The sequence below is a fragment of the Canis aureus genome, chromosome 36 (assembly GCF_053574225.1).
Source record: "Canis aureus isolate CA01 chromosome 36, VMU_Caureus_v.1.0, whole genome shotgun sequence".
Taxonomy (NCBI): domain Eukaryota; kingdom Metazoa; phylum Chordata; class Mammalia; order Carnivora; family Canidae; genus Canis; species Canis aureus.
The window spans coordinates 16064000-16136088 of NC_135646.1; the positions used below are offsets into that span (position 1 = coordinate 16064000).

At 42.9% G+C, this 72089-nt stretch overlaps 1 protein-coding gene across 3 annotated transcripts; it reads right to left on the reverse strand.

Moving 5' to 3' along the window:
- Positions 1-9850: 9850 nt before the first annotated feature.
- Positions 9851-38042, reverse strand: ZDBF2 (zinc finger DBF-type containing 2). Of its 3 annotated transcripts, XM_077885372.1 has the most exons (7): positions 37113-37425; positions 36668-36853; positions 33150-33202; positions 32053-32130; positions 30209-30313; positions 23913-24040; positions 9851-17620 (listed from the first exon to the last, which is right to left on the reverse strand). In XM_077885372.1, the coding sequence occupies exons 5-7, from the start codon at positions 30266-30268 to the stop codon at positions 10282-10284; spliced, it is 7527 nt and encodes a 2508-aa protein (XP_077741498.1). In that variant the 5' UTR covers positions 30269-30313; positions 32053-32130; positions 33150-33202; positions 36668-36853; positions 37113-37425; the 3' UTR covers positions 9851-10281. The 3 variants fall into 3 exon arrangements, with proteins under 3 accessions (XP_077741498.1, XP_077741497.1, XP_077741499.1); XM_077885371.1 differs by lacking the exons at positions 36668-36853; positions 37113-37425 and adding an exon at positions 37806-38042; XM_077885373.1 differs by lacking the exon at positions 36668-36853.
- Positions 38043-72089: the final 34047 nt, after the last annotated feature.

Sequence of the window (72089 nt, forward strand, 5' to 3'; positions counted from 1 at the left end):
TGCAGATTAAACTTGAATTAGGACCAAAAAAACCCCACACTTCCTCATGGGTTTTCTTCAAGGGAGCTGCAGGACAGGTCAAATAGGGTCAATGTTCTGGAGATAGCACCTTAGAGGAGCTCAGTATATACTATGCCGCATCCTGGTCTCATGAGACCACAGTGCAGCTGGGAAAACGGTAATGGGAGCAAGATAAGTAAAATGTCATGAAGCCCACTGTTCCTACAGAGATTCAGCAGTTTTTCCTGCATGAACATTCCTGATATTAATGCAAGTCTTTGGTTAATTTCCAGAGTTCTGAAAAAGCTGATTTTTGACATATTTTCTCAGTATTTCCCCTGTTTTTATGGAAGGGAAGATTTATAGAGGTCTTCATGCTATCATTCCAGAGGCCCCGGCCTCTTCTAGACAACATTAGGCATAAGATGAAGAAGTTCAAGACTAGGTTAGTGGCCACAGGAGTGGAGATAACCAATGTGGGAAAAGCTGTGAGTAAATATTTGATACAACGTTGTATTAGGATGTGGTGGCCAAGAAAGTAAGGAGACAGATGAAGCCGAGCCAGCTGTGTTATTCTCCCCAACCCAACCACAGGGTCATTATGTTCACTCAGAGGCTGGGGTGATTCACAGGCAGAGTGGCCTCTGCTTAAACACTGGGCCCTCTTCCCTTCCCCCGGACGAGCACTCAGTGCCTCCAGTTATCATCATGCACTTGCATCTCAAGCAAATATTTCCTGAACAAGTTCCACCCAGTTCTGTTGTGGTTCAGAAGGAAAGGAAAATCACTTTGGTATGAATGCTAAGCCCAAACTACTATATAATGTAAACCTTTCTGTATGTCTGAGAGAAAGGTCACATATTGAAAACTCGGTCACAAGCTTTTCCATTGGACAGGGGTTGAGGAAGAGTATCCGGCTTCATGGCTATTCCATAGAGTAATTTAACTCACTGAATCTGTACTAAAAGTAGTTTAAGGACTTAGACTGTTAAACAAAAGATCTGTTGTCACAATATACCTGCACATAAGAAATTTTTGCCCATCGTCTCACCAATGGCAAGCAAAATTAGCTGCTTCATAATTGAAAAGGATGTAGAAAAAAGAATATGCCTACCTATTCTAGAGAGCTTAAATTCATGTAACTTAAGCCACAGCATTTGGAAACAGTATAATCAACATTATCTGAGAAGAAGCTAGTCATCCTGATTAACACCTAAAATGAATGGCCATTTTTCTTCAAAATAATCCTCATCCACATTTTTCATTTAACAGGAATTCCATACATTTTTTATCTCTGAAAGAAATTATCTCCAAATAGAGACATGTTTGTCTGAATTAGAGTAAGGGCTCTGAAGGGACTCCTCTGTGGCATCCTATGCTTGGGCTTTGTGCTTTTGTTTAAAAGCCTTCAGAGATGGTTTTCTTGAAATATAGTAGTTGCCCCTTATCTGCAGGGCATACATTCCAAGACCCCTCAAGGATGCCTGAAACCATGGATAGTACTGAACTCTACATATACTATGTTTTTTCCTCTGCATACACACCAATAATAAAGTCTAATTTATAAATTAGGCACAGTAAGAAATTAACAAGAGTAACGAGTAATAAAATAGAACGATTTTTTTAGATTTTATTTATTTATTAATGAGAGAAAGAGAGAGAGAGAGAGACTGGCAGAGGGAGAAGCAAGCTCCCTGCGGGGACCCTGATGCGGGGGACTCGATCCCAGGACCCTGGGATCACAACCTGACCCAAAGGCTCAACCCCTGAGCCACCCAGGTGTCCCTAAAATAGAACAATTTAACATCACGGTAATAAAAGTTATGTGAATGTAGTCTCTTCAAAATATCTTATTGTAACGTCTCGCCCTTGAGTTGATGTGAGATGATAAAACACCTACCTAAGGAGATGAAGTGTGATGAATGGCGGAGGTGTAGCCGAGTTGAGTTAGGCTACTATTGACCTTGTGGTGATTCGCCAGCAGGTGGGTCACCGGCTTCCAGACCCAGGTTGACTTGGGGAACTGAAAATGCAGATGAGGCCAACTGCTGTAATAATCACTTGGAGTATTCTTGCCACTTTTTTTTTAAATTTCTTATTTATTTGAGAGAGCAGAGTGAAAGAGAGAACATGAGCTGGGGGGAGGGGCAGAGGGAGAAGGAGAAGCAGGCTCCCTGCTGAGCAGGGAACCCAATGTGGGGCTCCATCCCAGGTCTCTGGGATCCTGGCCTGAGCCGAAGGCAGACGCTTAACCAACTGAAACACCTAGGTGCCCCTCTTGCCACTTTTCCTTAAAAATTTTCTCCCCCAGAAAGGGGAAGAGAGGAAGGAATGTGGCCAAAATTGATGATCAAAGGAAATAAAAATTATAAAAATTCCAATTTCTTTTTTGTAAAAAAGTGACTTGAAGAAAATATAACACTATGTTAGTAATCTAATGAAAGCAACATGGATGTTGCTTTATTAAGAATACATAATAAAGTATTCTTGTTTTCTCCTTTATTTTATAAATCTCTCAATATAAATAATAACATAGATGGCATACAGATGCACAAAATTCACCCAGAAGGGACGGCTGAAGCGGGGGTGGGAGGGGGGTGACACCAAGCTAGGCCAGTTGCCAAGTTGCAGGGATAACAGTGCCCTCACAGTGTTATGGTCGAGAAAAGATATGTTCACTGTTCTGTGACAAGGTAAGGAAGGCCTCCTGGAGTTGGTGACACCAGAGCGGCCATTAAGAATCAGGGTTGGGGGACGCCTGGGTGGCTCAGTGGTTAAAGTGTCTGCCTTTGGCTCAGGGCGTGATCTCGGGGTCCTGGGATTAAGTCCCGTATCAGGGTCCCCGCAGGGAGCTTGCTTCTCCCTCTGGCTATGCCTCTCTCTCTCTCTCTCTCTCTCTCTCTCTCTCTCTGTCTCTCATGAATAAATAAATAAAATCTTTTTAAAAAAAAAAAGAATCAGGGTTGGCACCCATCAACAGATGAAGGGATGAATAAATGGGATATATCCATACAATGAGACGTTATTTGGCAATAAAAAGAATTGAAGTACCAAGTCATGCTACAACATAGATGAAAAAAGCCAGTCACAAATAGGCCACATACTATATGATCCTGTTTTTTTTTTCTTTTGATCCTGTTTTTATAAAATGGCCAGAATAGGCAAATCCATAGAGACATTAGGTAGATTAGCAACTGCGGGGAGGCTGGGATAAAGGGAGGTTGCAGGAGTGGAGGGCAACTGTTAAGTATGGAGTTTCTTTCTGGTTTCAAATGCAGTTTATTGACTGCTGGTGTGCATGGGGTTTCACTGATGAAAATGTTCTAAATTGGATTGTGGTGATGGCTACACAACTGTGAATATCCTAAAAACCACTGAATTGTACTCTAAATGAGTAAATTCTATGTTATATGAATTCTATTTCAATAAAAGTCACATAAGATATAATAAAAATAAATAAATGTTAAGTCATTTAGGGGAGCCTGGCTGACTCAATCAGTTAAGCATCTGGCTTTGGCTCAGATCATGATCTCAGGGTTCTTGGATCGAGCCTAGAGTCTGGTTCCCTGCTCAGCAGGGAGTCTGCTTCTCTCTCTCCTTCTACTCCTCCCTGCCTAGCTCGTGCTCTCTAATAAATAAATTCAATCTTAAAAAATATGTTAGGGGGATCCCTGGGTGACTCAGTGGTTGAGCGCCTGCCTTTGGCCCAGGGCCTGATCCTGGAGTCCCGGGATCGAGTCTCACATGGGGCTCCCTCCATGGAGCCTGCTTCTCCCTTTGCCTGTATCTCTGCCCTTCTCTGTGTGTCTCTCATGAATAAACAAATAAAAATCTTTAATAAATAAATAAATGAACGTTAGGTCATTTAATAAGGTGATCTAAAGATATTAAAAATGGCCATGCTTTCATCAGCTTTTTTTTCTTTGAAGATTTATTTATTTTAAAGGGAGAGAAGAGTGGTGGAGAGGAGAGAGAACCTCAAGCAGACTCCATGCTGAGCACAGAGCCAGACACGGGGCTCCATCTCACAACCCTGAGATCATGACCTGAGCCAAAATCAAGAATCAGACCCCTTATCGACTGTGCCACCCAGGTGCCCACTATCATCAACGTTTAAAGGGACCACTTGGTTATAGGTAATACGAAAATTTAGCTCTGTTTTCATTCTGCCACTTTTTTTTACCACCTTCCCCCCCACACAGTCCCTCTATCCTGCCCCTTAAAACTATCCTCATGCTCTGCTGTCTCACACAATCATTCAGCATAGCTGAAGAAATATCCTAGCTCCAAATGCTACCTGGCAGTTGCTACTGACTATGCTGGGCAATTTGGGGTAACTTCGTTCTCAATAGACTGTCAAACACTATGATGCAACTTTTCATATTTGACTTGAGATTCTTTCTCTGTAGGAAAAATGGAACTTTGTAGTTCTGCTGGGTTATAGATATGTGAAGTAGTATACCCAGTATGAAAACCTAAAAATTATCACCTATCAAGGTCAAGTGGTTTCTCTGACTATAGAGCCATCAATACTACCTCAAACACTCACTTAAATAAATATATTCTAGATGTAAGGACCCTGTGTGAAACCACAGTAATAGTCAGTTACTAGGATACCACCATTTGGTGCAGTGAAATAATCATGGTGGATAATAATTGAATTTTCAAGTGGTCATTCACCTCATAATTTCAGCTCAATGGGTATAGTATCATTTATTCATTATCTGTGACCAGTAATAACAACTCTCCAAAAAAATTAATTAACCCTCTATTTTTCCAGTTCAAAAGAGCTGACAATATCTCAACTCAAAAACTAAACGTATGATGAATATACCAACTTGTCCTTAGGACATCTTTTCTGTACCCTGATAAACAAATAACTAAGGGAGCCTATGTAACAATTCATCTTGATGCAACAAACCAACAGAGGGGAGACTATTCATAGTAATGCAAACACAGGAAAGCAATCTTTCTAGATAATGCCTTGCAAATGGCCTCAGTGCAGAAAACTGAGAAATTTTTCCATGCCAAATAGCAGTATCCTGTGTTATCTATAGAGGTTTATTAACAATCTTTTGAAAGTGTAAGAATTATGCTGCACATTCATTATCTTATCACTACTGAAATTCTCTTTCACTCATATCAGCTAATGAAAGTGAGCAATTAGAGGCTTGTGTGGTTGATGCTTGGATCCTCAGCACCCATCAGAGGACCAAGCACATAGTAGGGGCTTAATTAATATTTGTTAAGTGTACACATTAGCTACTGTCTAATCTATGAGTTAGATGATAGATAAAACCAAATTTTCCGTCACAATTGTCTCAAATTCAGCCGTGAAAAAATATAACTGCTGATAACTTACTCACTATGACGCCCCCATCTCAGATTGTTAACATTTTTTCCTCTAAGATAAAGACAAAGACTGGATATTTTCAATCACCACTTTTATTCAAACTGACATCACATGGCTGCGGTTATGATACATTGAAAAGTCCACAGAATTTCTGCCCCACTCCCCCCCACCCAAAGCATTAACTATAAAGAAACACCAGACAAACTCAAACTGAGGGACATTCCACAAAGAAACTGGTTTGTACACTTCAAAATGTCAAGTTATTAAATACAAAGAAAGGCTGAGGAACTGCTCCATACAGAAGGAAACTGAACAGTCATGACAGTGTGTGATCCTGGGTCAAATCCCGGACCTTTAGAGGAAATTTTGGAACAATCTGCAAAATCCAAATGAGGTCTGTGGAGTAGAGAGTTCTACCATACCAATCAATGTTGACTTTGATGATGTGTACTGGGGTTATGGAGAAGAGTAACTTTAAAGAAAAATGTTCACCATGACCAGTACCATCACCAACACTTCCTGGCTCTACAGCACATGTAGATTAGGATAACGGCTAACTTGGATGTGATTCTCAGTTCGGTTACATTCAAGCAATCCACTGTGCAGAGATGGAGAACACAGGGTAATGTGTTGATACTGAAAATGAGAATTCACAAAGCACAGTGAAAAGAATGCTAAGATGAGCAGTAAAGGGAGTTAAGAGTCAAAGACAGAGGAAGTATAAAGCATTCAAGTATGGGATAAGGGCACTTAAAAAGGCAGATATCCAGTTGGTTTTGGAAATGGGGTAATAATAATCAAGGGTAACAGGTATGAGAGTAATAAAGGAACAGCTAGCCTCGAGCCTAACAGCTTTTTATCATATTTATCAGGAGACCAGCATTCTGTTACCAGCTTCATTAAAAACTAATTATAAATACTATTCAGCAATAAAAAGGAACAAAATACTGATACATGCTACAACATGAATGACCCTCAAACACACTATAGTAAATGAAAGAAGCCAGATACAAACACCACATATTGTATGATGCCATTTACATGAAATGTCCAGAAAAGGCTAAACTATACAGACAGTAGATTAGTGGTGTCCTGGCACTGGGGATTAACTGCAATCCCCGTTTGATTACAGTAAATAACAACTCATTTGTAATCTCAAAATTGAGGCATAGAGCTATTTAGTGACAATCACAGTACCTAACTCATAAGGGCTCTTTGAAGATCAAATGAGATAATACAGGTTAAAAGCTTAGAACAATGCCCGGCACTTAGTAAGTAAGGGCTCAAGATGTACACGCGCGCACACACACACACACACACACACACACACATACACACATACACACGTCCAGCTTAAAAACTTAGAAAATAAAATGCATGTAAAAAACAACATGCATATAATAAATTATAAATGTAAATAAAGTATAAGTCCATACTTATTTAAAGATTCAGCAACAAATTATAGTTCATCCTAGACCTATTTCTTAATCAAGGTAAATAGTTTAAAATATTTTGGGAGAACTTTTTAAATATACATATAAAGTATAAGAAGAACAACGGAAACTTACTATATTATTTCTCTAATATTTGGGGTCTAAATAAAGTTTAAGGAAATGTTGAGACTCTTCCTCAGCCTCTCATCTTCTCAAGTTGACATTTTGATGTGTTAATTCCCTAATTACATGATTTTTCAGTATGTTCCACATTTTATTTCTATATAGAAAGTCCTTTATTGAATATGGACATCCGGCACATATTTTTACCTTGGTAATTTTTTCTCACAAAGAGTAGGCTGTTGTTACATCTTAGCAATATAATCCTGGACCAAAAAAACCCAGCAATCAATACTATTGAGGCCAAAGGCCCCGACCTCAGTGACATACGTATACTTTTTTCCATGTTTTCTTGTCCTTGATAACATACACTATGATACTGGAGGCTCTGGAGTTCTCTCTTCCCAGCAGGTGTCAGATAATGATGTATCTACTGCCTCCTGAACTCAGTCCTGTTCATTGACTCTTTCAATACAGGTATACAAAGTGAAAAGTTGCTAACCCACTACTCCACCAGACAAATAAATAGTTGTTTAATTTTAATCCTTTGAAATAAGTATTCCATGGACATACCTGTATATCTTTGGTTAAACTATTTCCTCACCAGCATCAACATTTATATTCTCTTATTTATTATCTCTAAGACCATTTATAAAATGAACTCGTTTTCATTATTCTCTGATTCCTTAAGTATTCCCAGAAAAACTTTCCTAACATGAGGAGAAAGTAGAGACAAATTTCAATATTTGATAAATTTTATCTTGGCAACTTTGAAAACAAATTTACTCTTTAAACTGCATTATAAAAAATACATTAGTCTTCACATTAGCTTTACATGGAAATATATACTTGCTTGAATATTTAAATATAGTTTCTCTTTACCAAAAAGTGTCACTCAGAGCCCTAATTACACAAATAATTTAAATGCACAAATGCAAAACACACTTCACACAATATTGTCCACACACTGCATAACTTGGGACAATTATAATAAAAATTTATGCAAGATACTGAACAAGGACAAGATTAATAAAATATTCACTGTGGTTATAACTTGATTTTTCACTATTAAAAGAATTTAATGCATTCTTGAATACACAAAAAACATCCAACTGTTTCATCTAATCTGCAAATTAAGCCAAAATATATTTTGACAAAGGGGCATATCTTGTATCCTACCAAATTCTGAAAGTAATTCATTCCTAATTTAATTTAAATTATAATTTTTACAATTTTAAGTTTTCAAGCTTGTCTAAAATAATGACTACAGGAACTTATAAACATCTCCAAAATGTTAAAAAAAATAATCAGGACTGTATTATAGTTTGATATTTTTAGTAATATAAATTTTAAATATAAACCCTTTTTCTCTCAAAAACATGGTATTTAGAAGTCTCCAATGTGAAAAAAGTAGTAAAATTTTTAACTGCTTTTGATCATTTGACTTACAAGAACTGTCCTCTCTGCATAATGCAATCACAATAGATCATCGTCACTGAGTACATTTCCATATGATCTCCTGCTTTTAAGTTTAAACCTAAAGCATCCAGAATGCCTACTAATAGTACTTAAGGAAATTACCGTGTCTACTTCATAGGAAAAGACACCAATATCCACAAATAGGATATTTTTGTATATTAGCTGCTTGTGAGCTTCCTAATCAGTAGGACAGTTTTCTTTCTAAATTAAAATTGGAGGATTATTTTAAACTAGTGGCCCATAGTATTATTTTAAGAGGGGGAATTAAAATATGTTTGTATACGAGGCAAGGTTGAAGTTGCTCTGCAACTAAAAATATAAATATTTGTCCTTTTTTTTAACAGAATTACTGTTCTAAATTTAGAAGTACCCCCCAAAAAAAAAAAAATTTAGAAGTAAAGAAATTACAACAGAACACCATCATAACGTACCCACAGCTTAAAAACGGCCCCTGAAATAAAACTACATTTAGACACCAACTGTTACACTATATTTCATTAATTCTAAAGTAACACATTTTTATCTCTGAAGTCATGGTACACTGATCTAGTTTCAGTAAAATGTGGTTTATACAATAGAGTTGAAATTCGTGTTTCCTTTAACATTAACGATAGGAAAGGGTCCAGGATCCTGGTCTTAACAGGATACCTGGATGCGTCTGAACCAGCTCAACCAGTGCCCCTGGATAAAGGATCTAAACATATTCTGAGTATCTCAGACCCAAACCGCTTATCTTAACGTCTTTTGTTTGGACTCTTAAAATCAGCTAGCAAGTTTAAGGAAAGCCAAACTAATGCACAGATATGTAGTGTTTCCCTTGCAAAACTGGCCTCCACTTAGGTTATCACGGTTTTGTTAGATCTTTTGAAATATTAAGATTACAAATAATTCGTTCATGACAACAATTAACGGTCTGCCCAAATTACCACCCCAGTGATTTCAGTGCAAGCTATTACGGAAAAAAATGACACGATGGTGGCAGAAATGCTTTTGAGAGGTAAGGCCGTAAGGATAACCCAGGTTTTCATATTAAACCACCAACGCTTCAGGTGGAGGGGAATAAAGGTGGTAGAAAACATAATTACACTGGCAGGATCATGGTCTCCTCAAGATCTAATAATGCTAAAGAAAAACCTACAGAGATCGTTTATGTGTGTGTGTCCAAATAAGGAAAGTCAAAGACTTGCAGATCCAATTTAAATGAAGCAGAAGGAGTTTGTGTTTTTGTATGTAAAATCCCCAGGCGGGCTTTTGTTTTGTTTTGTTTTGTTTTTAACTCGATTAAAGATCACGGAATCTCATTTTCTTGAATGCTTTTTTAAAAAGAAAGGTAGATTACATGTTGTTCGTGATTATTTCAATCAACCTCACTCAAGAGTCGAATTTATTCTAGTTTCTCCTTTTTAGTTATCCAGTTAGAGTACGATATGGACAACGCCACTCCGGAAAAACACAGAGGCACGGGTTCGTTTGTTCCGATTTTTTAGAAAGTAAAAATAAGATAGCATTTAATGCTTGCCACATTCAGTTTCTGCAATATGACAACCTGCTGACATGAGATACAGTCATAAAAAAATAAATAAGAGGGACATGATTTGAGGGAGAAAAAATGTGTACGTAGGGTGCTGAGTTATGGGTATAAATTAGGATGAAGCTCTTCTACAGCCAACGGACAAGGGTGCGTCTGCATCTTTCAAAAACGGGGGGAGGGAGGGGAGAAAGGACCTTAAACACGAATTTTAAATGAATTACAAAAGTTCTGAAAAATAATGTCTGTAGCAAAATAGTCGAAGGGTAGTTTTTTCACCAGAGCCGGGCAAGCGGTGTGCACAAGCCACCGGGGCGGGCGGGGCGGGCGGGGCGGGCGGGGCGGGGCTGGCCCGGCGGCCGCCCACACTAGGTGGCCTCGGGCGCCCGCGGCTTCTCCGAGAGCCGAGTCCTCATCCTGTCGGAGTAGGGCACCTGAGAGTACAAGCTTCTCAAAGCGTAGATCTTAACGGGCCTGGAAAGCCGCCTGCGTTTCTTCCTGGGGCGTTTTTTACCACCATTCCTCTTTTTTCCTGCCGGGGGGCAAGCACCTTGCGCAGGTGGCTTGGCAGTAGAGCCGGAGGCAGCGACCGCCACCGAGGGACCCCGCGGAACCGAGGGACCCGGCGGAACCGAGGGACCCGGGGTGACCGAGGGACCCAGGGCAACCGAGGGACCCGGCGGAACCGAGGGACCCGGGGCAACCGAGGGACCCGGCGGAACCGAGGGACCCGGCGGAACCGAGGGACCCCGCGGAACCGAGGGACCCGGGGCAACCGAGGGACCCGGCGGAACCGAGGGACCCGGCGGACCGGAAGGACCGGGCGGGCCGGACGAGCCCGGAGGCGTTGGGGCCGCGCTCTTTCCCTTCTTTAACTTAGTGACGTCGCCCGTTTTCTTCTTAAGGTGCAGTCTCACGAACGCGCTCCTGGACTGATACTTGCGACGCAGAAAAGCAGAGTATTTTGAAATGTACTTCTGAATGATATCACTTAGCTTGGTCTGAATCCAAATGGGGCGTTTTTCCGAGGCGGTTCTGGGTTTGGGGTGGAGCGTAATGGGTTTGTACACCTTTTGGGGGAAACCGGGATTAGCAGTAGGCGGCGTCGTCAACCTCCTCTGGGTCTGGGTCTTCCGTTTGCTTTCCAGGAACTTGCGAGGCGCCGCCTGTGAGGAGGTCCCGGCCGCGGCGCGGGCCGACGGCGGCAGCTGGGCGCCCCGTCCCTTTGCAGCTGCGCCGACGCCCGAGGTCCCGGGCCTCGGCGCAGGCTCGGGGGAAACGGGGGCGCCCGGGTAGGCCAGCAGCTCGTCTCGGAGCGTCAAAACGGCGGTCGGGTCAGCGTCTTGAGCATCTTCATCGCCTGAGCTGGAGCTCAGGTCGCTGAGATTAAGCCAGTTATTTCTGTCCAACTCCTCCAGGCTGGGCGGAGGATCAATCACAATTTTCTTGTTCAGTGGGTCATAATAATTAAAGGTACGCCGTTTATATTTGTACTCTATGCTGACATCCCGACTTCTGCAGCTGCGGTACTTTTTAGCAAAGTTGGCGCATTCACTGTCCTGAAATTTCATATTTGAAGAAATAACATAGACTAAGGCATTGGGTTGCAAAGGCTTCAGAACTTTAGTACATGTTTCAGGAAATTCAAGTGTTCCGATTTTCACTTTCTTTTTTGATTTTTTGTCCTTCTGTAAAAGCGAACGCTTCCCCATGGAGTCTTCCTCTTCACTTCCTTTGGTCTGTGACAGACATGTGAGATTGGTTTGAGTTCCATGGCTGACTTTTACAGCCTGACATCGAGAAGCCACTCGCCATGATTGTTCATAATAAGGCCTCTTTACTGTAGAATGATGGCTAGATTTATCTAAGGCCACTGAAAAGTCATCAGTATCTGAAATGCCACCTGCGTTATCGTCACAATCTGAAAGAACTTGAATCGCTGTGGTGTCCTGACTTGCGTCAGCCCAGGTAATCTTTTTTCCTTCATTCAAATTTTTTTTTTTTATCTTCCTGGTCTCACAGTCGTCATCAAAGTAACAGTGGAAACGACCTTCCTTAAATTCCTTCACAAGAGCATTAATTTTCATGTCATCTTCTCTCATGATTTGAGACCACGTTTTCCCTACAAATGAAGGAGGGACATGAGGCAAGGCTTCAAGGACCGGTTCGTCAGGATTGTCTTCTACGACCTCCTTTGCTTTGTCCAGGTTCCTTACAGGATCAACCACGAAAATAGAGCTTGAATGGGAATCAGGGTTTGTTTCTTCCACATCCAGAGGCATCTTCTTAAATAGTCCTGCTTTAGAGCCAGCCTCTTGAGGCTGGTCAGCATCAGACTGGAGAGCACGATCACACTGGAAACTCATTCCGGAACTGCATGGTTCACAGCTCATACTTTCTGGATCTGCATGTTTTAACTTCAAAAGTTTTCCTTTACCAGACCTTTGATGGGCTGCCGACCCAGGAGAGGCATTACGAGGCACTGCCGAAACAGGTTCATGGTGCTTATCTTTTCGGCTGGTAGTTTCTGGATTTTTCCTTTGACAAACGTTGATTCCTTTGTCGGCCTTCTGAAGTTGGTCAACCACTGGCTGAGAATCCTCTTCCCACTTAAAATTTGTTTTAGGGCTATCAGATCCACAACTCTTCTCTTCTGAATCAATGTATTTCACCATTTCTTTATCAGACCCTTGTGATGAGTAAGTCACAGACCGATCTGGGGGATCAATTTGAAAATTTATTTCAGAACCATCACAGCTTGACTCCTGCAAAATAATATAGTCTTTCTTCTGGTTTACCACTTTGAAAGTCTCTTTGGACTGGTTTGCCAGTGACTGAGGAGAGGCTTCACATACATATCCTATTTCAGAATCATAGGAGTCACAGCACTCACCTTCTAGATCAAAGCCTTCTGTATTTATACAGTTGATTTCTTTGACAGTCACGTGAGGTGTGTCAATCACCTGCTGAAAAGGGATATCAGACTCAGCAATCACTTCACAGTCACTATCACTGGTCACCAGATCCACAAATAGCATCTTTCGAAGATTTGCTTCTTTAACTGACACTTGAAGTTCATTAACCACTATTTCGAGAGGGACATCAGACTCACACATTAATTCAGAATCACTAGGTTCACCGGTCTTTACTTCCATGCCAAGATGCCCTTCCTTCGGAAGATCTATTTCTTTGCACACCACTTCAGATTGATCAACTTCTAACTGAAAATGAACACCAGAATCACATTTTATTTCAGAAACACTAGGTACACAGCTCTTATCTCCTAGGTCATGATGACCCCTCTTTTGCAAGTTGATTTCTTTGATTGCCAGAGGAGACTGATCAGTCACGAAGTGAACAGGAACATCAGAATCATAACTTACATCGAAGTCACCTAGTTTATAGCTCTTATCTTCCAGGTATATATGGTCTTCCTTCCAAAGACTGACTTCTTTAACAGATTTTTGAAGCTGGTCAGCCACTGACTGAAGGTGATCATCAGAAATAAAAGCTATTTCAGGACCACAGACAACATTGCTCTTATCTTCCAAATTGGCATGTTCCCCTTCCAAAATGTGTGGTTGCTCAACCACTGATTCAAGAGGGACATTTGAAACATAAATTATTTCAGAATCACTGGGTTCATAGCCCTTATCATCCAGACAAACATGTCCTTCCCTCAGAAGATTTATTTCTGCAATAGCATCTTGAATTTCATTAGCCACAGACTGAAGAGGTTCATCAGAATCAAAATTTATTTTAGAATCACTAGGTTCCACAACCTTCCCTTGCAAGTCAACATGCTCCTTCCAAAGGTTCATCCCCTCAATGACTTCTTCCGTTTGGGAAGCCACTGACTTTTGAAAAGGGACATTAGAGTCATACATAACTTCAAAACCCTTGGATTCATCCCTCTTATCTTCTACATCTTCATCCTTCCAAAGGCTTATTTCTTTAACAGTTTCTCTAACCTGGTCAGCCACTGACTGAAGAGGATCCTCAGAATCAAAACTCATTTCAGAACCACCAGATTGACTGTGCTTATCTTCTAGCTCAATGTGGTCCTGATCCAAAATAGTTATTTGAGGTTGTTCAATTATTGACTCAACCAAGAAATCAGAATCCAAACTCATTTCAGAACCACTACACTGGCTGTTCTTATCTTCCACGTTCCCATGACCTTCACTCTCAAGGTTTCCTCTTTTAACAGCCCCTTCAGGGTGATCAGCCACCAGAGAAACACCAAAACCACGCATTAATTTAGAACCTCTAGTTTGAACCATTTTATTTTTCATTACAACTTTCCTTTCCTTCCTCAGGTTTGTTTTCTTAACCACTTCCTGAAATTGTCCAGTCAATAGCTGAAGAGGGTCACCAGTATCATACCTTATTTTACAATGACTAGATTCACTGTTTTTGTCTTCCAGATGAACATTTTTTTCCTTCATGAGGGTTAGCGGAGGTTGGCTAATGACTGAATGAAGAGGGACACCAATATCCAAGTTTATTGCAAAGCCTCTAGATCCAGTACTTTCACCTACTGGGTCAACATGGTCCTCCTTCAAAATAGCAATGTGAGGTGTTTCAGTCATTAACTGAGGAAGGACGTCAGAATCAAACATTATTCCAGAACTACTATATGTATCACTCTTTTTTTCTAGAACATGTTCTTCTTTCTGAACATTGATTTCTTTGACAGCTATTTGAGGTTCAGTCACTAAATAATGAGGGATGTCAGAATCTGTTTCAGAACCAGTAAATTTAGCACTTTTACTTTTGAATTTAGCATGTCTTTCTTTTTGAAGCCATATTTCTTTAACAGCTGTTTCAGGCTTGTGAGTCACTGACCGATGAAGGTGGACACCAGGATCCAAACTTGTTTCATACACATTTAATGCATTATCCTTATCTTGTAAGTTTATGTGTTCCTTCTGATGGCTTATTTCTTTAACAGCTATGTTAGGATGATCAGCCATTAAATGATAAGAAATGTCAGATTTCAAACTGATTTCAGAAACACTAGGCCCATTACCTTTATTTTCTAAATGTATGTGCTCTTCTTCCTGAAGGTTTATTTCTTTAATGGGATCTTTAGAATGGCCAGTCATTGAATGAAAAATACCATAATCCAAACTTAATTCAGAACCGCTAGGTTCATTGTCCTTATTTTCTAAGTATATCTGCTCTTCTTTTTGAAGATTTAGCTTTTGCATAGCTACTTCCGGAGGGTCAATAACTGAATGAGGAGGAACATAAAAATCCAAACTTATTTCAGAACCACTGGGTTCATCATTCTTCCTCCCTAAGTGTATATATTCTTCTTTCTGAATGATTATGTCTTTAACAGCTCGTTCAGGTTGAGTAGTTCCCGAATGAACAGGTATATCAGAATCGAAAGTTATTTCAGAAACACGAGATGTATTAGTCTTATTTTCCAGGTGACTAGGTTCCTCCACATAAACAGCTACGTGAGGTTGGTCACCTCCTGAGCGAAGAAGAATATCAGAATCGAAAGTTATTCCAGAACTATTTGACCCAGAGCGCTCACCTTCCAATTTAATGTGCCTTTTTCTTATTTCTTCAATGTCCATCTCAGATTGCTCGGTACCGGACACAGCAGGGGGATCAGATTCAAATGTCAACTCAGAACTGGAGCACCCATAGCTCTTAACTTCCATGTCAACATTTAGCTCTTTCAGACTTATTTCACCCAGAGCCCCTTGACGTTGATCATTAGTTGACTGATAAAGAGAAGCACGAGAATCAAAACTTTGATCAGAATTGCTAGATTTAACACTCTTACTCTCCAGGTCAACAGCTACTTCTCGAGGGTTTACTTTTTTAACTATTACTCCGGACTGGCCAGGCACTAATCGAGCGTCAGTGTGAAAACTCAATTCAGAACCATGAGAATCATAGTTCATCTCCACAGGTTCATTCTTCTCTTCCAGAAGATTTATTTCTTCAACAGCCCTCTGAGATTCGTCAATCACTGTTTCAAGGGAAACAGCAAAATCAAGATGGGCTTTAGCGCTACTGATTTTAAGGTTCTTATCTTTCAGGTAGACCGGTCTATCCTTTAGGTTTCTTTCTTTGACAACCAGGTGGGGATGGTCAGCTGCTGACTGAGGAGAAGCATCATTGTCAATACTTGTTTCAGAACAACTTGAACCATAGTTCTTATCAACCAAGCCAATGTGAACCTTCTGAAGTTTTGCTTCTGTGACAGCCACTGGGAGTCGGTCACCCACTGACTGAAGAGGAAAAGCACAATCAGTACTTACTTCGGAGCTACTCGATCCATAGTTCTTATCAACCAAGTCAATGTGTTCCTCCTTAGGAAGGCTTACTTCTTTTGGAGGCTGTTGGGGGTAGTCATCAGTTGACTGAAGTAAGGCATCACAATCATAATTAATCTCAGAATCACTAGATTCATAGCTTTCATCAACTAAGCTGATAGGCTTTGCCTTCTGAACACTTACACCTTTAACAATTACTTGAGCTCGGTTGGTAGCCAACCGAAGGGAGCCATCACGATCAGAACTTATTTCAGAAACATAAGATTTATTATTCTTACACTGCAAATCAGCATATGCTTCCTTTGAAAGGTTTATTTCTTTGGCAGTCACTTTAGATTGGTCAGTAGGTGAATTTTGAAATGGAGAACTGCAGTCAAAACTCATTTCAGAAGCTCTCGATTCATAGTTTTTCTCTTCTTGGTCAATTTGTTCCTCCTTCCAAAGGTCTTGTGCAGCCTCTTCGGGTGGATTGGACACTGACTGAAGAGAGCCACGAGCAAACTTCACTTCAGAAATCACTGAGCTCTTCTGTTCCAAAAAGGCTGACTTATTAAAAACCAAATGCTTTTCCTCTTGGGTAGGACCCATACCAGAAAAGAATTTCTCACGGTGCTTTGCAGTAGCATCTTCAAAGACTCCTTTATTAGAAGGCATGCCAGTTTTATTCAGGCTGATTGCTTGGTTGACAGCTAATTTGGAAAGAGATTCAGACTTTAAGGAGTCTTCCATACCCACAAAGTCACGGCCTTTAGCGCCAGCTGACAAAGTTTTACGTTGAGACTTTATATCTTCCTGTATGATCAATTTATCTGAACTTATACCTAAAGATTTCCTAGTCGATTCTTTAGGTTTCTGATAAGAAACTGAAGACGTTTCTAGATTGGACGATAGCCCAGGATTTCTAGAGCCCCTGTCTGGCTGTTCAAGGTATCTGTCAGCTTTGTTTGGGTCACATTTTCTGACTGTCTCTGAACTGGCTGCTGCTGGTAACTTAGTAGGTTTAGTTGTAACTGGTCTATCATAGGAACTTCCAGCTAAACAACTAGAAGGAGCACTAGAAATCACTGAGGGACATATTAAGCTTCGTCTAGTATGTGTAGCTTGACCTATCCCAACTGGATTAAATTCCTTCACACCACTTCCAATTTTATGAACAAACCCTAAGGGCTGCTGCTGTCCCTTCTCCAGTTTTTGAATAACTGATGGTCTAACTGAAACACCCTGTATATATTCCTGAGATTTACTGGGTCTAGAATGTAACTCTTTACTAGGTTCAAAACCCTTGGTGGAGCTGTCTCCTTTGACTCCAGCAGCATCCTCAGTCGCTTCCTCAGAAACAGAATCATCAACAGGAACCACTTCAGGAGGTGACGCAGTATTTGTAAGAAGTCTCTCATTTTGTGTTGATCTAAAAAGCAAGGGGGGAAATCCATAAAAATATTCTGATATATATTTAAAATGTTATAATAAAGGCACAATAACTGTATTTTATTTCTATCCTGGGCCCCACTGTTATAGAACAAGGAACCAAGGCAATCACATGAGACTGTACTTCCCTCAGGGATGAAATCAGTAGAGAAGGTGGAGACAGCTCCACCAATTGCTACTTAATAAACACAAATGGTTCCTAAACATAAAAAAACTGTTAAAAAAAAAAAAGGAAAGGAAAAAGAAATAGCCATCTATCATCTGTCAGTTATCAGAGTGGCAAACAGCAAAAGGTTTAACATAAGTTACTTAACCTTTCAGGCTCCAGTTTTCTCCCCCCAAAAAACCATAATATTATTTTCCCTCATGAGATTGTCTTGAAGAGTAAGTTAGTTGTTATATGTAAAGAGCATTTTTTAAAAGCCTGGGAAATATAATCATTCACAAATGTTAGCTATTATTTAACACACTGGGTTTTTTCAAGTTTTTATTTAAGTTCCAGTTAATTAACATACAGTGTAGTATTAGTTTCAGGTGTACAATTTAGGGATTCAATCAACACTTCCATATAACGCCCAGTGCTCATCACAAGTGCACTCCTTCATCCCCACCACCTATTTCACCCATCCTCCCACCCCTCGTCTTTCTCTGACTTATTTCACTTGGCATGATACTCTAGCTCCTCCACATCATTACAAATGGCAAGATTTCGTTCTTTTTATGGCTAATATTCCGGTGTGTGTGGTTGTGTGTGTGTGTACACCACATCTTCTTTATCCATTCATCAGTCAAGGGACATATGGCTGTTTCCATAATTTGGCTATTGTAGATAATGCTACCATTCACAAAAATAAATTCAAAATGGATTAAAGATCTAAATGTGAGACAAGAAAACTATTAAAATCCTAGACGAGAACACAGGCAGTAATCTCTTTGATATCGGCCATAGCAACTCTTCCTAGATATGTCTCCAGAAAAATAAACTATTAGGACTTCATCAAAATAAAAATCTTCTGCACAGTGAGGGAAACAATCAGCATAACTAAAAGGTAACCTACCAAATGGGAGAATGTATATGCAAATGACATACCTGATAAAGGGTTAGTATCCAAAATATCTAGAGAACTTATAAAACTCAACACTCCTAAAATGAATAATCCAATTAAAAAATGGGCAGAAGACATGAATAGACATTTTTCCAAAGAAAACACACAGATGGCCAACAGACACATGAAAAGATGGTCAATATCACTTATCATCAGGGAAGTACAAATCAAAACTATAATGAGATAATCACCTCACACCTGTCAGAATGGCTAAAATCAGGTTGTGCCTAGGTGGCTCAGTCAGTAAAGCATCTGACTCTTGATTTCAGCTCAAGTCATGATCTCAGGATCATGAGAGCAAGCCTTGCATCAGGCATGGAGCCTGCTTAATATTCTCTCCCTCTGCACCCTCCCCTCCAAAAAGAAAAAATTAAAAATGCCAAGAGGAGTCTAAGGAGACATGGCAACTTAATGGAACATGGTTATCTGAGATGGGATCTTGAAACAGAAAAAAAAACATTAGTTAAAACTAAGCTGAATTAACTACAGAACTTAATATATTAATATTGGTTCATTAATTGTAACAAATGTGTCATTCTAATGTAAGTGATTTAGTAATAGCCAAACTAGATAGGGAGGGTATACAGGAACTCTCAGTACTATATTCTCAAGTTTTCTGTTGATATAAATCTGTCCTAAAATGTAGCCATTGGGATCCCTGGGTGGCGCAGCGGTTTGGCGCCTGCCTTTGGCCCGGGGCGCGATCCTGGAGACCCGGGGTCGAATCCCACGTCAGGCTCTCTGCATGGAGCCTGCTTCTCCCTCTACCTGTGTCTCTGCCTCTCTGTCTCTCTCTGTGTGACTATCATGAATAAATAAATTAAATCTTTAAAAAAAATAAAATAAAATAAAATGTAGCCATTAAAATAAATAACTTTTAAAAAATAGTTTTAAAGTAACTTTTAAAATAACTTTAAAATTTTTTAAAATATTATTATAAACTATTTATTATTATTATTTATTTTTATCTTTTAACACCTAAAAGATACTTTTATTAAATATTTTTCAATTTGAAAGATGCTTTAATCACCTAAGAGAAATGTATACTCATGGCAGCCACATGTGCCTTTTTTTAACATGTCACAAATACTGTTATTTCTTTCCCAAAAACACTTACCATAATTAACACTAAAAGAACATGTTTTGGTATTTGTAAAATTAAAAAGTTAACTTAGATATCAGAATAGTATGATGAGGCAAAAATATTCCAGAATTTTTCATATTTCTGAATTGTAATCAATAAAAGTGCAGTACAATTACCACTTTACCCTAGTTTTTCAAACTCTAGAAGATCATCTCCATTTGTGTGTCTTAAAGACTACTAAAACATTCTCAAAATAAAGTTAACCTGTAACATTTGGCAAAGAAAAGGCAGGCAGAATCATAAAGTCAAACAACTAGGCAAAATCCCCCAAAAGTTAGGAATCACCATCTAGATGCTTTGATTTTCATCTGTATGTGCATGTGGTTAAAATTAACAACTAAATCACAATCTATATTTCACTCATTTTTAACTAATTATACAACAAAAACCCCTCAAAAATCCAACCATTAAAGATTAAAAGCCCCTCTTTTATATAATTCCTGTGCTAATTTTTTTTAATTTTTTAATCTATAAATAAAATTTAAAAGCTACATATCTATGAGATATGATCATAATGGAAACTCACACTTTTAAATCTTCCACTAAAAGAAGAATTAGCACACCCAAATTATAAATGAGCACTTAATACAGGAAGACAATAGAAAGATAACCAAATCCGCCCCCAGGAAATTTGAGGAAATTAACTAAGAAAAATCAATAAATAGAAAACAAAAATAAAGCAAGAGCTAATTTTCAAGAAGGCCAAAATAACAGAAAAACCTACGATGTCTAGATAAGGGGGGAAGAGATGAATTTTTTTAAAGATTTTATTTATTTATTCGTGAGAAACACAGAGAGAGATGCAGAGACACAGGCAGAGGGAGAAGCAGGCTCCATACAGGGAGTCTGATGTGGGACTCGATCCCAGGACTCCAGGATCACACCCTGGGCTGAAGGAGGCGCTAAACCACTGAGCCAATCAGGGATCCCTGAGAATAATTTTTTTTTTTTAATAAACTGTATAATTTAGAACTTAGAAACAATGTGTTAACATGGGATTAAAAAAACTCAAAGTAAAAAAAAAAACCTCAAAGTAAGAAAATGGAATTTAAAATCAGATATATTGATAGGAATATAGATACAGATACACAAATACAGGAATTTAGTTCATGTTACAGGTGACATTTTTTTGTTTGTTTTTAAAGTAATCTCTGCGCCCAACATGGAGCTCAGACCCACAATCAGCAGATCGAGAGTTGCATGCTCTACCCACTAGAGCCAGCCAGGCACCCCTACAGGTGACATTTCGTATCAGTGGAGATAATTAATATACATTTATTTAAAAAAAATAAGTCCTATATCACACCACATATGGAAACAAATTCCAGGAAGATTAAAAATACTTAAAAGCAAAAATAAGGACATGAAGAAAAACACATGAAAGAAGCTATAAAGGAGAATTCCCCTTAGATCTAATTATGTCAGGATGTTTAATTTCTATATGGTAAAAAGACAATACACACAGATGAAAGACACATGACAGATTCTGGGAAAATGATTATATTTAAAATACAAAGGTCTATTATCTATAAATATTGCATACAAATCCAAAATATACAAACAATTCAATAGAAAAACAGACAACATCTACAAACAATCCATAATGTAAGCATATGGCTAATAAACATATATAAAGAGATGCTCTACTTTACTCATAAGTAAATAAAAGCTAATGAAGCGATACACTTTTTTGACCTATTATGTTATGGGGGGATAAAAAGAAGTTGCTAACCCCAGTATTGGCAAGAGCAATAGAAAATGAGCACTCTCGTAGATTATTGGTGTATATGTGTTATATAAATTGTATATAAATTGGCATAGCCTTCTAGGAAGTGGCTCAAGAATTGTATATTTCCACACACAACTTGACCAACAAAGTAAGTAATAGTATAGGATTAAAACCCACAGAAGATATAGCCATGAGTTTATAAGGATATAAATAGATACTTGAATAGATGGGGGAACAAGAAAGCTCTTCTTTATGAAGGCTGATTAACCTACAGAATAACTGTTTCAGGGAAGAATCATCAATTTATGCTTAAAATAAGTGGGTGAAAATAAGATGAGAAACAGGGTATTTATTTACATAGTCTCAAAGTACTTCCCTCAAGTCTTATTAATTGTAATGGGGAAAAAAGGAACAAGACGGTAGAGAAGCCACCTTAATTAAGTGATTCAAGTTAACAACACTAGCCATGAGACATGGCAACATCATGAGTCTCTGTAATATGTTGAGAAGGGCACAGCATCAATTACAATTTATTCTTGTTCCAAATGCATAACCTAAGTTTAATTATGAGAAGAATGTCAAGCACATCCCAATTTAGGGATATCCTACAAAGTAACTGGCCAGCAGTGTCCAAGTCTTGAAAGCAAAGACTGAGGAACTGTTTATGATTAAGGGTGTCTGAAGAGACGGGACAACTAAATGTCAAGTGTGATCCTCCACTGAATCCTGGTTCTAAAAAAAGGACGTTTTTGAGACAACTGACAAAATCTGAAGAAGGTCTATACTTTAGTATGTCATCAATGTAATTTCATGGATTTAATCATTATACTGTCATTATTTTAGATTTCACATTTGAAGAAGTCAGGTGAAAGTTATACAAGAATTCCTCGGATCAGTTTTGCAACATTTCTGTAAGCCTGAAATTATTCCAAAATGAAAGGTTAAAAAATTAAAAGTATTTTTTAAGGCCTAGAAACTTTAGCCCAGAAGTTCAAGTTCTAGGAATCTATACCACAAAAATAGTTGTATGTACAAATATGTCTGTTGAAGCATTGCTTACACAAGCTATAAACTGGAAATTTATACTGACCCCAAGATGGTCTATCTTTCCAGCAGCTAAGAAAAAACATTTATTTTTTTAATTTTTCCCCCATTTAAACTTTTCCCCATTTGCAAAATTCTGGGTTGTGACTTGCAAATCATTCAAGAAGTTTATCCTTTTTCTACTGCTGGTGCTTATCTCAACTAATTCTGCACAGATCTGCCAATAACTCTATTTTGCTTTTCCTTGTACAACTATAGCTGTAAACTTGCAGCACTACTTAATTAATCCAACCTTCTACCAATGTTTTGAACACAGGACATTAACTCTTATATATTATCAAAAATATTTATTTTTATTAAAACAACCAAAAAACTGACACAAGAAAAAGCTATCAAGATACTGACAGATCATTAAAAAGCCAATTCTATTTGATATCTCTTCTATTCAGGTAGCAAATAGTTCAGTTAATATAGAATTGACTCAGTTTTTACTTAAACCACCCTTACTCTGCTACTGTCACCAACATATCTGTTCCTAATCATTTATTTTTTTTTAATTTTTTTTATTTATTTATGATAGTCACACAGAGAGAGAGAGAGAGGCAGAGACACAGGCAGAGGGAGAAGCAGGCTCCATGCACCGGGAGCCCGACGTGGGATTCGATCCCGGGTCTCCAGGATCGCGCCCTGGGCCAAAGGCAGGCGCCAAACCGCTGCGCCACCCAGGGGTCCCCTGTTCCTAATCATTTAAAAGCAATTTCTGCCCATACCTTTTGCCCCTGCTTAATCCTATGACATACTTAATAGAACACCTTAATGATGTATAGTTATTGGCCTAAGGCTTTTATTTAGAAAAAAACATGGTGTAGTCCATTATCTTTTGTAGTGAAGTTTCTTATCTAAGCTAGAAAAAAGTTTTAAAATAATAGCAAAGAGAAGTTACTAGGTAAAATTTCACTTTATATTCCTTAATCAAAAGATTCACTTTAGGGGACTCCTCCGTGGCTCAGAGGTTGGGCGTCAGCCTTCGGTTCAGGGCGTGATCCCCGTATCCGGGATCGAGTCCCACATCGGGCTCCTTGCAGGGGGCCTGCTTCTCCCTCTGCCTGCGTCTCTGCCTCTCTCTTTCTCTCTGTGTCTCTCATGAATAAATAATCTTTTTTATTATTAGAAGTACTAGAAAGTTCACACAAACATCTACTGTAACATGTAATAACTGTATTAATATAACTCTACCCAACTACTTTACCTGCTTTCTTGAGAATGATATGGGTGGTGACGGAGTACATCCTGCAAGAAACGTTCCATCAAACTAGTGGTACCCATCCGTTGTCGATTCTGTGTGGTCAAGTATCTGTGCTGAGCACTGGACATATGCTATTAAAAGAAAAAATACTACATAGTTTTAAACAGGTAATACTCATTAGTAGTGAGAGTTTCACAAATGGATTCAGTTAGATACTCCTGATAGAAGTATAAATTGATAAACCCTTTCTATAAAGCAATTCTAAAATGTGTTTCTAAAAACCACAGAAGTTATCTTTCCCTTCAATATAGTAATTACATTTCTCTAAATCTCTCCTGAGGAAATCATCTTAAATGTGGATGATTAATGGAAAAAAGATGCTTATCACAGCATAATAATAAAAAACTGGAAATCTCCAAGGTGTCTAATAGTAAAATGTATAATATGACCTAATAATACCACACAGCTATCTACAATACAAAAAATTTTAAATAACATGGAGAAATGTTAGATATTAAGAGATAAATGGCAGATGCAAAAATCACATGTATGCTTTTACCTGAAACTATGGTTTTAAAACGTACAGACCAATAAAATAAAATAAAATACACAGACACGTCAGTGGAAGAAAATACACCAAAACCTTAAAAGCCATTTACATCTGTGAGGTATATTTATAGGTAATTTTCAACCTTTTCTTATGCATTCTTGTATTTGTACCAAGCAAATATTTTTAAAATAAAAATCTGTTAAAAGAGAGAAGAGGGTTGGATCACTGTATTTGTAAAAGCTGAAGACTAATTCAAAAAAAGTCCATCATTTTTCTTCACAGATTACAAATCCTTACACAGAATATTGTAATAACTACACAAATTTTTTGTTGTTGTGAATCCTCTCCACAGAAAGAGTCTGTGTTCACAAGTGTTATTCAGTGAACTATCAAGAGGGATGGGAAAGAAATCTCAAATCCACTGAGCACCTATAACATATCACAGTGCTACTCCGTTCACATAGTAATCTCATTGAATTTTCACTGAGTAGGAATCCTGTCCCCATGTTGATATAAAGAAATTAAAGCACAGAGTCAGAGTAAACTGTCTCAAGCTGAGTATCTAGCCAGGATTTCCATCTGTGTTTAACTCTAAAGCTTCTCCTCTTTCCCTACATCATGCTACTGCTAATGCCATATTTCCAACATGAGTTATTCACAACAATTTAAGAACATGTTTTCATTTAACAATACCTGGGAAAAGCCATGTTTTAAATATCAGAGTGGAGATGCCAAAAGAACTTAAAACAGGTTGCTAGCTCCCAACCACTATTACAACTATGACAACTGGAGTTGTCGTAGTCTACTCTGAGGCTGCCTTAGCCGCAGTAACACTCTCAAGTATGACGGTCTCAGGACTTTCTGGCCTCCAAGTTCCCCACAGCCCAGTACCCTAGCCTGCCTTGTTCAGGAAGGGAACAAACTGACAAGGAAACAAAGGTTCAGTTAAAATGCAACCTCATCCTGTGCCACAGTAAACATTTTAAAAAGGCAACATGAATGGAGAAGCTGCACTGACACAAACCCCAGAAAACACCACACTATTTATCCCAGAAGATGTCCGTTTTGTTCAACTTTCTGAATTGACATTTACGTAAGGAAAAGTGCACGAGTCCTATGTATATAGCTCAATAAATTATCGTAAAATAAACACATCCATAACCGTCGATCTGTGAAAAACTAATTAAGCACCCAGAACCCCTCCAACGTCCCATACCAATCTAATATTCTTTCCCTCTTCCCCCAAATTATCTAAATTTTAACGATAGAGATTAGTTTGGAAAGTTTCTGAATTTTTAGAAGTACAGTCATACAATGTCATACAATGTAGATACTCTTTTACATTCGTCTTCTTTCACTCCACATTGGTAATACTCATCCTTATTACCTGCAGTCTGTTCATTTTAATTTCTGTAGAGCAATATATCATATTATTTATTCATTCCATTCTTGATGGACATACGTGTCTTTCACAGCTCATGGCTATGACAAATTATACTACAAAAAACTTATCTGTGACTTTTGGAACGTCCATGTGCACACATTTTTGTTGAGTGCATTACTAGGCGTGGAACTTCGGCGTCATAAGGTCTGCATACGCTCAGCTTTAGTACCCTGTGTTCACTAGTCTTCCGAAGTGGCCTACCAATTTGTACCCTCCCCAGCAATGCATCATAGTTTCCATTCCTCTCTCTCATCAACACTTGCCATTGTCAGTCTCTTTAATTTTAGCGACTGAAGTGGGGGGTTAAGGTCATATCAGTGTTGCTTTAATTTGCAATTTTTGTGATAGCTTCATTTTTCTGGCCACCTGGCTATCTTCATTTACAGTGCGTCTGTTCACGTCTCTTCCTGTCTTTCAAGTGCATGTTCATTTTTATAATGAATTATAGTAATTATTTATTCTGGACATGAGCTCCTCGTTCAATTATGTGTGTTTCAAGTATCATCCTTTCTCTCTGTGGCTTACCTCTTCACTTTATTTTCCTTTGTGGGAGGGGGCATTCATAGTTTATTTGTGCCTACACACACATACAGAGTAAATCCACAGCTTTTCCACTTTCTTAATCACCTCCCATTTTCTTAACTTTACTGAAGTCCAACTTACCGATTTTTTTCTTTGTCGCCCTACCTCAAAATCATGAAGATTTTCTCCTATTTATTTCTAGAAGTTTTACTGTTTTACCTACAATATTTACATCTATCATCTACTTGGAATTGACCTTTGTATCCAGATTGATTTAGTGATAGAGATTCATTTCTTCTTCTCCATAGAGATAACCAATTGACCCAGTACCATTTAAATGAATTAAGTCCTGTCCTCACTGTTCTGTAGTGCCACATTTGTCACAAATCAAATATCTATGTGTCTTGTTTCTGGAGTTTCTGGTTTATTTCCATAATCTTTCTAACTTTGCACCATTGTCTTAAGATTGTAGTTTAGTAATAAATTTGGTATTTATTACTTCTGGTTTTGTTGTTCTTCTCCTTCAAGATTATCCTAGTTCTTCTTAGCCTTTTGCATGTACATACATATTTTCAGAATTGGCTTAATTTCCATTAAACACAATTTTTCCTGAATTTTATTTGGAATTTCACTGAGTCAATATGTATGTTTGGGGAGAAATGACATATTTGTAACATTGATTTTTTTTTAATCCATGAACACAGTATATCACACCAATTACTTAATATTTAAGTTTCTCTCGATATTTATACTTTCCTAAATAAAAACCTTATACATATTTTGTTAATTTATTCCTGAAGAGTTGATGTTCTTTGATTCTGTTGTATCTTTTTCATAAGAATACAATTTCTTTTTATGTTGGCCCAAGAAGCTCTTTAAACTCACTTATCAAAAAAATTAAAAAATAAAAAACCAAAAGTAAACTCATTTATCAATTTTAATAGTTTGCCCAGGTATCTTGAGGATTTTCTATGTCCATAATCACACTATGCACAAATAATAACAGTTTTGTTTCTTTTTATCTAATCTTAATTACATTTCAACTTCTTTCTCTTTCCTTATTTCCCTGCCTAGAACCTCCAATAAAATATTGAATATAGTTTTAACTCAAGCACCAAGTCTATTTTCACTTAATACATTACTGATATATCTAGATTTAATCTGTTTTTATTTTTAAATCTGTTTTTATTATTCTTGCCTAGCCGATATCCCTATTTCTGTTCTTTTTTGCCTTCTTGTGGACTGCTTTTTATTATTCCAAGTTTTCTCTTTCTGTTAATTTGGCAGTTAGTTATAGATTAGGCACTTTTTCTATTAGTGGTAACAGATTATAGCAAGCAGACCTGACCTACCAAGATCTAAATTTACTTCTACTTTTACTCTCTTCTTGAGCAAGGATTGAACTTGGTTTACTTTCTTTCCAGTTTCTATGACATTGTTGTTAACCTCATGAGATACTGCTCATTTAGATCACCTAGTACCTTTCCACTGATCTTCATGCATTCCTGTCTCTGAGATTCCAACAGGAATCATTTTCCTTCTATCTGAAGAATTCTTTGTAGGATTTCCTTCAGTAAGAGTCTGCTGTTGACAAATTCTCTTAATTTTTGTTTTCAGAAAATATTTCTATTTCTTTTTTTTTCAAGGACATATTTATTAAGCATAGAATTCTAAGCTGGCAGTTATAGTCTATCTTTTGGTTTCCATTTTTTCTGTTGAATATTCAGCTAGATCTGGGCCCTGTATTTCCCCAAATACAAAGTTCTCCAAAGCCATGAAATTTTTCCTTTTATTAATTTATTTATTTAAGCCTTTATACTTAGCACAAATTGACTGTCCTAAACAGTCTTTTTTAATATCTATTAAATGCATGAGTATCCGAATATCTAAAAATGTTTTGAACCTTAAGCAAAAAGCTAAGACTGCTTACTGAATAGAACTTATAAAGATTTAGTATGTTTTATTAATATCAAAAATTCAACAAATAATCTTCCAGTCAAGTGATGATATAATTTATCAATCATGACAGAAACACTAACTAAAGAGAGCTCTGAGATTTATTATCTGCTGCCTCATGTATTTAAACAGCATTAGAAAAAAATTTTTTTGTAAAAAGACACAGATGTGGGAATCACCATAGTAAAAATTTTTCCTTAGTATGAATTTAAATGACTGTTGACAAAACAGATGCTACTAAACAGCTGAATTTTTATGTATTACTAATCTTAGATAGCACTTAGAATTAAACAGTTTAGCACTAGCAGGACCAGAGCTTCATTATATTATTACTTCACCTATGACACAATTCCTCAGCTTAGACCCTGAAGTAAACCCTGAGACTCTTCCAAGTTAAGACTCCCACTCAGAAGACTACAGCTACTATTACCATGAATATTTATTTCAAAATGTCCTCATACAATGCTTTACAAACTCTTCCCACACAAAGAAAAGAAAGGAACACTACTCAATTCATTCTATGAAGCCCCAATACCAAAACCAAAGACATCACAATAAAAGAGAGCTACAAACAATATCCCTTATGAATATAGATGTAAAAATCCTCAACAAAATACTGGCGAACCAAATCCAGTAACATACAGAAGGATTAAACACCATGACCAAGTGGGATTTAGCCCAGGGATACCAAATTGGTTTAAGAGCTAAAACTCAAATCAATATAATTGCTACAGACTGAACTGTGTACCCCCCCCCGCCCAATTCATATGTTGACATTCTAACTCCCAATGTGACTGTATTTAGAGACAGGGTTTTTAGAAGGTAATTAAAATCACAACGTATAAAAAAATTGACTGAAAATTAACCAAAGACCTAAATGTAAGAACAAAAACTATAAAAATCTTCCAGGAAATTATGAGGCATAAATCTGCAGGACCTCGGATTAGGCAATCTTTTGTGACACCAAAAACATAAGCAACTATTGGCGGGGGGTGGGGGGGGGGAGCTACATTTAACTACAGCAAAACTAAAATGTTCGTGTGTGAAAACATGAACTTCAAAGTCCTTCCCTTATTCTATAATGTCTTATAGAATCTAATCGTCTGAATTCTTCACCTCTTACCTAACACCTATGCTCCACCTTACCAGCACTGCAGCCACACTGGTTCTTGGCTTTCGATTAGCATGCTAACCAGCCCTCTGCCTTGGGGTCTCTGTCTTGGCTCTCTCTTCCCTCTACCTAGAAATTCTTCCCCCAGATATAAGCAAGCTCATATCCCCATGCTTCGTTCAAATCTCAACTCAAATGTCACTTCCTTAACCTCACTCAGCCACCCTATCTAAAACTGCACTCTCTTCTCTATTTGCCTCATAACATTTATCACAATCCGACATATTCTGGGGCACCTGGGTGGCTCAGGGGTTGAGCATCTGCCTTTGGCTCAGGGTGTGATCCCGGGGGTCCTGGGATTGAGTCCCACATTGGGCTCCCCATGGGGAGCCTGCTTTTCCCTCTGCCTATGTCTCTGCCTCTTTCTCTGTGTGAATAAAAAAACAAAATCTTTTTTTTTTAAAAAAAGCAATCTGACACATTCTGTACGAAATACGTACTATTTTCTGTCTTACCACAGTACAAAGAAAGCTTCATGAAGGAAAGAGACCTGGATTTGTTGATAGTCATAACCTGAGGAGCTTAAACAGTATCTACCAACTAGAAGACTCACAACATGATCTGTTCAATGGGTGAATAAATGAATATAATAAGATATAAGAGAAAGTCAGGACTAGGTCTCCTGAGGTATAAGCACATTTACAGGACCCTCTCACCTGTTCCAGGTTATTGTAGCGCACACAGCAATAGCTGCAGTATCCTTGTCTGCTCTGCATGTTGAATAATTGAAGTCAAACAGCTACTGTCCTGGAATACTCAAACTGAAAAAAAGAAAATGGCAAAAACAATAATTCCTTACTACCATGAGGAAAATAGCTTTGATAATATCAGAGAACAGAAATTCATTCTTGAGTCCGACGCACTCTGATTTCTAATAATTATGAAATTAGATAAGGCTGCCATGAGCTACCGAATCGATCAGTGACCCCGGAATACATAGGAGAGCTGTGCATCTTTTTTTTTTTTTAAGATTTTAGGGATGCCTGGGTGCTCTGGTTGTTTGAGCATCTGCCTTTGGCTCAGATCATGATCCTGGAATCCTGAGATCCAGCCCCAGCCCTGCATCAGGCTTCCTGTTCCATGGGGAGCCTACTTCTCCTTCTTCCCCCCTGCTCTTATTCTCACCTGCTATCTCTCTCTCTCTCCTATAAATAAATAAAATATTTAAAAGAAAAATATTTTGGGCAGCCCAGGTGGCTCAGTGGTTTAGCACTGCCTTTAGCCTGGGGCATGATCCTGGAGACCGGGATCGAGTCCCACATTGGGCTCCCTGCGTGGAGTCTGCTTCTCCCTCTGCCTGTGTCTCTGCCTCTCTCTCTCTCTCTCTCTCTCTCTCTCTCTCTGTCTCTCATGAATAAATAAAATCTTTGATTTTATTTATTTGAGAGAGAGCGAGCACAAGCAGGGGGAGCTGCAGAGGGAGGGAGAAGTACACTCCCCACTGAGCAGGGATCCTAGGGATCATGACTTGAACCACCCACGTCCCCCAAGAGAGCTGTGCATCTTCTACATGAACAGTCTGTTGTCAATACTGGGAGCCTGAACCAAATTTTTTATCAATTTTCTGATAACTTGTGAAATTTTTTAGGAACTGGTTCAGTACTCAATTTGTAAAGACAAATCCTACCTCTAAGTTGTTATTATAGTATATTTACTATTTGCAAATGAGGCTCATTAATTTTTCCCATTATGTTCTTACACAAAATCCCACATCATGTGAACTCTCAGTGTTACACCTAACGTCTAATTCTGTCACAAGAATAAAAATACCACGTGTTTTCTGCTTAAGCCACAAAGGGGCAGGTTTTTTTTTTTTTTTAAAGGGGTAGGTTTTTAAATAAATTCTCTGACAGAGTCTGAAAATCAAAATAACAATTAATTTGTGACTGAAACACAAGACACTTCTCTTCTGACAACCACATAGATCAAACTACATAAGAGGAGATTTTTTCCAAATGGTGAAATGAGATTTCTCACAAAGAAAAAGGTTTCCAAATTTCTACCCCTTAAAACTATAATCCTTCAACATTACATATTGCAGTGGTTCACAAGCAAGGCTTAATATCAAAATCATCCCCCCAAATTCTGATTTAGTAGGACTGAGACAGAGCCTAGAATTTAGAATTTTTTTTAATTCCCCAAGTAATTCTGATACATAGCCGATTCATTCACTGACACAAAGCATTTACAATTAATTATTATCTTAAATAATAAATTAACACAATTTCAGGTTTCTTGGCTGTGTTTTGTTAAATTGAAAACTGAATTTTAAATAATAATTTCATCAAGTGTTAATTCTAATTATTTTAAACATTCTTGTCTATTGGAGAATACATAACAGAATAATCCTATAAAGTGTTGAGTATTTCTGATAAGGTGATCCTCCAACACAGAAAGGTTACTCATTAATATCAACCTTTAAAAATGAAATCACAGCCTTGAAGTCAATGAAAACAGAAGAGCTCTATTAAATCAAAATGCTATCATAACATTCACTTACCTGTTACTTCCTATTATGAGAAACTTTGACTTTCTGACTTCCACACTTACGGGGAAAATAAATCAATTAAACCAGCCTCTAAAATAGAAAATATATAATAATGACTTACTTAAAATCTGGTGTTTTCCCCATTATTTACTTCATTTATTAGCCTGAAGCAACAAAATGAAGCAAGCTTTAAGTTGTATTTATAGATACGGCAATTTTCGGGCTGAGAGAACCCTAGCACTTAAACCTGCACTTTGTAAATCGTAAAGTGACAAGCTTTTAAGTGCTTTATTCAAAATATATTTAAAACAATCACTAAGGGGCGCCTAGATGGCTCTGTCACTTAAGCATCTGCCTTCAGCTCGGGTCATGATCCCAGGGTGCTGGGATTGAGCCCCACACTGAGCTCCCTGCTCAGCCAGGAGCCTGCTTCTCCCGTTCCCCCTGCCTGTGCTTCCTCTGTCAAATGAATACATTTTTTTAAAAATCTAAAAACACACACACACACAGAGAAAGAAAGAAAAAAAGAAAGAAAGAAAGAAAGAAAGAAAGAAAGAAAGAAAGAAAGAAAGAAAGAAAGTCTCCCTTCTGTAAACAAACAAAACCATCATTAAATGAAAGGCAAAATTAAAGTATGAGTCTACTATCATACATACACAAAATTAAACTCCTTTAAATTATTTTCTTGATCTTCAGTACTTACAGCCTTCAATTCCCATGGTATTATTATCTGACATTTCTACGACATTTCTATCATCTTGTGTCACATACATGCCACTATGACAATGAGCTACAATGACTCAGAAGCACCTGATGGGCATTTTTAAAACTTTGCATGCTAGGAACCCCACCTGAAAAACCTACGGAATCAAAATCGCCTGGCAGGGAGCCAGGCACATGCACATTATGCGTATTTAAAATGCTCTAAGGTGATTCTGAGACAGGCTGAAGCAATTACATAAGTCGTCATTTTTTACGTACTAATAAAATTCTCACTTATTAAAGGGATCATTTCTTTGGGGTCTGGGGTTATATTATCTTTCATGACCGAATACCAATTCTGAATTCTACTGGTACCTGGTATCTTGATAAAGTAACAAATCACCTACCTTGAGCAGGAAAGGACAGGTATTACATCAGCCGTATTAGTCCTGGCAAACATCTGTAAATTAAAGCAATTAAAAAAAAAAAGATAAGCCCCTAAGTATCTACCATTGGTCAAGTAAATACCCCCCAGTCATAGATAAATTTGAAAAATAATACAATTTTGTTTCAATGGGAGGAAAAGAAACACAAAGCACTTTACGTACTATGACTCACTGAATCCCACATGCACTCCTAAAATGCTCTGGAGCAGAGTAATTGTAACGGCCCACCCATATAACCCACCAACAAATATTTCATATCTCTGGGTTCCAGGAACAAGCAGCTGCAAAAGAATAAACTGGGTCTCTGGTAAGGTTAAGAACAAAGATGCTTAACCCCATAGGAGAAATGTTCATAGAAATGTTTGAAAGAAATATTTACATGAAATTAACTTTAGGTCCTGGATTAACCAGACAACTCAGCTCTTATGTTAATTTCAGTGAAAGACACTGTCAATGCTTTATCATTTCCATCAATTGACAATTAACCCAAATTATGCATTTTTTAATTTTTCCACATTGTTGTTGGCAGTGTGTTGACCCCTCACCCAGAATAATTGGTTAACAAAAAATTCCAACACTTGGATTTAAAAGAGCCAGTGACAGCCTTGTATTATCAAAGAAATACTTAGCGCCTACCCTGTGCAGAGTTCCATGTTAGAAGCGTTAAAGGATAGAAATAGACTAGCTTTCTTGCTCTCAAGAAGTTTAAAATGGCATTAGGAAATGAATGCGAAAATACCAGGTGGTATCTGAGAAATGCACAAATAATATGTGCCAAAATGTCACAGTGGCTATGGTTTTCTAACCGTACATTGGAAAATGGGTAGGATTTACTTAAAGATTAGGAAAAGATATTCCAAGCAACAAAGAAGCAAAAGCACAAAAGCAAGAAAGAGAAGGCACATTTAGAGATAGTAAACTGACAAGTTCAGCTGGAGCTAAGATTTTATTTAAAAATTTAAGGGGCAATAAAGCAAGAAAGTCGATTCAGTTCCAACATGATTCTATTTAAAAGAAAACTTAAGAATTTAGACTACATATTTGGGCAATGTGGATATATTTTGGGAAAGCAGTAAATGCAGAGAGCTTTAAGAAAATTCTAGAATAGAATTTAAGAAAATTCTGGGACAATGGTTCTTCCCTATTCAAAGGAGCTTTTCACAGGGTAAGTTCAAATATTCAGCACCGTTTTCTAGAATATTGGAGAATTAGTTAATATCAAAAACATCCAAATTCAAAGGATCAGTATCCCTCAGAGCAAAGACTTAGTCTCATTTATGCTTGCAAATTAGGAAAACACACATTAATTTTTTTTCTTTAAAAAATTACTTTTATTTTATGAAAATTTTTATTATGGTACAATTATAAAAATAAAGAGCATAAAAATCAGTCATAATCCTACCACCCACCATTAATATTAATCATTTATTCTTTGTTCTAAACATGTTTTTACAAAAATGGAATGGTACTATACAGTCTATTCTATAGCCTCCTCTTTCACTTAACCATATACAATGAGCACCTCTACATGATATTATATATAATTCTAAAACAAAATCTTTAATGATTGCATAGTATTTTACCTGTGTAAAACAAAAGCCCTCTTATCTGACAAGATAAGACCCAGTAGTCGGTGAGTTAACTATTTAAAAATTCGTCACTAAGAGGATTTTAAAAATACATACACACATAATCAATATTTTGTCTAACCTAAGATATACAAACGTATATATGTTTGATTTCAGGTCAAGTTTAAGGTTTTTTGTTGTTTCGCTGAGGTTTTTTTGTGGATAGGACAGAGTTTGAAGTCCTATTTTTTCATATTTTCATAAACCACATCATAATTTACCATCGAGCTTTCACTTCGATTCCTCTAAAACGGAACAAGAACTTAAAGATATTTCTAAAACCAGCATTAGGGCTAACATTTAAGATTTCCCCCAACCTTTTACGTTGTCACACGCAATTAAATACTCTTGCGATGGTGTGGGGGTTTTTTTTGAGTGCAAAGTATTCGATTTATTTTTCATAAAAATAATCATGCTATCCTAAAAAGACAATGCTCACATTCCATTTCATTGGTTTATGAAACACTTGAAACTGCATAAAGTGATCTGGGGCCGTGAACAAAGACCTCTGAACTGCCTGGGGGGACTTCAACACAAATGTCTCAAAATTGCATTTATTTTTTTCTTTGGACTATTTCTTGCACACCTGAAATCTGCACCCACTGCAGAGATAAACACACTACTGAAATGAGTTCAGAGTTGTAGTGTGTGTCTCCCACGCTGACTGCGGTATTTTGAAATAAGAGCTAACAAAATCCAGAATCCCTATGGGAAATATTTTTTCAACCGCCTAACAAGAGAGACAGCAACTTAATATTAAATTTAAAAACACAATAGAAAGGCCTTTGGTTTACTGAATACGATCATCTAAATTACCTGTCTAGAAATAGGAAAACAATTGGGGAGGGAGCACAAAACAATAGCCAAATGAAATAAAAAGACCATTCATTTTAATTCACTGTCCCTCTCCTTACAACATTAACTCATATTCAACCTCCAACTTGTTTGGATTATCCATCTTATGCATCTGGTGACACGCATTATCCTGGACACCTCCATTCAGTCTTAATAAAATAATAATGGCTAACTTTCGGTGAATACTTAATCTGGGCTAGGCACCGTGTCAACAGTTTCATATATGCATTATCCCATCTGAACAGCAAACAGCCTTATGAAATTGGTGTCCCAGTAACTCCCACTCTACAAATCAGGAAACTGAGGTTTAGAGACAAGCAGTCTCCTGTTGCAGGTCACACACCAATAACCAGTGTAGCTGGGATTTGACCCTAGGTCAATCTGAGCAGTTTATGCTCTTAACCTCTTAACTTCCATAAAAACTCTTCCTCTCTGTATTTTCAAGAATGCTAATTGATTGTTTTAATATTACGTGAAAACAAATAATTAGGAATCTAATTTGCTGCAATAAACACTGTCACATATTCCAAAGAAAAGAGTAAAGCTAACGTTTAGCTTAATTACATCATTGCTCCCATTCGCAGATGAGTGCTGACAGTACCTCGGATTAGTGACTTTCAAACTTAATTAGCATGGCACAGAGGAAGCAATACATTTTATATCACAACCCAGCACACATACACACACACACACACACACACACACACACACGCAGTGACACAGGCCCGCACCCTCACATGCATGCACCCCATACACACACCAGCCCACACACACACACACACACACGCAGTTAAAACAAAGCTTACAAGATACCCTCCTTACATGTAATGCATTCTGGTATTTTCTATGCTATCTTACTTCGTTAATTTCAAGGGCTAATTACGACGCACAAGATTAATTTCACAATTCACCGATGGGTGAAAACTGCAATCTGAAAAAGCACTGCCTCACATTATTAAGCAGTACAGACAGTATTTTATAAAAGATGGCTGTTACCCTGAATTCAGCTTTTTTCTATCCAATATCTTGACCATTGCGGTGATACTTTATCAAATCTCTAACGAGTTCTACTAAGGTTGGCCACTGGCCAAGGTGCAGGGAGAAGAAGAAAATTCCTGTCTTCCAGCTTTGGGTCCAAATCAGTGCAAGTTAACAAGGCAGTGGAAGGACGCTGATGCACTGCTACAGAAAAAAGCCACAACGCATTCAGCAAAAAAAAAGGCAGATTACACTAGGAGCCCCTTTATGTAACACGAATATGCGTTTACGTGCCCCAAACCGTTCTACCGACTCCCTTGAGGATGGAATTGCTATGGGCTTTTTCAGTGGGCTTATTCTTTGCCCCACCCCCCCACCCCCGAGAGTGTATAATCGCTGTAAAACAAATTAAATGCAATTCCATTCTGGGGGTAAAAAACAAACAAACAAAAAGAAGCAAAACCGTTTTAGTTCCTTGAGAGCCAGCATCTCCCCTGGTTATGCATTTCTTCCCCGCGCTGCCCAAAACCATCGCGACGGATCACGTTAGAAGCTGCAGAGGGCCTTCTCCGGAGCACGCAATGACGACGGCGTCATCTGCCCAGATTCACACAACTGTTGCACGACGATAGTAGAACGTTCGCTCACGCTCACGCTCACGCTCACACACACACACACACACACAGAAATCGAACAGTATATTCCGATCGCCAGGCACTGATGAAGGCCCGGGTCTGGGGGCCGCTGGACCCAGCGCCGGGCACGGGGGGAGGGGATCCGGGGACAGGTGGCGGCGGGTCTCGGCCCCACAGGTGCCCCTGCAACCTCCGACCTCGGCCGGCAGCCCCGCGCCCCGCCCGGCCCGCGCCCCGCGCCCCGCGCCCCCCGCCCCGCGCGCCCCAGCCACCTCGATCCCGGCCGGTGCAGCCGGGGGCGCGCAGCCGAGGGGCCGCCGGGACCCGCGAGGCGGCGGCGGCGGGCGCGGGGCGAGCTGTCCGGCCGGCCGGGCCGCGGGAGCGGAGGGCGGCGGCGCCCGGGGCGCAGGGCGAGCAGGCCCCACCCCCGGCCGCGCGCCCCGAGCCCGCGGGCGCCGCCCCGGCCGCGCCCCCGCCCCCCGCCCGCCGCCCGCCCCCGGGGCCCTGCGGCGCGGGCTCACCTCCGCGGAGGCCGCCCGGATTCCTTCCGGGCCCGGGCGCCGGCCGAGCACCGCTGGGCGCGCTCCCTTCCTATTCCGGCTCCATGGCGGGGCCCGGACCCCCCCGTGCCCCCGGGGGCCGCCCGCGGAGCCCGACGGTGGAGCCCCCGGCCTCTCCCGCCGGCGCCAGAGGGAAGCGCAGCGCGAGCGCGAGCGCCAGCCGCCAGCCGCGGGCCCCGAGTCACGACTCAGCCCACGTAGACATCCACCGGGAACGTAGCGCTGCAGCCCCGCTCGGCTCTGACGTCAGCGAAGGTGCGAACCGGGCCCCGGTGACGCAGAGCCGCGCCCCGCCCCCGCCCCGCCCCCGCCCGGGCGCCCGGCCCCCCGGCCCCCGCCCCGCCCCCCGCGAGGTCCCGGCGCGCGCCTCCTCGGGGTCGCGGCCCGGCTCGGGAGCGGGTCGGATCCCACCTGCGCCGGCGCAGGAGGACGGGGCTCCGGGTCCGAGGCCCCGAGACCCGCCCCCGCCCCCGCCCCCGCCCGCCGCGGCCCCGGGCCGGGAAGAGCCGGCGGCGGCGAACAAAAGCTGCGGTTTAGTGAGCGCCTACTTCGCGCGGCGCCGCGGCCGGCGGGGGGCGTCCGTGCAAGGCGAGCGCGGGGCGGCCCGTGGGACCCCCGCGCCGGGAAGCCCGTCGTGCCCTTTGGACAAAGGAGGCAGCTGGGGTTCGGCGAGGCTCGGCCTGCAGGCAGCTGCCCCGCACCCGAAAGGGTCACGAACGTGAACCCCGGCCCCGTCTCGGTCAGCGCAGGGTCCCCGGTACCGCCCGCTGCGGGCACGGCGCTGTGCAAAACCAGCTCACGGTCGCCTCGCTCGCCCTGCCGAGTGGGGCCCGAGAGTCCGCGATAAGGACCATGATCACCCCTAAAAGGGAGAGCGCCTGGAAGGGAGAGCTGCTCTTTCAGGTTCTAAATAAATAAATAAATGAATATCCTCTTACAACGAGCTACCTAGTTCTTTGGCTGTTGTAATTATCGTTACATTTTTCTGATAAGCTTAGGGCATTTTTTTTTAATTCTCCATCACTAAAATAATAATAATAATAATAATAATAATAATAATAATAATAATTCTCCATTGCTTTTGCATCCATAGTTCCATTCTTTGTGTATCCCTCCCCTCTTGCCTCACCCAGTCCATCTTCCTCCGATTTTGAACCTGGGCTATTGCATCTATTTGGTGCGTAATCCTATTTGGATTTTTTTTTTTTTAACGCACCAAAAAAAAAAAAAAAAAGTACTGATTTCTTCTAAGACAAGCTCTTTCCAAACATCCCATTATGGTGAGAGAAATGGTGAAAGAAAACCCATTATACATTAGCCCAGCCACCATGACATAATGTATTTCACAGATGCGAAGACACACATTTTTCACACTTTCACATCTCAGAAATCAGGGTGCATTTTCGAAACTGATCTCTTAATATTACTGGCCAGGTGGCTGTTTTAACCTCGTTGTCATCACCTCCGCAGACAGAGACTCGGATCTAGCTTTTCACATTGTCCTTATTTCCACTGAATCAAGTGCATTGTTTAAGAAAACCCACAACCCTAAAAGGAGGAAATTAACAGACATAGGAGTCTCTTCAACTTGAAGGGAGCTTTTCCTAGGAAAAAAGAACAGATTTTCCTAGGACCAAAAAGAGATTTCCTTCAGCACATAAAAAAGAGAGAGATGGGACTGGCCAAAAGAGCTTAGACTTCTGAGAACCCTAAATTACTCACCAAGTACATTAGTTCTCAGTGCAGTTTAGAAACCTACATCTGAACAGTTAAACCCAAGGCAGTCGTGCGCGTGCACACGCGGGCACGCGCGCGCACACGCACACACACATTCCAAAAAAGTGAAATGACTTAAGTATTATTTCTGATCGCATGGTTTGTAAATTACAACCTCTCTAAGTTTTGGTCAAAAAAATCATGGAAGGAGAAAAATGAGTCCTGTATGTTACTGGGAAACCACCCCATTGACCTCTTCTAGTTAGATCAGAAAACGCCAGCATGGAAACCTGAGGAATAGGATCACCCTACTTGGTGGGGGGGACTAGATTCAATAGTAGAGCACTCTTTTTAAGACTTGATGCATCACCAACACTTGTGGTGGCACCGCAGACAATACCATATGGACAACCAGCGCCATCACCAACTGATTCAAAAAGTGATTTAGAAAAATTGGGTTCTGGGATCCCTGGGTGGCGCAGCGGTTTGGCGCCTGCCTTTGGCCCAGGGCGCGATCCTGGAGACCCGGGATCGAATCCCACATCAGGCTCCCGGTGCATGGAGCCTGCTTCTCCCTCTGCCTGTGTCTCTGCCTCTCTCTCTTTCTCTCTCTGTGACTATCATAAATAAATAAAAATTTAAAAAAAATGAAGTGTATAGAAAAATTGGGTTCTGAATGTAAAGAAGTTTTTGAAATCCTTTAACCAATCTTACGTACATTTCCCTTTATACGCGTGCACAACATTGACACATACCAAATCTAAGTCGGAAAGGGTTATTTCACTATATTTCATTACATAGGAAATACAAATACTAAATTATAAAAAGTCAACGTGCTTTAGTTTAGTTGACGGCATTTTTTTTTCAGCATGATACTATCATAAAACTCAAGGAAGTGTCATCCTACATCAGTTTAGAAGTCCTTCCAGATTAGATTTCTGGCTACTGGCAATGGGTACTTTTCCGGCAGAGCTTAATTATCTATAAGGTTAAGCTTTAAGCTTTTTTCAGTTCCTCACACTCTTTTATTAACCCGTTAAAGATCTAAACCCGATCAGCAAATATTTATTTAAAGGACACTAAAAATCAAGGTTGGGTTTGTATGTACCTCATTATTTCTCCAGGGAGAAAAGGGATCCCATAGACATGTTACTTCAATTCTTTCTTCAAAAGAAGAATAAAACCTATTTTATGTCCAGAAATCATTCCAATACTGCCTATGTTTCAAGCTGTTTGAGCTAACATTAGGCGAATGTCTTAGGGAAAAAGGGAAAACCTAGATCTCATTCCTGAATCATAAAAGAATTTAAATCCTATCAGTTTAGAGTTTGATTTATTTGTCCCCAAATTTCTCGTAGTGCACATGTATCTATTCATAGGTGATACCATTATAAAGCTTTTACCCATCATTAGCCTGGGATTTTTGGTTTTGTTTTAAGTAGGCTGCAGGGCTACTCCTCATGACCTGAGATCAAGAGTCTCATACTCTATCGACTAAGGTGCCCCATAGCCTGGCTTTTTTTATAAAGAGTGTATAAAGAGTATAATGGCATCTTTTATAGAAAAGCATTCATTCGCATGCCCCATCCAAATCATAATTTAGAAATTAATAAGAATGATCACAAAATATCTCTATTCACTTTGTCTTGTTCTTGATTCCTCCCTGTAAGAGTGTCTCCACCTTTGACAAAAATTTCATTCAAAAGATAGAGGGCAGGAGGGTAGTCGGAACAAAGAGGCTCTTGAAAAAGGAATGCAAGTTCAAGTGTGTAGCTTAGCGTTGCAGAGCTGCACGGTGGACACAGAGCGCGGCGTGGATCCCGGGGTGGGGAGAAGAGGGCGGGAGACATTGTGCCGATGAGTTTAATCCTCACCCATCACACAAGAATTTAATAATGGCTAAAGTCGGCAAAGCACTACCAAGCAACATGCGCCTATTTCTTAAAAGAGATTTCTTTATGTATTTGAGAAAGAGAGAGAGTGCAAGCAGGAGGGGCAGAGGAGAGGAAGAGAGAACCTCGGCGAACTCTGTGCACAAGCCCGACCCAGGGCTCAGTCTCCCGACCCTGAGATCAGGACCTGCAAGAGCCAGGTGCCAAACCAACTGCACCGCCCAGGCCTCCCAACAGATGTCTGTTTTTAACTAAACATACAGATGATCCACCAGGATGAAAGATAATTTAAAAAAATGTTTAATAATTGCATCTGTCTGTCGGAACTAGATGTGGCAAAGGAGTGACAGCAGGACAGGCGACTGCGGCTCTAATATCCTCATGGGTCCCCCACCCCCACCCCGCAACTTAAAATTAGCGCAGTGAGGTTTAACTTCTTTGCTATACTCTTTCCATTCTATTCTCTTTTTTAAAGATTTTATTTATTTATTCATGAGAGACACAGAGAGGGAGGCAGGGACACAGGCAGAGGGGGAAGCAGGCTCCATGCAGGGAGCCCAATGTGGGACTCGATCCTGGGACCCTGAGCCGAAGGCAGGTGCTCAACCGCTGAGCCCCCCCAGGCGTCCCTCCTCGTTCTATTCTTGGTTCAACATAGTCAAACCAACTCCTTCCCACTTTTACGTTCTAAGCATGCATCTGTAATACATCGTTATAGAAAGACATCAATAGGGCAGAGTTTGACATTGTGGTTTTTTCTTTATTTTATTTTTAAAATACTTTATTTATTCATTTGAGAGACAAAGAGAGAGCACACATGCGAGCTGGAGGGAGAGAGAATATGAAGCTGACTCCATGTCAAGCACAGAGCCCACTGAGGGGGCACAATCTCGCGACCACAGGATCATGACCTGAGCTGAAGCCAAGAGTCAGCCACTCAACTGACTGAGCCACTCAGGTGCCACTGACATAGTTTTTTTCTAATAATTCTTTACCAATTCCTGGGATGCCTGGGGGGTTCAGCAGTTAAGCATCTGCCTTTGGCTCAGGGCTAATCCCTGGGGTCCCATATCCAGTCCCACATTGGGCTCCCTGCAGGGAGCCTACATCTCCCTCTGCCTATGTTTCTGCCTCTCTCTCTATCTCTCATGAATAAATAAATGAATCTTTTAAAAAATTCTTTACTAATTTTTTTTTAGATTTTATTTATTTATTCATGAGAGATACAGAGAGAGAGGCAGAGACACAGGCAGAGGGAGAAGCAGGATCCACGCAGGGAACCCGACGTGGGACTCGATCCCTGGACTCCAGGATCACGCCCTGGGCCAAAGGCAGGCACTCAACCACTGAGCCACCCAGGCATCCCTCTTTACTAATTCTTACCATATTGTGTTCTTTCCCTTTTTTCCTTTCACTCCTTCCCCTCTTTCATTTCTATTCACATATTGCTTCTTTATTCTTTTTGTTTTTGTTTTTGTCCTGCTACCAGAGCACAATTTATAATCCTGAAAGATAGTGCCTTTAACTTCTAGTGATAATCAGGACTGAAAATGTTACTAATCACACATTTGTTCCTTCCTTTTTTCTTTTTTTTAAAGATATACTTATTTTTAAAAAAATTGATTGATTGATTGATTGATTCATGAGAGACAGACACAGAGAGAGAGAGGCAGAGACATAGGCAGAGGGAGGAGCAGGCTCCTCACAGGGAGCCCGATGCGGAACTCATCGATCCCCAATCCTGGGATCATGCCCTGAGCCTAAGGCAGATACTCAACCGCTGAACCACCCAGGTACCCCTGGTTTTGTTTTTTTTGTTTTGTTTTGTTTTGTTTTTAGATTTTATTGATTTATTTATTCATGAGAGATAGAGAGAGAGGCAGAGACACAGGCAGAGGGAGAAGCAGGCTCCTTGCAGGGAGCCTGATGTGGGACTCTATCCCAGGACCCCGGGATCACGACCTGAGCTGAAGGCAGATGATCAATCACTGAGCTATCCAGGCGTCCCTGTTCCTTCCTTTAATTCAAAATTAATTTCAAAGTTATGTCCTCTGGAGCTTGAAATTTTTTTAAAAAAATTACTATTGGCTTTTATATGACAAAATTATCAATATGAGAACTATTTTCTTGAGACTTTCCCTCTATTTAAACTCCCAGTTGTTGGGGCACCTGGGTGGTTCTGGTGGTTAGGCGCCTGTCTTGGACTCGGGTCATGATCCCTGGGTCCGGGACTGAGCCCCATCTGGGGCTCTCTGCTTCTCCTCTCCCTCTGTCCCTCCCCCTGTTTGTGCTCTCTCTCTCTCAAATAAATAAGTAAAATCTAAAATAAAAAAAAAAAACACCTCCCAATTATTTTCATTGATCGACTTGCAACAACAAAGAATTATTCCATTTAAATATAGTTGCTATAAGGACGAATTTAGAGCCTAAAACAAATTCCATAAATCTTGTTTTTAAAAATTAATTGATGACCCTCAAACAATTACTTAGAAAGAGCTCCGGAAATACTAGGTGAAAACAGCAAAGTATAATAAATTTTTGTGTAAGAAAGGGAGAACTTCGAATATAAATTTGTAATTATATTTCCACTAAGAAACTCTGAGAAGAAACTCAGGAAATAATAAAATCAGTTATGGCAAAAATCAGGTGGTGAGAAATGAGGAGGATGAGGGTGGGGAGAGTCACATTTGTCACCGTGTACTTATCATGTTGTGGTTTATGACTCTTCTGAATTTTTTCCGCTTAAAATAGTAGCTAGATTAAAATTCAAACTAAAAGACATTAGACAAGAGAGAAATAAAGTTTTGGTAATGGACTCTGGAACAGGAGCCCGCCCCAGGGACGTGGAAAAGAAGGTGTATGGGGGAAGTCTGATAGCCTCAGAAACACAGTCTACACTGTCTGCTACTAGATGGACTTCAGGATCCCCTCTGGGTGACTATACAGTGAGAAGCAAACTGGAGTCAAAACTGAAGTTATTTTTTTCTTCAAAATCTGAGGGGCCCCTTGCCATCTGAACCTGGGTCCGCCTAAACATTTTTAGTTTAAACCACCCCAGGCCTGACAACAGACAGACTGTCCACCACCTGACGGCCCCGCGTGGCTTCCTGGCATCAAAATAGATGAGCCAAGCTACAGAGGACTTACTGACTTCTCGGAAAGAATTTTGGCTCCCCGCTGGAGAGGACCTCACTGCTGGAGCCATCGCCCCTGCCGGCACATGAGTCCACATCTCAAAGTGACCTCACCTCCTGCTCGAGCTCTTATTCAAAATTATCCCTTGGCCTCAGCCCAGTTGCATCGTTCCACACTTAGGCCATCCTCCTGGACTCCTGACCCTGAACTTCTCCGGGATCGCTTACAACAGTATCACCCACCGAACGTCTATTTCCAGGAGCTGGCAATTCGCTTCACAAAGGACCCTTCTGTATCCTATCCTGCCTTCAAACTGGGAGTAACAAGCCCCATGATTGCAAAGCTGTGCTTGTCATTAAGATAAACAACAAGACCATAAACCCGTATTTTAACGATATCTCTCAAAATTCACCTTCCAATATGATGATTGAGCACTAAGTTGAGCTTGGCCTGGAGAGATAGGCAGGATCTGTTTAGACAGAGAGCACAAGGTTGACATTCGCGGAGAGAAGTGAAGCACACACACAAAAACACATGCACATGAGATCATAAACAATATATCTTCAGGGCTATCACTTGAAATATACCCTGTAATCCTACCACACGGGCATGCTTAATTTTCCATTTACAAGATTGGCCCTTTCTCCGCGTAGTGCTACAAATCTCTGCTGATTCCTGATAGCTCCTGACCGCTACCATTCATGCCTCATCACACCCCTTCACCTCACCAACCCAGCCTTCTAAATCTACTTCATCACAAGATTTTTCACAGCTTCCACCAACCACTCCTTCTATCAACCTTACCTCCCACACATTTATAGCCAAAGGCCAAGCAATCTGTCCTCCCCAAAGTCATTCTGATACTGGCAATATTTACATTCAACTCTCAGAAATGGCAGCACAGAACTTAAATGCCTGCAATTGTGGGGCCTGCCCTTCATATACCTACTACAATCCTCCCGCTATATTCATCTCCTACTGGCATGGCTCTGAGTTTCCCTACCTCTGAAAGTTAACCAGCCAAGACATAGTCCAACTCACTTCAACACTCCCATTATGCCAAACTTCTGAGTTTTTGAAAACTCAGATTTCAAAAACCTAGTCTAATTAGGGGATCCTCTGGATAGGATTTATACCAACCTTCACTGCTAAACCTTACTGGCAGTTTTTGCTCTCTCCCGGTGGGCGAGCTGTTTGGCCTTCGTACAACCCTCAAAAAATTATGTTTGGGATCCCAGTTGTGCCTAAGACCATGTCGCCTGTACCTGGTGTTGCCCTACAAAAATTGGATTCCCATTCAATGGGGCTTCCTGTGACTATCAGTCTCAAGCACCATTCTCTTCAACCTCACTTTGGCAAAGGGGTTGACATGACCCTATTGTCATTGCCCAGTATGTGGAATAGGTCATATACTTGGGAGTTGGAGGCTTTTCGACCAGGGTCACTTCTATCAACAGACAAAATCAAATCACACAGAACTATCAACGAATGTCAAAGATTTTATCTAATTTTGCCCAAGATTTTGAGGCATTGCACCTATAAAACGTGGGTCAAGATTTTTCGCCCTGTATTTTGCAAATCTGTAATTATTTTCATGGATGGCTAGGAACCAGCTTCAGATTAGGCTAATTTTACTAATAAGAATGTTAGTGATCAATTTCCTCCTTGTTTGCCTCTTAAAATATTGCAATAATGTAGTTCTCTACTATTATACACATATATTTTATTTTATCGTGGTAAGAATATTTAACATGAGATCTACCCTCTTAACAGATTGTTAGTGTAAAATATAGTATTTTGTCTCTGAGCACAATGTTGTCCAGCAGATCTATAGAAGATATTAATCTCGCACATCTACTAAGGCTAACAAATCTCCCATAATTCCACCAAAGCACTTTGAGATGCCCAAGCACCACAGGGCCAATAGCATTAACTATATTCTTTTATTTATGTGTTCTCCACATAAATTCGCTGTGGAATTTGGAGGCATTGACCCAGGGAAACCACCCACCCAGGATTAACTCATTCCAAGAGATAACAAACAACTTGCCTACTAGCAAAGCTTTGATATGCAAGCGAACCAATCCCTGAGTCCATACCCCCAACCTGGACCCATTCATTGGACCTCAACAGCCCAGGACTCAATTCCCTACCCTAATCAGTACTGGGCAAAGTACCAGACAACTGGAGACCATCCTATAGCCCAGAGTGCACAGAAACTATTCAAACTTTCCAAATACAGTCTGTATGCCTTGCTTACCTTGCTTAGACTTCCTTGCCGAGAAAATCTCCATTAAGGCTCCCGCCTGCAATCTCCCTACCCCCTCTCTGCTAATCATGCAAACTCCTTCCCCAGTGGCCTTTCTAGCAGGCCTGCCATCTGTTTCTAAGGGACCGTGAGTATAATGAAAATATTTTCATTCATGGCAATCACTTTCATGTCCGTATCTCTTATGATTTTCCTCAAAACAAGTCCAGGGAACACGACTAGAACAATTGGTGCAGGCAGCAGCGTCGTTTCACACCAGAAAGAGACGATATCTCCTTGAATTGCTTGGGCTGACCAACTAAAATCAGCAGCCAGGCTCACTGCCTAAAGGGCACCTTTGGTTGTTGACATGCTTACTGCTTGATGGCTATTGAACTGTGTTCTTTTATCAGGTATTGCCATGATTTCCCAACATAAAATTGGAGAGCTCAAGGAGCTGAGTGCTCCCTGAGCTATCATGTAGAGAGTCACTTGCAGAGCAGCTCACGAAGCCTCTGCAATAGAGTGTCTCCTGCCACGCCACACAGAATGCCTCCAAGAGTACCCAGTAGGCAAGAGTGTCAGGTCCAGAAACATATCATGTTCTTTTTTTCTGACCACAGTGGTATGAATGTAAAATTCATTGTCAGGAGAATTTTGGAAAATTCACAAACTTGTAGAATTAAACCACAGCATCAGAACAACCCAGCAAAGAGGAAATCAAAACGGAAATCAAAAAGTACCTTAAAAGAAACAAAACTAAAAACACAACAAAGTTTATAAGATAAAGCGAAAGCCATTCTCAGAGTAATGTTTTATTGAAAAATTACACTAAGAATGAAGAAAGAGGTCATAAAACAATCTAACTTGAACCACAGGGAGCAAAAGACAGAACTACCTATATCACCAAAAATTATCAGGTAAGTAGAAAAATATAAAGTCGACAGAAATCAAGAAATACACAGTGGAAAGACAAAAGAAAAGATCGATGAATAAAGGTTCTCTTTTTATAAAGATAAATACGGCAAGTTTTTTTTTAAAGATTTTTATTTATTCATTCATGAGAGACACACAGAGAGAGGCAGAGACACAGGCAGAGGGAGAAGCAGGCTCCATGCAGGGAGCCGGACATGGGACTCGATTCCGGGTCTCCAGGATCACACCCTGGGCTGAAGGCGGCGCTAAAACGCTGAGCCACCCGGGCTGCCCATGACAAGTTTTAATTAGACTGACCATGACAAAAAGAGGGAGGACTCCAATCAGTACAATCAAGAATGAAAGAGGAGACATTTCAGCTCCTACCATAGGAGTACAAAGCACCAGAAGACACTACAGCAGTTTCCCACCAGTAAAGAGAACAGCCTAGAAGAAGTAGTTAGATCATATGTTTGTGCATCTCTTTGCATTATTCACTCCTTCCCAACAAATCCTCCAGACGGGCTCTGGCCCCACCATGCCCTTTCCCCCTCTGCCTGCTGACCTTGGGGGCTAGTACCCCCGCCAGCCCAGCACCTCTCCTATTTTAGGGGACCGCAAGCATACCCCTGACTTCCTCCTTCGGGGCAATCTTCCCCCCCCCCCCCCCCCCCCCCCCCCCCGTCTCTGCTCCTCTCTCTCTCTGCCTAAAACATTTGTAGGCCCCATATGTTGGACAACTGCCTGCAGGCATGGGGATCAACCCACAGAGCTGAGGACGCCCACCCCGGGAGTGCTGAGGCTCACACAGGGGACCCCACAGCAGAGGCCACCCCCTAAGGGCAGCGCTGCTGTGGCTCCCTTCTGCATGAGGGCTACTGCACCGTATTGTCTAGCGTCCAGTGTGGCCACGATTTCCAGGCTAAAATTGGGGAGCTGGGAGAGTATGGTCCCCCTACACTGCCTCACACGGTGCTGTGAATAGCGCCAAGCCCCACTGAGCCCCGCGTGGCCCCCACACGAGGCCCAAACACAGCCAAGTGCGAGCCACGAGGGGCTGCCTGGGAGGTAATGGGAATGAGGAAGGCGTCGGGGGGCGCCCTCCCTGCTCCCTGTTGTCCATGGTGAGCCACCGCAAGAAGAAGAATATTCCATGATGCTTCTTAGGATGGTAAGGTGGCATGCAAGGATCCTGGCAATAGATACCAGGGCCCCCTGAATGGCAGTCACTTGGGGGGGCGCCCTCCACCCCAACTATAGCCCCACCAAGTGGGAGTCCTGCTAAGAAGCAGGGTTACTGAGGGGGATCAAAAATACTAAGAGGAAATGAGGGGGGATCTGGTTACAGCCACCAAGCAGGATTCTTGCCCGAAATAGGATGGGGTGATCAGATGTGGAAGGTGGGGGTTCTGGTCAAAGCTGACCCAGTAGGATTCTTCTAAAAATGGAATTTAGGGATCCCTGGGTGGCGCAGCGGTTTGGCGCCTGCCTTTGGCCCAGGGCACGATCCTGGAGACCCGGGATCGAATCCCATATCAGGCTCCGGGTGCGTGGAGCCTGCTTCTCCCTCTGCCTGTGTCTCTGCCTCTCTCTCTCTCTCTCTGTGACTATCAAAAATAAATAAAAATTAAAAAAAATAAAATAAAAAAATAAAAATGGAATTTACAGGATTTTTCAGTTGGTTGAGCCTCCCAAGTCTTGGTTCTGCTCAGGTCCTGATCCAAGGGATGGTGGAGTTCAGCCACCCCTCTGTGCTCAGCGGGGAGTCTGCTTGAAAGATCCTCTCCCTCTGCTCCTCCCTTCTATTTGCCTGCACAGGTGTGCTCTCTAACAAATACATACATCTTTTTTAAAAAACTGGATTTCACAAGGACATGCACAGATGAGCCCGGGAAAAAGTTCAGGAGACTGACTAAGGTATGGCAAATCAAAATATTTTGTCACAGAGGAGGTGGAGATAAGGAGCACGGTATGGTGCGCCCAGGTACTAAAGGTCATCGTGCAGGTAGGACCCCACATGGAGTGCGGCACAGGGTCCCCCCATACTGTGGTGCACAATGTAGGGGCAGGTGCTGTGCACAAGCAGCGATACACTGTCGCATACAGTGCCTCTTTACGGAAAACAAATAGTCACTGACGCTCATTCAGATAGTGAGACAGGGTTCATTAGGGACCTCAGCATTAGGTATAGAGACCTCTGTCATTGTGATTCACGACTGGGGGGACAGACTGGCTCAAGCCAAATACAACCTAACATTCGTGACTACCGCACATGAACTAAAAATGATAGTCCTCTAGCTGCTGAGTTTGTGGCAATTTCTAACACTGATAAAAAATTGGTAGTGGCGCCTGGGTGACTCAGTCGGTTAAGTGCCTGCTTTCAGCTCATGTCATGATCTTGGGATCCTAGGATTGAGACCTGCCTCAGATTTGCCAGTTAGCAGGGAGCCTACTTCTCCCTCTACCTCTGTCCCCTCCCCACTCACTCTCTCTCTTAAATAAATAAATAAATAAATAAATAAATAAATAAAATCTTTTTTAAGTGGTAGTCAATATGAAATCAATTATTATATTTATTACACAAGCAATACACAAATATTGTCCTTATAAATTTTGAAAATTTGACCTACGAGACTATATCAAACTTTAAAACTCTTACCCTTCAGTGCAGGAATCAACAGAGTAAAAGATCACCAAAAGAGGAGAGGGGATGCCTGGCTGGCTCAACTGGTGCAAGATGCGATTCTTGATCTTGCCATCGTGAGTTCAAGTCCCAAGTTGGACATAGAGATTGCATTTTAAAATGTTGGAATCATCAGAAAAGAAGAACATAATTGCAAATCATAGATCTTATAGTTTCTTATTCAGCATATATCAGGAAATTCTATGACTCAACAAGATCAAAACAAATAGCCCCATAAAGATATGAGCAGAAGAGGGGCACCTGGGTGGCTCAGTCAGTTAAGCAGTTAAGCGTCTGCCTTCAGCTCAGGTCATGATCCCAGGGTCCTGGGATGGAGCCCTGTGTCAGGCTCCCTGCTCTTCCTGCTCTTCCCTCTCCTCCCTGCTCATGCTCTCTCTCGCTATCTCTCTCTCTCTTCTCAAATAAATAAAATCTTATTTTAAAAAATATTTTATTTATTTATTCATGAAAGACACACACACAGAGAGAGAGAGACAGACAGACAGACGGAGAGGAGCAGGCTCCATGCAGGGAGCCCAACGCGGGACTCAATCCGGGGTCTCCAGATCACACCCTGGGCTGAAGGCGGCGCTCAACCGCTGAGCCACCCGGGCTGCCTTCAAATAAATAAAATCTTAAAAAATAAAATAGAATATGGGCAGAAGATTCAATAGACATTTCTCCAAAGAAGGTATACAAATTGCCAACAAGCATATGAAAAGAAGCCAAACATCATTAATCATCAGGGAAATGCACATGAAAAACACAATGATATATTAGCTCACAGTGTCAGGATGGCCACTATCTAAAGAACAACAACAACAACAACAAAGACAATTGTTGGGGAAGTGGAATTGAGAGCTAGGAACAAAAGACACTGTTGGTGAGGAGCCTGGGTGGCTCAGTCAGTTGAGCATCTGCCTTCAGCTCCATGATCCTGGAGTCCCTGGATTGAGCCCCGCATTGGGCTCCCCGTTCTGCAGGAAGCCTGCTTCTCCCTCTCCCTCTGCTGCTCCCCTTGCTTGTGCTCTCTTGCTCTCTGTTAAATAAATAAATAAAATCTTTATTTAAAAAAAAAAAGCACCATTGGTGTGAATGTGAACTGTCTACCCCTCCCTATCAGAAAATAGTATAGAAATTACTCAAAATATGGAAAAAGAATATCACAAGACCCAGGAGTCGCATTTATACTATTATCCAGAACTCCTAAATGCAGTGTCTGAAACATATGTGGACTCCCACATTCATCGCAACATTATTCACAGTTGCCAAGAGATGGAGCTATCCCAACTGTCAGTCACTAGGTGAATCGAGAAGGAAAATGGATCAATGAGAAACTATGCAGACTTAGGGGAAAAAAATCTTTTCACATACTCTGGCGTGAATGCACATCAAGGACATTACGCTCAGCAAAATAATACAGTCACAAGAGAGACAAACCTGTATGATTCACTTGTATAAAGTATGATGCTACTGGTAGGTTTGCCAGTAGCGAGAATGGCGCCAACGCCTGGTGATACCTTGGTATGGTTTCTCACAGGGTGCCATAGTTAAGGGGAAAGTTTATTCTTTAAAAAAAAAAGATTTTATTTATTTATTTGACAGAGTAAGAGAGCACAAGCTGGGGGGAGTAGCAAAGGGAGAGGGAGAAGCAGGCTCCGCACTGAGCAGAGAGCTCAATGCAGGGCTCCATCCCAGGACCCTGGGATCACAACCTAGGCTGAAGGTAGACATGCAACTGACTGAGCCACCCAGGCCCCGCCACAAGGGAAAGTTAATTCAATGCCATTTTTTTAATGCCATTTGTTAAAGATGGTAATTTAGCTTTCACTCAGAAGCAATGCAAGAGGTATACAGACCCCTGCAATTGGACTTTACACTGGGGGAGGGGGAGGCAGGACTCAACTCTGAATACAGCAAGAGCAAGTGTGCGATTGTAGCTAAGGAACAGGATGGAGAAGTTGTATCGATCGGAAATCCTACGAGGAAATGTTGAGGATAAAGAGGGTCCCGGATAAGTCTTCTTTTAGGATTCTTGAAGAAGACAGGTCGAGGTGATCAGACATCCATGGCAGATGCTGAGGATGACAAAACCCATCAGATATGCAAGTGATCAGAAGTGGAGGCTGAGATGCTAGGGAAACAGCTTTAGCAAGGTAAGAGCTAAAACTGAATCTGACAAGGGGGTGCACAGAGAGCCTAAGAGAAGGTTCAGGGGCCTGACCTACCATGAGGAACAAGATATGACGCATTCATACTGCACCCGAAAGGCCTGGCAAGTGGTGCAAGGTACGTGCAGGGGAACAGCTACAGGATGTCCTGAGGTAGGCTCTTGACTTGCGGACCGAGGTACGATGCCGCCTCAGGAACCACTTAGGGGCGCACGTGCTGCGCTGTGCACCCCACTGCTCACGGAGCCACAGGCGGCTGGGGGATGTGGTGTCACCCGGGCTCCCGCTGCGGAGCATCGCGCTGTCCCTGTTCCAGGAAAGGAAAGGAGGATCCCGTGACGCTTGTTCAACATGAGAATGCAGACTTTCTTCGGGACCTCAGCATTAGTTATAGGGACCCTTCCAACGAGGACCTCATGGTGCGAGACAGCCTGGAACCCAATCCAAATGCAGTGTGGCAAGTGTGCACCGTAGACACAGAGCCCGTGGGGACTCTGCATGGATACTTCTTTTTTTTTTTTAACTTTTTTTATTTATTTATGATAGTCACACAGAGAGAGAGAGAGGCAGAGACACAGGCAGAGGTAGAAGCAGGCTCCATGCACCGGGAGCCCGATGTGGGATTCGATCCCAGGTCTCCAGGATCGCGCCCTGGGCCAAAGGCAGGCGCTAAACCGCTGCGCCACCCAGGGATCCCCTGAATTTCCTCTAAGAGGAGACATCAGAGTGAAAATCACTCGGGCTAAACCCACTTAACATGAGCCTACAGAACACAGAAGGGGGGACCGAACATCACCTGGGAGATGTGGAGGCAGGAGAATTTTGATTGCATACTCAGGGTGCCCAGTAATGGACATTTTGGTGAAAATAAATTAGCAGGGTTCCCTCATATTCAATTTACACAAAAAGTGCACACACAGACCCTAGTTGAAATTTTAGTTATGCGAATAAAGTGTAGTGAGATAAAGAACCTTTGTCACCAAGACTACCCTGGGACAGGGCTGCGGTGCGGTAAGGAGAACCATCCGGATGTGGTGCCATCCACCAACCCTAGATGTGGTACCCAGGAGGGGACAGTACGGTGCTGAGGGAGGGAGCCAGGGAAGGCGCTCCCTGTAATGCCAGGTCAGGAGCCCGGTTCAGAGTAGCAGAGCAACAGTGTATAGTATCAGGCATAGAACAATAGAACAACGGAAAGAAAAAAATGTATTGACATTTGTTAAGACCATAACAAGGTATTATTTGGACCTTAGCAATGCATATAGGGACCTCTGCCCCTGGGATTTGTGACTGTGCTCAGGTCAAAATACAGTCTCGGCATTTGTAACCACAGAATTGGAACTAATGAATGAGTTTCCTTTAGCAGCTGAGATTGCGGCAATTTGTCACACAGCAGAAGAAAACTAATACAGTAATCAATGTGAATCAATTATTATATTTATTGTGTACAATATAGAAATATATAGTCCTTATAAATATTTGAAAAATTGATCTATAGGACTACACTAAACTTGAAAACTTTACAACTCAGTGCAGAAATCCAGAGAGTAAAAGGCAACTTACAAAAAGAGACAAAATAATTGCAAAGCATACGCTGATCAGGACATTTCTATCCCAGCATATTGCAGGAACTTCTACAAATCAACAAGAATAAAACAAATAACCTTATTAACATCAGGGCACAGGATTCAATAGACATTTCTCCCAAAAGGAAAAAAATATGATTTTTTATATCACAAGCACAATGATATAATGCCTCATGTGTATCTAATGGCCATTATCAAAGGAAAAGAAAATGATAATTCGTTGCAGGGCAGGAGTAGGGGGAGATGGAGAAGTTGGGACATGAGAGCTATGGGTGTGAAAGTAAATAGTGCACCCAAATGCTTTGCCCATGCAAATAGAAAACAGTAGGGAATTTCTCAAAAAAAAAAAAAAAAAACACAGATCCAGGGTAGATTATTAGAACAACTGGTGCAGCCAGCAGGATTGATTCACAAGAAGAGGATGATAAACCCTTGGACTGCTCCAGCTCATCAAGCAGACCCAGCAGACATAGCAACCACCCAAGAGGCACCGTGCTCCTTGGCATGCTTGCTGCCTGAATGCTACTGCATTCTGTTGTTTTTGTCCAATACGGCCAAGATTTCTCAGCCTAAAATCGGTGCTCCCTGAGCGGTCTACAGACAAACAAAATTGTCATATTTTAGTTACACTAACCAAACAGAAAGAGGGAGGACTCCAGTTAATAAAATCAGAAACGAAAGAGGTGGTATTACAACTCTTGTCATAGAAATGCCCTGCCAGCCCTGTCGCCTCCCTTATTTCAGGGGACCATGAGCATAACATAGACGTCTACCTTTGGGGCAATTTTTTCCTGTCGTGTTCCTCTCTCTTTCTGCTTAAAACAATAGCAGGCTATGTATGAAGGACAACTGCCTGCAGGCATGGGGATCAACCCACAGAGCTGAGGACCCACACCCTGGGAGTGCTGAGGCTCACACAGGGGACCCCAGAGCAGAGGCCACCCCCTAAGGGCAGCGCTGCTGTGGCTCCCTTCTGCATGAGAGCTACTGCACTGTGTTGTCTAGCGTCCAGTGTGGCCACGATTCCCAGGCTAAAATTGGGGAGCTGGGAGAGTGGAGTCCCCCTACACTGCCTCACACAGTGCTGTGAATAGCGCCAAGCCCCGCTGAGCCCCGCGTGGCCCCCACACGAGGCCCAAACACGGCCAAGTGTGAGCCACAAGGGGCCGCCTGGGAGGCTAATGGGAATGAGGACCGCATGGGGGAGGGGCGCCCTCCCTGCTCCCTGTTGTCCATGGTGAGCCACCGCAAGAAGAAGAATATTCCATGATGCTTCTTAAGATGGTAAGGCGGGCATGCAAGGATCCTGGCAATAGATACCAGGCCCCCTGAGTGGCAGTCACTTGAGGGGGGGCGCCCTCCACCCCAACTATACCCCCACCAAGTGGGAGTCCTGGCTAAGGAGCAGGGTTACTGAGGGGGGTCGAAAATACTAAGAGGAAACGAAGGCGGATTCTGGTTACACCCATGAAGCAGGATTCTTGCCTGAAATAGGATGGGGTGATCAGATGTGGAAGGTGGGGGTTCTGGTCAAAGCTGACCCAGCAGGAGTCTTCTTAAATCTGGATTTTACAAGGATGTGCACAGATGAGCCTAGGAAAAGTTGGGATACTGACTAAGGTATGTCAAACCAAAAAAATTGTCTTGGAAGAGGCGGAGGTAGGGTTGCTGTAGGGTGCACGAGGTACTAAGGGTTGCGCAGGTGGAACTCCCCAATAGAGTGAGATGCAGGGTCCCCCTCCCCAATGTTGCACACAATGCAGAGGTTGGTGCTGTGTGCAAAGCAGCGGTACACTGTCACATACAGCGCCACTTAATGACAGACAGTAACTGACACTTGTTCAAATGGAGAGACAGGCTTTATAAGGGACCTCAGCAATAGATATAGGGACCTCTGTCACTGTGATTTATGATTAAGGGACAGATGGGCTCAGCTCTAAATACAGCCTGCCATTGTGGCTACAGAACATGAACTAAAAAGAATATTCCTTTAGCTGCTGAGTTTGTAGCAATTTCCAACACAGCAATTAAAAAATTACAGTAGTCAATGTGAAATCAATTATTATATTTATTACAAACGCTATATACAAATAATGTCCTTATAAATTTTGAAAATTTGACCTATGACACTATATCAAACATTTTTTATTTTTAAATATTTCATTTATTTGTGAAAGGGAGGCAGAGACATAGGCAGAGGGAGAAGCAGGCTCCCAGCCGGGTGCCCAATGTGGGACCTGATCCCAGGACCCCAGGATCATGACCTGAGCCGAAGGCAGATGCTCAACCACTGAGCCACCAGGAGCCTGAGACTATATCAAACTTTAAAACTTGTCTATTGATGCCTGCACTTCAATGCAGGATCAAAAGAGTAAAAGACCACTGACTGAGGAGAGCGGGCACCTGGCTGGCTCAGTCAGTGCAGGACATGACTCTTACTATCGTGAGTTCAAGCCCCATGTTGGGTGAAGAGATTACTTTTAAAAAGAGTTGGAATTGGGCAGCCCGGGTGGCTCAGCGGTTTGGTGCCTGCCTTCGGCCCAGGGCATGATCCTGGAGACCCAGGATGGAGTCCCACGTCAGGCTCCCTGCATGGAGCCTGCTTCTCCCTCTGCCTGTGCCTCTGCCTCTCTCTCTCTGTGTGTGTCTCTCATGAATAAATAAATAAATAAATAAATAAAATTCATTTTATTCTCATGAATAAATAAAGAAATAATAGTAATAATTTTTTTAAAGTGTTGGAATGTTCAGAAAGGAAGAACATAATTGCAAATCATATATCTGATAAAAAGTTTCCTATCCAGCATATTTCAGGAACTTCTACTACTGAACAAGATAAAAACAAATAGCCCCATTTAAATATGGGCAGAAGATTCAATAGACATTTCTCCAAAGAAGGTATACAAATTGCCAACAAGCATATGAAAAGAAGCCAAGCATCACTAATCATCAAGGAAATGCATATCAAAACCTCAGAGATACCTTATCTCACAGTATCAGGATGGCCACTATCAAGAGAACAAACAAATGACAATTGCTCCGGGAGATGGAATGGAGAATGAGGAACACAAGACACTGTTGGTGTGAATGTGAATTGCGTATGCCTCCCCCACAGAAAATAGCTTAGAAGTTACTAAAAAAAATATTAAAAGAGAAAATATCACGTGATCCAGGAATTCCACTTGTTGTTGTTTTTTTTAAGATTTTATTTATTCACAGGCACAGAGAGAGAGGGGCAGAGACACAGGCAGAGGGAGAAGCAGGCTCCATGCAGAGAGCCCGATGTGGGACTCGATCCTGGGTCTCCAGGATCACACCCCAGGCTGCGGGCGGCGCCAAACCGCTGCGCCACTGGGGCTGCCCCAGGAATTCCACTTGTATTATCCAGAAATCATGTCGAAAACTTGTTATGACCCCCTTGTTCATCATGACATTGTTCACAATTGCCAAGATGTGGGACTACCCCAAAAGTCAATTGCCAGATGAATGGAGAGACAATGGGGTGTATACACACACAATGCAATAATATGCGCCATCAGGAAAAAAAAAAAAAACTTTTCACTACTACAGCATGAATGCATATCAAGGACATTTCGCTTAGTAAAACAAACCAGTCACAAGAAAGATAAATCTGTTATTCCTACTTGAATAAAGTATGTGGTGTTATTGGTTGGTTCACCAGTGCAGAGAATGGTGCCAAGGTATGGGGGTGCCTTGGTATAGTATACAACAGGGTGCCACATTAAAAGGAAAGTACATTCAATGACACTTGTTAAAAATGGTAACGTAGTTTTCAGTTAGGAGCACAGCAATAGGTATTAGGGACCTCTGCTCTTGGGCTTGACGCCGGGCAAAGACGGGACCCAGCACTGATTACAGCAAAATCAAGTGTACAATTGTTTCTTTGTTTTTAGTTTTTTGGGGTTTTTTTTTCAGCCTGTGTGTGACTATAGCATAGCCAGAGAGGATAGAGGACAATGGATTGAACAAAAATCCGAAGAGAAAATGTTGAGGATAAAGAGGGTCCTGGATAAGCCTCCTCCGAGGATTCATGCTAAAGACTGGACAGGCGATCCGACCTCCGCGGAGGATGGTAAGGCTGACAAACCCCATCATTATCAGAAGAGGACGATGCAGGTTCTGGGTAAAAAGACAGCAAGGTGGGAGTTAACAGTCCATTTGACAAGGGGGTGCGCAGAGAGCCTAAGAGAAGGTTCAGGAGCCGGACCTACTATGAGGAACAAAGTATCCTCCCTATCCCACTGCATCCGAAAGGCCTGGCAAGTGGTACAAGGTATGCGCAGGGGAACAGCCACAGGACGGTCCCGAGGTAGGCCCGTGATTTGCGGACCGAGGTACGATGCCGCCTCAGGAACCACTTAGGGGCGCGCGTGCTGCGCTGTGCACCCCGCTGCTCACGGAGCCACAGGCGGCTGGGGGATGCGGTGTCACCCAGGCTCCCGCTGCGGAGCATCGCGCTGCCCCTGTTCCAGGAAAGGAAAGGAGGATCCATGATGCTCATTCAACATGGAAATGCAGACTGTCGTCAGCATTAGGATAGGGACCCTCCATGGTGTGGGGAAGCCTGAGACCGAATCCAAATACAGCGTGACAAGTGTGCATTGGAGACAAGTTGCTGGTGAGGACTGCTCGTGGAAATTACAAGAGGAAATATTGGTGTAAAAGCATTGGGGCTAAACCCATCTAACAAGAGCCCTGGAGAACACAGAAGGGGGTGACCAAATATCACCTGGGAGATGGGGAGGCAGGAGGATCCTGATTGTGTACTCAGGGTGCCCAGTAATGGAAATTTTGGTGAAAATAAATTAGCAGGGTTCCCTCATACTCAATTTACCAAAAAAGTGCACACACGAACCCTAGTTGAAATTCTAGGAATGTGAATAAAGTGTAGTGAGGTAAAGAACCCTTGTCACCAAGACTACCTTGGGACAGGGCTGCGGTGCAGTAAGGAGAACCATCCGGATGTGGTGCCACCCACCAACCCTAGATGTGGTACCCAGGAGGGGACAGTACGGTGCTGAGGGAGGGAGACAGGGAAGGCGCCCCCCCATAATGCCAGGTCAGGAGCTGGGGTTCAGAACAGGAGTGCATTCCAGAGCTACCTGTTATGCACAGAACTCTCTGAAGATAAAAAATTATAATGACCCTTGTTAAGATGGTTAAGAAGGGCTTTATTTAGGCCCTTTGCTATCCATATAGGGAACCTCTGCCACTGAGATTTGAAACTGGGAAAGATATTAGGCTCACTTCCAAGTACATCCTGCACAGTTGTGACTACAGAACTCCAACATACACAGGGTTTCATTTAAGCCACCGAGCATGTGGCAATTTGTCACACAGTAATAGAAAACTATTAAAGTGGTCAATGTGAAATCCATTAGTATATTTATTACACAAGCCATACGCAAATATTGCCCTTATAAATTTTTGAAAAACAGACAAAAGTATCTACAACACATTTTAAGACATGTGCACATCAAGGGAAGCAATCAACTGAGTAAAGGCGGCTCACACAATGGTTGTCACCCAAAACTACTCAACATAGGATCCTAAAGAGACCCTTGGACCCCCATTTTCCTCACAACATTGTTTCCATAAGTTCAAGCCCCACACTGAATGTGGAGCCTACTTAATAAAAAGACTCTTGCCCATTATTTCCTTTCCTTCACATGCCTGCTGTCTATGACAGGCACTTCCCCAGTGGATCCTCAGCAAAAATTTTTTTTCTTTTTTAAAAGATTTTATTTATTTATTCATGAGAAATGGAGAGAGAGAGAGAGAGAGGCAGAGACACAGGCAGAGGGAGAAGCAGGCTCCATGCAGGGAGCCCGATGTGGGACTTGATCCTGGGTCTCCAGGATCACGCCCTGGACCGAAGAAGCTGGTGCTAAATCACTGGGCCACCCAGGTTGGCCCTCTGGCAAATGTTACTAAGGGGCTTTGAAATTTCAAAAAGTTTTTCCTTCAGGGCATCATGTTTGTGTCTGTCTCTGTGTTTGTATCTACACAAAACAAGTCTGAGGACTTTTTCAGAACAAATTGGTGAGGTGAGCAGGTAATTTGCACCTGCTGGACATGATACACCAGGGGACTTCGTGTTCTCTTCACTGTACCCAGCAGCCAGGGCCACCACCTAATGGGCACCCCTCCTTGTTGGCATGATTGCTGCTTGATAGAAGCTGCATTTGGTCCCTTTTTTCCAGGTATTACCATGATTTCTCAGCCTAAAATTCGGGAGTTCAAAAAGGCCGATGCTTGCTGAGCAGTTATATACAGAACCACACACCAAGACCTTAAAATAGTGTCTCCTATGCAGCACACAGAGTGCCATCAAGGGGCCCAGTAGGCTAGAGCGTCACGTCAGGAATCATATTGCATTCTTTTCTGGCCACACTGGTATGAAGACAGAAATTATTACTGGGACAAAAAAAGAAAACTTCATAAACTGGTGGAAATTGTACCACAACTCCCACACAACCAATTGGTGAAACTTGTAAACCAAATGGGAATACAAATTATCTTCACGCAATCAGAAATGAAAACACACACACAAAAATGAAAAAGTCTCATAAGAGTTTGTAAGCTACGGCAAAAGCAGCTCTCAGAGGACATTTATACTAAGAACGACTACAGTAGGTATAAGGAACGATCTTAAATCACAACCTACTTTAAGCACAAGAAGAATAGTTAGGACAATTTACTGTATCAAAGATTAATTGTAGGAAGGAAATAATATGGATGGAGCAGAAATCAAGGAAATCTAGATAGAAAGACAATAGAAAGACCAATGGAAAAATGCTCCCTTTAATAAAGATAAACAAAACTGACAATTTTGTTAGACTGCCCAAGACAAAATGACGGAGGAGTCCAACTAATACCATCAGGAATGAAAGAGGAGACATTCCAGCTCCTACATAAGAGTACAAAGCACCAGAAGACACTACCACAATAGTTGCGTGCCAACAAACAGGAAAGCCTGGGGGAAAGTGGTTAAAATCATAAGTTTGTGCATCTCCTTTACCTTGCTTGCTCAGGCCTTCCGGACAAATCCTCCAGGCAGACGCGGGCCCCTCAGTGCCCTCTCCACCCCTGCCTGCGGACCCTGCAGGCTGCTGCCCTGCCAGCTCGGCAGCCTCTCCTGTTTTAGGGGACCATGGGCAGAAAATAAACTTCTTGCTTGGGGGTAATTTTATCCCGTCTCTGTTCTTCTTTCTTTCTGCTTAAAACAATAGCAGGCTCTGTATAAAGAACAACAGGCCTGCAGGCACGTGGATCATCCCACAGACTGGAGGACACGCAGCCCGGGACTGCTCGGGGTCACACACTGGACCCAACAGGAGTGACCATCACCTGAAGGCAGCGCTGCTTGTACCTCCCTCCTGCTTGAGGGTGACCACACAGTGTCCTCTACTGTCCAGTGCGGTCATGACTCCCAGACCAAAATTGGAGAGATGAGAAAGTGGGGTCCCCTTACACTGCCCCAAAGAGTGATGTGATTAGGGCCTCGCCCCACAGAGCCCCACTTGGGACCTGCAGGGAAACCAAATACAGCCGAGTGGGGTGCCGCGAGGGTGCCGCCGGGGACCGCTTATGGGGCTCAGGACAGCGTCATGCTGCGCCTGGCTGCTCCTCTTGCCTCCATTGAGCCATTGGAAGGAAGAGAATGTTCCGTGACACGTTGAGGATAGTAAGGCGGGGATACTATGATCATAGAAATGGTACCGGGTCCCCTCTAACTGGAACGACACTTCAGGAAGGGAGCACCCTTCACCCCAACTGCAGTGAGAGTTATTGCTAAGGATCAGGGTTATAAGGGGGATCGGAAATCCTAAAAGGAAACAGGGGGATTCTGGAAACATGAACCCAACAAGATTCTTGCTAGAAATAGGATGGGGCAGTCAGACGTGGAAGATAGGGTTCTGCTCAAAGCTGACACAGCAGGGTTCTTCAAAAAACAGATTTGGAGGGCACACGGGAGTGGCTCAGTGTGTTCTGGCCGTGACTCAGCTCCCAACTCTCGGGTCTAGGATCCAACCTGCTCCGAGCTCAGCAGGAGCCTGTGGAGACTCCCTCGATCCGCCCTCCGCACCCTCGCCCGCGGACACCAGCTCTCTACCTACTACTACACCGTGAGCTAGAGACCCATCCTGCCAAGGAGGTGCGCTGATGAGCCCTGGAGAAAGTTCAGGAGGCCGAGGTAAGGCAAAGCGAAAACTCCGTCCCAAGGTGGCCAAGGCCTCCGCCCCAAGGTGCCGGGGGGTGGGGGTTGGGGGGGTGGGGGGTGGGTGCCACACAGGTAGGACCCCACCTGGAGTGAGCGGCACAGTCTCCCCGACGGTGCACAATGCACAGGATGGTGCTTCGTGCGGAGCGGCGCTCCTCTGTCGCACACGGGGCCACTTCCCAGGAAACAGGGTCATTGACACTTGTTGGATGATATTCATACTTTATGGGGGACCCGGGCAGTAACTATAGGGAACTCTCACTTAGGAATTCATGATCTAAGAAGGCCCTAGCTCAGCTCTACACACACCCTGGGCAATTGTGACTCCAGACCTTCAACTAACACATCAGCTTCCTCTCGCCCCTTCGTTAGTGCCAACTTTGATCACAGCACAACAAAATTACAGTAACCCACGGGAAATCAATTAGTGTATTTATCACACAAGCAATAAACAAAGATTGCCGGGATACATTTAAAAAATTGACCTATGATGCCAATATCAACCATTAAGACCTTTGCACTTCATTCAAGAGTCAACGGAGTAAGGGGCAACGTGCACAAAATGAGAACAGATTCCAAATCCTAGAGGTGTAAAGAGGTTCCTTTCCGCATGTCTCAGGAACGTGTGCAACTCAAAAAGATCCACACAGGTAACCTCGCACCACACGCGTGACACGATTATTTGAGCGTCCAAGTCTTGATTTTGGCTCAGGTCATTTTCTCAGAGTCTTGAATTCAAGCGTAGAGATGGTCTCTGTGCTCCGCGACCACCTGCTTGACATTCCTTCTCCTCCTTTTGCCGCTCCTCCAGTTCTCTGTCTCTGTCTCTCTCACTCTCTCTGTCTCACTATAAAATAAATTAGTCTTGTAAAAAGAAAGAGTCTCAAACTACAGACAGAAAATTCAATAGATATTTCTCCGAAGAAGGAATATAGTTTGCCAACAAGCATATGAACAAAGGTCCAGTATCATGATATATCAGGAAAATACACAGGAAAACCACAATGATATATGACCACACGTGTCTCAGGATGGCCCCATCAACAGAACAAGAAAACAGTTATTGCGGAGGGGACCTGTGCGGGGATGCAGAGCTAGGATCATGAGACCACTGCTCCAGGGAATGTGAACTGTGGACCCCTCCCTGCTGGAAAAGAGGTTAGAAGTTAATCAAAAATATGAAAAGAGGGCAGCCCGGGTGGCTCAGTGTTTTAGCACCCCCAGGGCCTGATCCTAGAGACCCAGGATCCAGTCCCATGTTGGGTTCCTGCATGGAGCCTATTTCTCCCTCTGCTAGTGTCTCTGCCTCTGTGTGTGTGTGTCTCTCTCTCATGAATAAATAAATAAAATCTTAAAAAATATATATGAAAAGAGGGAATACCCAGTAAAGTCAAAGAATCCTACTCGTGGAAGTATCCAGAACTACTAAAAGTAGTGTCTGAATCTTATTTGGACCTTATTGATCACACAATTGTTCACAGTAACAAGAGATGGAGCTATCCCAAAAGTCAATTACTGGATGAAAAGAGAGGAAATACAGTGAATACATACAACGCAACACGATGTAGCCTTCAAGAAAAAAAAAACAAACAACTGTTCACCTACTATGGCATGAATGCACATTTTACTTAGCAAAGAACATTTTGCTTAGCAAAATAAACCAGAGACAAGAAAGAGAAAACCGTATGTCCCACTTGTATAAAGTGTGATGCTCTGGGGGGTTTGCTAATCTAGAGAATGTCGCCAAGGTGGGGTTGACCCGAAATACGGTGTTCCACAAAGTGAACGGGTTAAAGGGAAACTTACTTCAATGACGTTTGTCAACAGAGGGACTGTGGCTTTCACTGAAGAGCACCCAGTAGGTACAGGGACCTCGACTACTGGGCTTTACCCTGGGGAAGGACAGGACTCAATGCTGAGTATAGCAAGACCGAGTGTGCACATTTCTTTTGACCATGTGTGCAATTGTAGCCAAAGAGCAGGATAGCGGACAGGGGACTGATCCAAAATCCTAAGAGGTGGGGATACCTGGGTGGCGCAGCGGTTTGGCACCTGCCTTTGGCCCAGGGCGTGATCCTGGAGACCCCGGATCGAATCCCACGTCGGGCTCCCTGCATGGAGCCTGCTTCTCCCTCTGCCTATGTCTCTGCCTCTCTCTCTCTCTCTCTCTATGACTATCATAAATAAATAAAAATTTAAAAAAAAAGAAAAAAAAGAAAATCCTAAGAGGTGACATCAAAGGTAGAAATGGTTCTACATGAGCCTCCTGGGGAGAGTCATGCCAAGATGGCTCAGGGGTTATCATCTCCGTGGAGGATGGTAAGGTTGACAAACCACATCAATATCAGAAGTGGACGGTGCAGGTTCAGAGCAAAAAGAGTCAGCAAGGTGGGAGATAAAAATTCCACTTGACACGGAGGTGCACAGAGAACCTAAGAGAAGGTTCAGGAGCCTGACCTAGTATGAGGAGCAAGATCCATCCCTATGTCACAGCACCTGAAAGGCCTGGCAAGTGGTGCAAGGGGTGCGCTGCGGAACAGCTGCAGGACGGTCCCGAGGTAGGCCCGTGACTTGCGGACCGAGGTACGATGCCGCCTCGGGAACCACTTAGGGGCGCGCGTGTGGCGCTGTGCACCCCGCTGCTCACGGAGAATTGGATAACCGCGGGTCCAGCAAACTATACATATGGCCACACGGGAATGAAAAGATCGTCACCATCACCGATCATCAGAAAGATGCGCAACAAAGCTCCCACCTGTGTTCTCTTCTATAATAAAGTCTATAAAAATAATTAAAGAAACGAAATTGACAATTTTCGTTAAGCGGATCAAGAGAAAAGAGGGTCGCCTCCAATGACTACCATCAGGGATGAAGGAGGAGACGTCTCCTCTCCCACCAGAGGAGTACAGAGCAGGGGACCCTGGTGGCCCAGCCGGTGAGTGTCTGCCTCTAGCTCAGGGTGAGATCCCGGGTCCGGATCCATCCCACATCAGGCTCCCTGAAGGAAGCGTGCTTCTCTCTCTGCCTATGGCTCTGCCTCACTCTCTGTATCTCTGATGAATAAATAACTAAGTCAAAAAAAAAAATAAAAGAAAAATGAGTACAAATCACCAGGAGACGCTACAACAATTTCCCACCAGCAGAGAGAACGGCCTAGAAGAAGCAGTTAGATCACAGGTGTGTGCATCTCTTACCTCCCATTATTCATCCTTCCCTGCAAATCCTCCAGACAGGCTCTGGCCCCACAGTGCCCTCTCCCCTCTGCCTGCCGACCTTGGGGGCTGACACCCCGCCAGCCCAGCACCTCTGCTACTTTAGGGCACTGTGAGCTTCCTTCGACCTCTTCCTTGGAGGCAATCGTATCCCCTCTGGGATCCAATCTCTCTGCCCAAAACATTTGTAGGCCCCACGTGTCCGACAACTGCCTGTAGCCATGGGGCTCATCCCACAGAGCCGAGGACTCACACGCTGGGAGTGCTGGGGCTGTCGGAGGGGACCCCACAGCAGAGGCCCCCACTAAAAGGCAGCGCTCCCCGCAGCCCCTCCTGCGTGATGGCTCTTGCACGGTGGGGCCTACTGTCCCTGGGAGCAACATTCTGGGCTAAAGAGGGGAGCAAGGAGAGGGGACACCCTGACCGCCGCCTCCTACAGTGCTTGAGTGATGCCAAGCCCCGCAGAGCCCCGCGTGGCCCAGGGAGCCTGAGCCCGCCGTGTGCGGGGTCCAAGGGGGCTGCCTTGATGCCCCTGAGTCCAGGACACAGGCGTCGCACTGGCCACTGCTGTGCCTCCACTGAGCCACCTCGGAGTGTCTGTGACACTGCGAGGGCGGTTGGTGACCCCGGGGGGGGGGGGGGGACAACGGGGACCCTCCACCCGGCTGTCGAGCGGGAGGGGGCAGCAGGACTCAACGACCCTTCCCTCCAACCGCAGCGCAGCAGCGGGTATTTATGTCTGCAAAACCCAGGGACCCAGAGGGACCCGACATCCTCGGAGGAAACAGGGGGATTCTGGAAACAGCCACCCACCGAGATTCTTGCTAGAAATAGGACGGGGAGATTAGACGTGGAAGATGGGGTGCTGCTCAAAGCTGACCCAGAGGGTTCTTCATATAGCTCAGTTTTGGGGAGCATGGGAGCGGCTCAGTGTGTTCTGGCCGAGGCTCAGCTCCCAACTCTCGGATCTAGGATCCAACCCGCTCTGAGCTCAGCGGGAGCCTGTGGAGAGACTCCCTCGCTCCGCCCTCCGCACCCTCGCCCGCGGACATCAGCTCTCTACTTATTACTACACCCTGAGTTAGAGACCCATCTTGCCAAGGAGGTGTGCTGGTGAGCCCGGAGAAAGTTCAGGAGACTGAGGTAAGACAAACCAAAAACTTGATCCCGAGGTGGCCAAGGTGCAGGCCTGCGCCCCAAGGTGCCGGAAGTGCCACACAGGTAGGACCCCACCTGGAGTGAGTGGCATGGTCTCCCCAACAAGGCACAATGCACAGGATGGTGCTTCATGCAGAGCGGCGCTCCTCTGTCACACGCAAGGCCACTTCCCAGGAAACAGGGCACTGAGGCTTGTTGGATGATACTCAGACTTTATGGGGGACCCGGGCAGTAAGTATGGGGAACTCTCACTTAGGAATTCATGATCTAAGAAGGCCCTAGCTCAGTTCTACACACACCCTGGGCAATTGTGACTCCAGACCTTCAACTAACACATCAGCTTCCTCTCGCCCCTTCGTTAGCGCCAACTTCGATAACAGAAACAACAAAATTACAGTAACCCACGGGAAATCAATTAGTGTATTTATCACCAAGCCATACACAAAGATTGTCGGGACACATTGTAAAATTGACCTATGATGCCAATATCAACCATTAAGACCTTTGCAGTATATTCAAGAATCAACATAGTGAGGGGCAACTTACACAAAATGAGAATAGATTGCAAATCCTAGAGGTGTAAAGAGGTTCCTTTTCACATGTTTCAGGAACGTGTGCAACAAAAAGGATTCAGACAGGTAACCTCGCGCCACAGTCGTGACACAATTAGTTGAGCATCCAAGACTTGATTTTGGCTCAGGTCATTTTCTCAGAGTCTTTAATTCAAGCGTAGAGATGGTCTCTATGCTCCGCGAGCACCTGCTTGAAATGTTTGTCTTCTTCTCCTATGGTCGCTCCTCCAGTTTCTGTCTCTCTCTCACTCTCTCTGTCTCTCTATAAAATAAAATAGTCTTGTAAAAGAAAGAGTCTCAGTAATCTACGAACAGAAAATTCAATAGATATTTTCCAAAGAAGGCATACAGTAGGCCAGCAAGCATATGAGAATACATCCAACATCCCGATTCATCAGGGAAATGCACTGGAAAACCACAAAAATATATGACCACACGTGCATCAGAATGGCCCCATCAACAGAACAAGAAAAAGACAATTATTGCAGAGGAGACCTGTGCTGGGATGCAGAGCTAGGATCATGACACCACTGCTCCAGGGAATGTGAATTGTGGACCCCTCCCTGCTGGAAAAGAATTTAAAAGCTGAACCAAAAATATGAAAAGAGGGAATACCCAGGAAAGTCCAGGAATGCCACTCATGGAACTATCCAGAACTACTAAACGTAGTATCGGAAACCTATTTGGACCTTTATTGAGCACACAGTTGTTCTCATTTACAAGAGAGGGAGCGATCCCAAAAGTCAATCACTGGATGAAAGACAGAAAATACAGGGAACACATACAATGCGGTAGGATGGAAACGACAAGAAAAAAAAAACTGTTCACCTACCATGCATGAATACACATGAAAGACATTTTGCTCAGCAATATAACCCAGTCACAAGAAAGAGCAATCCGTACGTCCCACTTGTATAAAGTGTGATGCTCTGGGGGTTTGCTAATACAGAGGATGTCGCCAAGGTGTGGTTCGCCCGCAATATTGTAGTCATTGGAGGCGACCCTCTTTTCTCTTGATCCGCTTAACGAAAATTGTCAATTTCGTTTATCTTTAATTATTTTTATAGACTTTATTATAGAAGAGAACACAGGTGGGAGCTTTGTTGCGCATCTTTCTGATGATCGGTGATGGTGACGATCTTTTCATTCCCGTGTGGCCATATGTATAGTTTGCTGGACCCGCGGTTATCCAATTCTCCGTGAGCAGCGGGGTGCACAGCGCCACACGCGCGCCCCTAAGTGGTTCCCGAGGCGGCATCGTACCTCGGTCCGCAAGTCACGGGACTACCTCGGGACCGTCCTGCAGCTGTTCCCCTGCACGTACTTTGCACCACTTTCCACAGAGAGACCCGGTGAAAGGGAACTTATTTCAGTGACGCTTGTTAACAGAGGGACTGCGGCTTTCACTGAGAGCACCCAGTAGGTACAGGGACCTCGACTACTGGGCTTTACCCTGGGGAAGGACAGGACTCAATGCTGAGTATAGGAAGACCAAGTGTGCACATTTCTTTTGACCATGTGTGCAATTGTAGCCAAAGAGCAGGATAGCGGACAGGGGACTGATCCAAAATCCTAAGAGGTGACATCAAAGGTAGAAAGGGTTCTACATGAGCCTCCTGGGGAGAGTCATGTAGATGGAGTGTTATCATCTCCATGGAGGATGGTAAGGTTGACAAACCACATCAATATCAGAAGTGGACGGTGCAGGTTCTGGGCAAAACGAGTCAGCAAGGTGGGAGATAAATTGCACTTGACACGGAGGTACACAAAGAACCTAAGAGAAGGTTCAGGAGCCTGACCTAGCTATAGGAGCAAGATCCATCCCTATGTCACAGCACCTGAAAGGCCTGGCAAGTGGTGCAAGGGGTGCGCTGCGGAACAGCTGCAGGACGGTCCCGAGGTAGGCCCGTGACTTGCGGACCGAGGTACGATGCCGCCTCGGGAACCACTTAGGGGCGCGTGTGCGGCGCTCTGCACCCCGCTGCTCACGGAGAATTGGATAACCGCGGGTCCAGCAAACTATACATATGGCCACACGGGAATGAAAAGATCGTCACCATCACCGATCATCAGAAAGATGCGCAACAAAGCTCCCACCTGTGTTCTCTTCTATAATAAAGTCTATAAAAATAATTAAAGATAAACGAAATTGACAATTTTCGTTAAGCGGATCAAGAGAAAAGAGGGTCGCCTCCAATGACTACCATCAGGGATGAAGGAGGAGACGTCTCCTCTCCCATCAGAGGAGTACAGAGCAGGGGACCCTGGGTGGCCCAGCGGGTGAGTGTCTGCCTCTAGCTCAGGTTGAGATCCTGGGGTTCCGGATCCATCCCACATCAGGCTCACTGCATGGAGCCTGCTTCTCCCTCCAAGGACAACGGCACTGCCTCACTCTCTGTATCTCTGATGAATAAATAAATAAGTCTCAACAAAATAAAAGGAAACGAGTACAAATCACCAGGAGACACTACAACATTTTCCTGCCAGCAGAGAGAAGGGCCTAGAAGAAGCAGTTAGATCACAGGTGTGTGCATCTCTTACCTCCCATTACTCCTCCTTCCCTGCAATTCCTCCAGACAGGCTCTGGCCCCACAGTGCCCTCTCCCTTCTGCCTGCCGACCTTGGGGGCTGACACCCCGCCAGCCCAGCACCTCTGCTACTTTAGGGGACCCCGAGCATCCCCCGACCTCTTCCTTGTAGGCAATCTTTATCCCGTCTGTGCTCCTCTCTCTGTCTGCCCAAAACATTTGTCGGCCCCACTTGTTGTACCACTGCCTGCAGCCAAGGGGATCATCCCACAGAAACGAGGACGCACACGCTGGGAGTGCTGGGGCTGTCGGAGGGGACCCCACAGCAGAGGCCCCCACCAAAGGGCAGCGCTGCCCGCAGCCCCTCCTGTGTGATGGCTCTTGCACGGTGGGGCCTACTGTCCACGGGGGGCAACATTCTGGGCTAAAGAGGGGAGCAAGGAGAGGGGACACCCTGACCGCCGCCTCCTACAGCGCTGGAGTGATGCCAAGCCCCGCAGAGCCCCGCGTGGCACGGGAAGCCTGAGCCCACCATGTGCGGGGCCCAAGGGGGTGCCTTGACGCCCCAGGGTCCAGGACACAGGGGTCGCACTGGTCATGGCTGTGCCTCCGCTGAGCCACCTCGGAGTGTCTGTGACGCTGCGAGTGCGGTTGGTGACGGGGGGGGGGGGGGGGGGGACAACGGGGACCCTCCACCCGGCTGTCGTGCGGGAGGGGGCAGCAGGGCGCAACGACCCTTCCCTCCAACCGCAGTGCAGCAGCGGGTATTTATGGCTGCAAAACTCGGGGACCCAGAGGGACCCGACATCCTCGGAGGAAACAGGGGGATTCTGGAAACAGCCACCCACCGAGATTCTTGCTAGAAATAGGACGGGGAGACCAGACATGGAGGATGGAGTGCTGCTCAAAGCTGACCCAGAAGTTCTTCAAAAAACAGGATTTGGGGGGCACGGGAGTGGCTCAGTGTGTTCTGGCCCCGACTCAGCTCCCAACTCTCGGATCTAGGATCCAACCGCTCTGAGCTCAGCAGGAGCCTGTGGAGACTCCCTCGCTCCGCCCTCCGCACCCTCGCCTGCGGACACCAGCTCTCTACCTACTACTACCCCCTGAGCTAGAGACCCATCCTGCTAAGGAGGTGCGCTGGTGAGCCCGGAGAAACTTCAGGAGGCCGAGGTAAGGCAAACCCAAAACATGGTCCCCAGATGGCCAAGGCCTGCGCCCCAAGGTGCCACACAGGTAGGACCCCCCCACCTGGAGTGAGTGGCATGGTCTCCCCGACAGGGCACAATGCACAGGATAGTGCTTCGTGCAGAGCGGCGCTCCTCTGTCGCATGCGGGGCCACTTCCCAGGAGACAGGGTCATTGACGCTTTGGATGATATTCATACTTTATGGGGGACCCGGGCAATAACTATGGGGAACTCTCACTTAGGAATTCATGATCTAAGAAGGCCCTAGCTCAGCTCTACACATACCCTCAGCAATTGTGACTCCAGACCTTCAACTAACACATCAGCTTCCTCTCGCCCCTATGTTAGTACCAACTTCAATCACAGCATCATCAAAATTACAGTAACCCACGGGAAATCAATCAGTGTATTTATCACACAAGCCATACACAAAGATTGTCGGGACACATCGTAAAATTGACCTATGATGCCAATATCAACCATTAAGACCTTTGCAGTATATTCAAGAATCAACGGAGTAAGGGGCAACTTGCACAAAATGAGAATGGTTTCCAAATCCTAGAGGTGTAAAGAGGTTCCTTTCCACGTGTTTCAGGAACGTGTGCAACTCAAAAAGATCCACACAAGTAACCTCGCGCCACACACGTGACACGATTAGTTGAGCGTCCAAGTCTTGATTTTGGCTCAGGTCATTTTCTCAGAGTCTTGAATGCAAGTGTGGAGATGGTCTCTGTGCTCCGCGAGCACCTGCTTGAAATGTTTGTCTTCTTCTCCTTTTGCCTCTCCTCCAGTTCTCTGTCTCTCTCTCTCTCTCTCTCTCTCTCTGTCTCTCTATAAAATAAAATAGTCTTGTAAAAAGAAAGAGTCTCAATAAACTACAAACAGAAAATTCAATAGATATTTTCCAAGAAGGCATTCAATTGGCTAGCAAGCATATGGAAATAATCCAACATCCCGATTCATCAGGGAAATGCACTGGAAAACCACAACAATAT

Coding starts and splice junctions, on each gene's coding strand:
- ZDBF2 (XM_077885371.1), bottom strand. CDS start 30,268: ATGCAGAGCAGACAAGGATACTGCAGCTATTGCTGTGTGCGCTACAAT. Junction 24,041..30,208: donor GCTACAATAACCTGGAACAG/GTGAGAGGGTCC, acceptor TTCTTTTAATAG/CATATGTCCAGTGCTCAGCA. Junction 17,621..23,912: donor TATCATTCTCAAGAAAGCAG/GTAAAGTAGTTG, acceptor CTTGCTTTTTAG/ATCAACACAAAATGAGAGAC.